The sequence below is a fragment of the Onychostruthus taczanowskii genome, unplaced genomic scaffold, assembly GCF_017590055.1.
Source record: "Onychostruthus taczanowskii isolate IOZ18803 unplaced genomic scaffold, ASM1759005v1 scaffold39, whole genome shotgun sequence".
Lineage (NCBI taxonomy): Eukaryota > Metazoa > Chordata > Aves > Passeriformes > Passeridae > Onychostruthus > Onychostruthus taczanowskii.
This window is the reverse complement of record NW_024501348.1, coordinates 4,584,661-4,656,749: the sequence shown is the minus strand read 5'-3', so window position 1 is coordinate 4,656,749 and position 72,089 is coordinate 4,584,661. Positions and strand designations below refer to the sequence as shown.

Here is a 72,089-nt window from a genome sequence, read left to right as displayed (position 1 = left end):
CAAATACACACAGCTTTCCTTCATAGGACTGCTTCACTTTCAGAGCTGTGTCTGACAAAAAAGCTGGTCTCCTTGACAACAACATGAAGCCTTTTAACCAGAGTGATCGTGCTGCATGGCTCATCACAACTTCCAAGACACTGCTACTGGACAGAGAGTACTCACTCAAAATAGGCAGAATTCTATTGCATGGTTCATGGTAACAATTCCCTTGGCAGCTTTCCCTGGGCAGTGATATGGGTTAGAAACCAGGGGAATGTCAGGACAGTGAGTTAAATATTTTTATTCAGGATCAAATAAAGCAAAGCACAGTGGTGCACTGCTGCTTTTATTTTTTTTTAACCTAAGGTCCTTACCTGTTTCTTGTTCTAACTAGAAGTGAGAAGTCATAGAAATACATTGTAAGAATGCTTTCATATTAATCTTTTACTAGAAATTATCTGTGTGATTCCAGGTATCATATGACACTGAAATTCCAGTTCTTGGCTTTTTTCAGGCACTTAACTCTTTTTTCCTGCTTTTCATTCTGATGTAAAGAACAAGCATAAATGTTGGCAAATGGAAATACAGAAAACTACTGAGAGCTCTAATCTAGATCCTTTAATTTCTGTCACCTAATTTTGCTGTTTGTGTACTACAATAATATTGATATGCAACAGTGGAAGTGGGATAAATTTAATTAACACTTTAACAGTGTAAAAAGAATAAATTAATTAACACTTTTCTCATTTTTGAGTGCAAAAAGCTCTGGAAAGGAATATTGTCGTTTGTGAGTTTAATTGCATTATTCAATTTTATTAACATGACAGGGTACTTAGGAAACTAACTAGGTATTCAACTATTTCCACATTTTTCAGCTTTTTCTGAAATGCCTTTATATCAGTGTAAAACAGAACAGAATGATAAAAAAAATCAGTATTTTGCTGGATTTGCTCTGAGAAGAAACCAGCTTTATAAGTCATAAGTAATTAGATCTCATTTTTAATAACTTGCTAACATCAATATAGTCATCAAATTTTTTTCCTGATTCTGAAAACTGCATTTGACATCAGGACTCGAAAGGTTTTGGAAACCATCGGCCCCACAGATGGCACAGGCAAGCAGAATGTTCAACCTCTGCCTCCAAGGCAGAGGCACATATTTAGAAGGCCACAGAATGACTGCTCCCATTTGCTCAGCCTTGTGCTGCTGCTCAGCTCTTTCTTCTGTCATCTCTGGTCCCTCAGGGATGAATAGATATGCAGAACAGAAAATTTGGTGTTAAAACAAGTGTGTCATACATCCTCGTATCAATTCCATCAGGACCTAACATTGATGGTTAGAGACAAGATCAGGGCAACAGTTTTCCTTCAGTTACTCTCTGATCCGGACAATGTTACTAAAACAGAAATTGGGTCAATGAAATAGGAGAATTAGCCAATAGAATAATTCAATGCACTGGGACATATATGTAAATAAAGATATAAATTAAATGGTTTGTGGAGGAAAGAGCATGTTTAAGAAAAGAGTGTCTGAAATTTGCTCAAGGTTAAAATCTGCTATGTTGGCTGGCTGTTTTCTTCTCTCAAGCCAAGAAGGTGATAAACGCAAAGAGGATAAGAAAACATTTGCAAGATTTAGCTTCAAAAGAGTTTGTTTTTCCTTAAAAGAAAAAAAAAATCATTCAGAACTCATTCCCCAATTTCTGCCCTGGTGAACCTGGGACATGCTTTTGACAATAGTTAGTCAGATCCAGTAAATGTAATGATTAAGCTTTATCTAATCTCATCCAAACTCGCAGTCAATGCTGAGAAGAACTTGATCCTGACAACACGAAGTCCATCCCAGATTTCCATGCACAGCACAACGCAGTGCCTGAAGCAGTCCAGCTGAATAACCTGCTCATACCCAAGGAGATCCATTCAACACAAACTGGCAAATCAATTGCATGTCTCTGTTTTGGTCACTGCTGCTCACTGCCTCCCCTACACCCCACGGGGCTCTTTGCCCTGCAGGTCTGCTCTCAGCTCCTTTCCTCTGTGGAGTCATGAGAGACATCAGGTGCTTTACAATAAGCAAAGGATTCTCTAAATGAAGAGGTAGTACACTGATGGTGGGAGCAGTAGTGGCTGGAAGCTCATTTACTTCAGAAACCTGTGAAGGTGCATTTAAATTCGGTCCAGAGACAGCAGGAAAAAAATCTCATAATCCAAACTAAGGGGAGAAATAGCATACTGCAGTGGAGACAATGAAAGACTGACATGTGCATCCAAAACACCGAGCCCTACCCTGCCCCTATGTCCCTTGTGGGGGAATGATTTGTACATACTCCTTTCTTTGGTCTGAAGAGTACAGATCCAAGAGCATTTCCACTCTTCCTGCATCCCATTGTTTCTGCTGTCACATCTCTTCTTCTGTCATCACCCTGAAACTGATACCATGCTGCACTCACTGCAGCAATCACAACTGTTATTTTACTCTGAGAGCTGTATTCATCACCAAAATTTAAGAAGTTTCAGAGACAAATGTTCAGCTTGGCAGAGACAAACCAATATCTCTGTTTCCATGTTTTTATATAAAGCTCCTGTTAATGAGAATGCAGAAGCACTGTTGTGATTTTCTCAACATTGTTTCATTGCTAAAGGAGTTGGGTCCTTTTTTTCTGCCCTGTCTGCTCCCTTGCTTCCCAGAGGAGAAAAAAACAAGCATACAGATTCCACATGCTCCCTATGGGATGGGGACCCTCTGAACAGAGAGCTGGAGGAGTCAGTGACAGCAGTTTCCAGACATTGTGGCCCACACACAGATGTCAAGCTGGACAGTTTCCCATAGAGCTCTCTGCACTTACATTATTTAATCTGTGAGAGAAAAAAACAGTCAAAATGGTCCTGAGGATTATTACCTGTCCTCAACAGTGCAACACAAATGAGAGTTTGGAAGCCATCACCTGAAGGATAAAACAGAAAACCTGAAGCACAAGTGAGCACGTGTCCGAGTACAGCTTCTCCATGTATTGCAAGGCCTTCAGCAAAAACTTCAGCTTCATTTATTTTTATCATCTCAGCACTTGCAGACATTTATACCCGGGAAGTTCAGGCGTATGGGATATGGCTATGGGCTGGATAGCCAGCTGAGAAAGTGGAAGGTGAAAGATGGTGGAACCACTGAGTGCACCAGGACACAAACACAAAGAGCAACTCTCATGAAGACCAGGAACTGACTCCTGTAGGGAGAGGATACAGGAATAGATGTGATGATGGAGACAGCTGGGTGCTTCCCTTTGTTTTCCATCTCCATGTGCTTGAATCCTTCCTTTCCACTACATCATTCTGTTCCTCCCAGTGGTTTGAAGTATTATTACTCACTCTTTTCTGGCATCTTTCTCATTTGTCATTTTTTTCTGTTGTACACAGCATGGATTTTCTTTGTTTCATGAGTTCTCCTTTTTTGGCCCAGCTTTGTTCCCTGTCTGTTCCTGCATAAATTTACCCTGGTAGCTGGCCACTATATAAAATATTGTAGGAACAGGATGTTCCTTTTAAAAATAATTAAGGATAGAATGTGAACAGCTGATATTCTGGCATTTCCACCAGGAAAAAAAAAAATGGATGAAGCTTTTTCATTGCATGTCTATTTTAGATGAAAGTTGTGCTGGACAGAAGCCAGGAGGTGCAGTGACCCCATGTATCCCCTAAAGACTTCATTCTTCACAGGCTAGGACAAGAAGCATCCTCAGAGTCACCCTCCCACACTAGTGAGGGCAGAAATCAATCTGCTTCAGTAAGGTCTTTCAGTCTTTCAGTGAAAAATGGCATGCACTGCTGGGTCCACTGTAGCAACCTGGTTTCTTGTGGGATTTCAACTCATTCTCCCACCAATCCCCTAGCCCCCAGGGCAGTTGTGGTGTGCATGGGGGAAGCAGGACACACAGAGAAAATTTCCTACGATCATGACTTTGACAAAGACATGTGGATGGTGGTGTCATCAACCACCAGCGTGTGAAGTCTCAGGACTAGGCAAAACCAAATATACAACCTTTGGATCCACAGATGGAAGAGAAGGATGAAAAACTGGACCAAGACCACAATGAATTGTGAGTAGTTTGAAAGACATTGAGGTACCCTGGGAGTTCCCATGTTGTTAAACAGAGGTTAAACACTATGTCACAAGCTAATCTTACCTACACAGAGAAGCGACACTCAAACTAAGCAGCTATTTTTTAGCCTAATTGCAGTCAAACAGAAATAAATATTTACAAGTTTACTGCAAAGAGAGGCTAAGCACTATAACATTTTCCTAGTGTTAACGGTAGCTGCTCCAGGACCAGAATTTTTTAAGAAGAAGTTATGTGCCTTTCCAGGTGCTGCTGAATGTTTCAAACAGTGATTCATCCAGGGTTGCTCTCCAGCCTGTGCAGAGCAGCACCATAGGAGAAGTGATCACTGCAATCCTTTTAGGTTTATACCTGACCACCTGTGCTTAATAAAAGTGTATTCTTAGGCTGCCTGGTTGCATATGGTGGATATGTCTTTTCACGGTGTGCAAGACGTGTCTGCTTTTCAGTGGTGGGATCTGAATCAGAAACAATCTGCCTCGGAATTCCTGAGGCTGAGGAACAGCCTGAAAGCCCCACAGGCATTAATGTGTAAAACAGGAGAAAAAGGCACAAGAGCCATGGACTGAAACAGTGCTGCTCAAATGCTTCCTCCAATGGAGCAGTGAGAGCTGCTCTGAGGCACCTCTGGAGCCAGACTGGCACTTGGGATCCTAGCAGGATGAAGCCACACTGCAATTCACTGCCACTCCTTTGCTTAAGCATCATGTGAGCAACCTGATGAATGGATGGCAAAAAGCAATTAAGCTGAGGGATAAGTCAGGTTTTGTTCTTTATCAGAGCATTCACACTCTTTGCTGTGTTTCCCCTGACTTAAGTATTTCATACTGTATGTTAAACAGGGATATTAGGAACCAGAGGTACTCTGGTCTATCTTTATAGAAAATGTATTAGTCACAAGGAACACAAGCAATTGTCATCATCTACTCCACTCTTGCAAGTTCACCTATTGTGGAAATGTCAGAGCAGGTTAATTTTATGCTGCATAATGTATTTGACCTACTCCTTTCACTCAGATGCACTTGAAACTATTCAGCTGATCCTAAGCAAATCTTGCAATGAGCACTAAATACCCAGTATTATTGATTTATTGTTTTATTGCTCTGTATATGATTATAACTGTTGAACACTGTTCAATAGGTCAAGTACCCTCTTTGTTTAATTAATTTTTGCCATAGCCAGTAACCTGAAGGAATACTGGTGGAAAAAATATAGAAATATGCAGGCTGCAAACTTCATGGAGCTAAGAAGGTATTTACACTTCCTTTACATCCTGCATTAATCTTTCATCATATCCTGAGACATACACATTGAGTGTTTTTCTTTGGTTGGAGAGATGCACAGAATTGGAATGTTACAAAAAATTCTGTTTCTTTGTCACCTACAAATAACTGGATGTTTAATCATAGATACAAACACACCACACATAACACTCCTGGTGTCATTCCCTCAGTGCAAGCATCCACCCTCCACCTTCAGGCAGCTCTTGCTTGCCCATGATACCAGCCAGTCATGCTGTATCCAGCCACGTGCATGCTTCCAAAAATGCAGCATCAGGCTGTATTTCAGTGAAGAAGATCTGAGAGATTTTGCCCTATAGCTAAGTACACACCCGGGCTTCCTTTAATTTAATTTTGACAAATATTGTGGCTTTGACCCGAAGATAATTGACAACAGGGCTGTTCCAGGAGGCCCCTGCATCACAAGCAGTGATCCCATTCCTGAAGCATGGCATCTCTGGCAAGTTTCAGTAGGTGCCAAGGTCTGTAACAGCTCCAGTGAGTCACCTAATGCACCGTGCAATGTCTCACAGAAACAGCAGTACCCAGCCCTGTGGGCATGTCTGAGAGAATGGATTATGCACAGACATCCATTTCAGTGTGCTGGAGGATTTGTTAGCATCCTGCTGGGGTCCAGTCCCAATAAAGCTGCCCCCATGTTCACACAGACAGGGCTCCATTGGCAGGAAAAGCTGATCTGTGTCCACCCCCTTATGCCAAAAAGCAGTGTGCCTCTCAGTGTGGACAAGACAATTTTCACATGGCAACCCCGAAACAGTCAGGTTAACAGTTAACTTATACATCTCTGATCTTTTGGGAGTTTCTCAAACACAATTTTTAAACTTGTTTGCTCTACAAGGCTGCAGTGTTTTAGTATACATTCAATTGCTCCATCAGTGAAAAGTGAAACGGCATCTTTGTTACATTCTGCAGCAGAACACACTCTGCATGCTTCCTTTTATTTATTTTCACAGATAAATTATTGCCTTTTCTATCTCTCAGGCACTACTCAACTTTAATTCTTCTTTGCAGCCACCCAGCAAATTCCATTGCAGTCTTTTCTTATTTATCCTAATTTGATTCTCCCTTGAACGAATGTTTAACAGCTGGCCCTGAGGGGAGTACCTTTCTTCTCTCTTTCTTCCAGAAAGGGAATGAGAATTGAACAACATGGAAGGAAAGAGAAAGGTGCAGACATCCCCTTTTGCAGGTAGGAAGGGCACTGTGACATATTGAGATTTTCCTTTTGTTTTATACCCTCCTTGGATGGACAAATTCTTGCAAATCCATAAATCTTTACAAGCTGATGTTTCTTCCTGCACTCTGGCTGGGTTGTTTCAAGCAGGTACCACACCATCCTCATAAAAAATATATTGGTGACTTTCAGCTGCAGGGATCTGCCTGGCAATGGCAAATCCTACTGCAGTTTCTGCAAGTCCCTCTAACCCAGGCTCTGGCACCTCCTGTTCCCTCTGCCTGCCATGGCCTGACCATTGCTGCAGCTAGAGCTGTATTCCTGTCCTCCTCCTTCCTTCTATGGATTTTTTTTCGTTTTCTGATGCACAGATAACCTCAAATCCCATTGCCTCTTCTACCCTTGTTCCAGGGTGTCCTCTCTCTACTCAGATCTCTATGCATCTTGTTTTTCCATTGCCCCTTCTATTACTCCCCTAAAATGTTCAACCCGCCCAATTTTCCACTCTCTCAAGCTGGGAATCTTTTTTTCACCTTCACCAGCTCCCGGGACATTTCTTCCCTCACATAGGGTCACCTCCTTTCTTCTCCCTTGCCCTTCTTCAGCCCAGTTCTGAAGGCTGCAGCAGTAAACCCCATGCTGGTCCTTTGCCTCTCCATCTGCATCTTTTCCATCCTCTCCATCTGCATCCTCTCATTCTGCATCTTTTCATCCTACTCAGATGGCATCTCTGCATATTGAAGGCATGGCCCTCCACAGCCTGATTTCCAATAGATTCTAGACTTTAGTGAGCCAATATTTTTCTGTAAATAATGCTCAATGCTGCCTCTGAATGGGCCTCTTTACATGACTTAATTCTGACTAATTTCTTGAGAAGATTTCCTTCAAGAAAGTACTTGAAGCTTCAGGTTGTACCATGCTTGCTCCTGGATCATGAATCTGACAATTTACTTTCAGGGAAGTTGCTGGATTTCAGGATATTGCATTTCTTAGCAGATCATCAGGCTTTTTTTCACCTTCATATTTTTACTGAATTTAATTAAATTTCTGAATTACTGAATTTCTTCTGAATTGAATCAACAATTGATATAGTTGGTGTGTTATTCCAAAAAAAGAAATTAATAAAACCTCCTAAGGTAATTCTTTTGCAAGAATCTCCTTCTTGCCACGAGAGGAATTTGTTCTAACCCTGGCATCTTTCTCTGGTCTGTTACAAAATACACACATTATTAAGATCCTGTAATGAACACAATTTTTTTTAACTTTGTACCAAGCACTTCTTTTTTCTGCAGTTCTTGTATTTCTGTGTACCTGTGAGTGACTCTGAGCCCTCATCTACTACTAACTGCAATGGGCATGTTGTGAAAATACATCAGCATGTGCCTATTAAGGCTGAAAGCAGGAGGTGGCATTTATCCCTGTACTTTCTAACAAGACCAGAACTCTAATCCAAAAACATCATGCCAGGGAAAAACAACATCACTCTTCTAGCTGTGTTACTTGTTAAAACTTTTCAGCTAAAGATGCAGCTGTAAACAGACAGAGACTTTGAGAAACTCATGACAACAAACTTTCTGAAAGTCAAAGGAAAAACTGGATGAAATATCACCAATATTTTAAGACTTTGGAGACAGTAGTACTTGCTGCAATATGTTTACTTCCAGAAAGAAAAAGGATATTACTGTGACTTAAATAAAGTTGGTTAATATACTGTTTAAAAGAATAGATAATAAGTCAGAGGGGAAAAAAAAAAAACACCTCAGACTCAGGAAAGTATTCAGAGAGAGCACCAGTTTTCCTATGGCAATGAAGTGTGCACAGAAAGTCTGGAGAGTGTGACCAAAATGCACAGCTTTGTTTTTACTTTACTAAATGCAGGGGTAGAACAAGTGGAAAATGATGATTCTTGGGGAATAAATTATATTATGAGAAAGAAAAAAAGAACTCGATTACTTGAGGTTCTTTGGACTGCAAGTTTATTTTACTCTGGTTTTCTCTTGTCCTGAGTGTTATGAGAAAGGGACTTGATGCAGCAAGCACCATTTGTGGAGAAAAATACAGAGATCAGGGGAAACTCTGAACAAGAACATGAAGAACATGAGTGCCTGGTCCATGGCTATCATTAGAATGTCTGACTGCTGTCAAAAAGGGAGCAGTGGAAAGTACAGTGAAACCTGAGCCCAAGTCTGGAATTTGGAGATTTTCTTATGAGGTTGTGAAGGGAAAGCCTCCAGTTTGCTGGGCGCTGATTTGTTGGTAGGCCTTGTAGGCCTTCTATCCTTGATAGAAGGAATGACAAAATATCTTCCCTCAAGACTTTTCAAGGTAGGTAAGCAAAACATTTTATTGCAGAGATTAAGAACTTCTTGGCCATAGGGGATGTCAAACCTTGTCCACTTTGTATTAAGCCTTTGAAAGTCTGATTTCACTTTTTCTGGATGGGCTTTGTTTTACCCTGGAGGTGCTGCAGCTTCTGACAGGCTGGAGCACAACCCACAAAGTTTGACTCCCATTGGTCCTGGCTCCAGGAAGATTCAAGGGAAAGATTACTGGAAATGGGGCTTCAGGAGGCCAACTGGGCCATGTGCCATTGGAGAAGGATGTCCAGGAGTGATGTCCAGGAGTGATGTCCAGGAGCTGGGGCAGCCTAAGCCTTGCTGCTGTTCAGCCACCCAGCCCCACACAGGGTAATCTCCCCACAGATGACAGCAGGTACCACGCTGGCAGTATGCAGGATTGGGATGATGGAGGATTGCAATGCCTGTGGTTCTGGAATTCAGTCGTCACTTTGATCCAGACTAATGCAGACAGCACAGCTGCACCAAAGGCTCTCAGCCACTGGCATGGAGGTACTGCTGTGATGTGCTTGTGCAAGAAGCACATGCCATCTTCTGTAGTCCTCTTAAAATCTTAAGGACCCATTTGCTGATTAACTTAAAATGCTGTAATCTTTCACCCCCTTTAACAAACAGTAATGCAGAGGGACTGGATTTCTCTTGGAGTGCCTAGAAACACCAGCTGCTGTATGTTCCAGGTGGCAAGGGATGCTCCACCCTTGCACTCTATGACTATTAGCAGCAGAGAAAGGATGGCACTTTGCTGGAATGAGAATTCTAAAATATCATGTTTATTAAACATAGGAAGAGAAAGGACTATAAAGAATGACATATTTTTTTCTATTCTTTTTGGCTTATCCAGAAATTTCACAGAAACCATCGAGTGACAATGGTAACTTTTATCCCATGGCAAGTCCACACCTTCCCACTACTGACAGGAAAAGGCATCAGGGTGGCTAGCACAAACCCAGCAGTGGCAGCAGACAGGGAAGCGATGAGAAAGACTTCACCTACAGGTTGACTGTAGTTTTTTTATTTGATATTTCCCCCATTTTCCTTCATCTGGCCTCAGATTTGTTCCTCGCTTGGATCTGAGGTGACCTGTCATTTCCAGACTGCAAAGACAAGAAAATGTACACTGCTTAATCACACTTCTAAATGTACCTTGTCACTTTGCTGAATTGCATGCACTGAAGATGTCTCACTGTTGCAGTTAATTCCCTGCACAGCACAAACAGCTCTGGCCAGCTGGCCAATGTTCATAACTACCTAACATTTATCCCATCTATTTCCCAAAGTGAAAGCAACTTTGCAGTTGGTGCAGATCACTACCAGTAAATTTCTAGTGGAATAGCTCATCTAAGTGCTAATAGAAGCTGTCTTTGATTACCAGTATAATCATGGAGATTTAGACTCCAGTTGAAGTAATTATTTCCTTGACCAACATAGACAAAATGAAATGGTGCTAAAGATTGAAAATGCATGGAAGAATATTTTCATTAAAAACTGAATATAACCATTTACCAATTTTAATTAGAGTGGTATCATTTGCATTGCTCTAGTTAAAGCTTTACTGGTACTTCTGGTATAAGTAGATTTCCATTTATCATAAAATCTCAATATACATTTGCAGTGGTGAGATAAAACTTGACAGAGTGTATTAGCTTGGTTTTAAAATTTTTTTTAATGCTAATTGAGTACATATTCAGTGTAAGTAGAAATTTAAACCCAGCTTTGTGAGGAACTAAATGTCCCTCCTCTAGAGCTGTGTTGTATTAGAGAATCTTTTTAGCTTTAACCAAAGGAGTTTTCTGCCCTGAAAAATATTTTCTGAGTTTTCAGGGTTTTCACTACTTTCTGTATTATGATGAGATCAAGACTGTGCCAAAGTTATTGACAATAACAAATACCAGCAGAAAAATTAGCATTGCATTCAACTAGCTGGAAATGCCAGCATCTGATTCTCTCTTTTGGTGGTGGAAAAAAATGGTTTTCTGATTCTCTGTATCTGTAGTCCATGGTTCACTACAGTATTTGGGGCTCAGTCCTCAGAACTTCTTGCTCTGCTGTGTCCCTTGTTGACTTCCACACCAATCCTCCCAGGGTCTCTTCTTTAGATTTGCGCATGAATTTTGCCTGTGAACTGAGACCTTTTCCTGGCCTGTGGGCATTTGCCACCAGCTATGGTCCAGCTACAGCACCTGTAGCCCAGTCTCTTCACCAAGGAGCTCTCCTCCTCATCACAGTCCTCTGCACACTGCTGGAGGTGTTCTCTACAGTTTCTGGGGAAACACCTCTCTCCAAGTGACCTTCCAATTGGATAAAAAAATTCCTATGGCACTGTCATTCTGCTCCTTTTTGTCCACTCACACATGCTGTCTAGGCATCTCTTTTACTTTCTACAAGCACTAACAAGAGGTTGTAACTATTTCTGAGCACTGTTGTGCCAGATGGCTTGGCAGTGTCCCAGGCTTCAGTGTGCAAGTGAGCAGAGGCTGTGCAGGTTCACCTATGAAGTAAAGACCAAATTTTTTGTGTAAGCATGGTGATGGGCAGCCCCATTTCTGCTGCACAAAGGCAGTGGCTGCACTGGTATTGTCAGCTGCAGGTGGAGAGTAGAAACTGGTCTCCATGGAGTAAAACAACATGTGCCAGCCCTCACTGAGCTTTGTGCAGAAAGACAGGAAGAGAGCTTGCAGAGCAACTATCCCAGTGTAGAAACATTTCTGAACTGAGGAAGGAGATGTTCAAGGAGAAGCACCAGAGAAAGATTGAGGAAGGGCAGGCTGGTCAGAAAAATATCTCTTCTTCCTTTCACACATCTTGGCAGTCAGTGTCTTCTGAGTTTGCATTTAAAGAAAACCTTGTTTGAGATTTTTCTATGTATTTATTAGGAAAAGAGAAAACTTTGGAATTATGGCAAAAGCTCTCCTTTCGTCAGACATGATAGAGTGAATGAAAATATTTTGCTCAGCTCTCCCAGTTTCTTTGCAGGCAGCAGTGAAACAATTCCCACAGACTCAAAAGGGATGCATATGCTCAACTGAAAATCTAAACCAGTTCCTGAGATTCCACTTAGATTTTATCCAGGTCCTCCCCTTTTTCTTGTAGATGAGACAAAAGGTGATTAAGTACAGGTTCTGTGTGCACAGAACCCCAAAGGCAAACAAAATTTGACTGCTTAGCTGTGTGCAACCCTTTCAGGCAGAAGGAACAGAGCTGAAGGCTGATTCTGTACTTCTGAACTCTGTGAGTTATTTATCTCACTCCAGAGATACAGCTGTGACACTGCCAATGCAAAGCAGCTTTCTCTTATCCATACTGACTGTCATAGAGACAAGCCTCACTTATTATCCATGTCCACACTATGGTTACATATTCCAGGACTAGGTGCTGGAAATTATTGTGATATATTTTTGATTTCCTCAGCTGCACTGCATAAGTGATCCTAGAAAGTGTCCAGCTACCCTTCTACCACCAGCTGCAGGTACTGAAGCTATTTTTGCCTGACCACACTGCCAGGTTTGTCAGCCTTGGACAGCAGTGTGCTGTTGTGGTGGCAGCTGAGTCAGCAGAATTTTGGGGGCTACCATTTGCTGACGATGTCACCCAGCATGCAGGGGGAGCCAGGCAAGGCGGGCTTGGGTGCTGCTCACTATTTGTGACGTTCCCCTTCCTTTCGGCCTCGTGAGGACTGACTCAGCATATCAGAGGGACCAGGGTCCTCCCAAAATAACATCTTCACCCATTGCTCAGCAGGCCCCCAGAAGTGCTGTACCTGCTGTTCATGAGGGAGCAACAGCTAGACAAGCAGCTACTCTCTTTGTTGAAAAGTTCCCTCCTACGTTGCCATGGATATGATGACCTCTTTGTAAACTCCTTTTTTTCCCTTTTAGTATAAGATCTCTACTATAATCCCTACATTTTGATCCATACTAAATAAAATTTTAAATTAATTACTGTTCTGCATGTACCTTGTGATCACCAAACTGTTCTGCAATTTAGTTTCTTCTGATTCACCTTCTGCCAGTCATCCCAACCAAATAATCACATTAAAAGCAAGGAGAAGGAAAAGCTGATTTGGCTGAGTGGGTTTTTCACTTTTTTCCTGCTTCCTTGAGAGATGTTTTGGGCCTGAAATGTGTGTGGTGAAAATAATTTACAACCATGTTCCCACATGCAAATGAAAAATATTCATAACTTCATCAGCAATGCTGGAGAAAATTATCCATGTTAACTCTCCAACTTATTTATTCATCGGCTGTGCTTGTTTACACAATTCATGGAAGGAACAAATTCTGGGAATAATAAAAAATACATTCAAGTAAAAAAATGAAGCCTGAACTCCAAGTATCTAAGAAGAAGTCATTGTGTAAGGGGATAATTTCTACTTTTTTGATGACTGTGATAAATGTGTATGTACAGACCTCCTTTAGATATTTTCCTTTGGAAAATATCACCAAAGAGCACCATTCTCCCTCTGTTATTTGTTCTTGAGAGTCGCTTTTCTCTGACAACAGCTCCATTTTCAGCATGCAATGTGAAACATCTGTAGGTGGATCTGAAGATTGAGCACATCTGCATTAGTGTCAGAGTGGCCAAAGACAGCAGCAGAATCTCGCTCACTGCTCTCTCTGTTGTGCTACAGTCCCTGAAATGTTCTGCTTTGTTCTCACCCAAGGACTTACTCCATTTCAAGCTTTGCCTTTAAGATGTACCACACCACAGTGGCAAACACCTTTACCCACGACGTAAGGAGTACTTTGTTCACCATTTTCCTAGAAAGACAGCTAAAGCTGCACGCCCTATTGCTCCTATCTGGTTGAGCAAGGAGAGAAGATAAACTTGGGTTTACAATATCTTTGTCAGCAACAGAGAAGATGAGGAGAGACATATTTTAGAAACAGTTTGTGGGCTTGTCCCCCAGATGCTGCCATCCATTCCCCCTGGGCTTTGACACCACGAGGCAGCCCCAAGCACAGCAGTCTTGTTGCTGTCCATGCAGGAGATGGCATCCAGAGGACATGGTGAGGGTCATTTGGCCCCAAACAAACACCCAGGACATGGGAAGGCTGAGCTGAGCAGTCAGATGACTTAAATTGGTATTTCTGTAACAAAAACCTGAACAATGAGCAGAAGTGTGGGGGGGGGGTGAGGGAGGGGGGTTGTTCTTAAAATGCTGCTGTAACTTAAAAGAAAGTAAATGGTTACAGTGCTTTGTGCACTGCTATTTGCAGCATCATTAAACCTCCCCTGAAGCCTTACTATTGGAAACTAGATTTAGCCAGGGCCCATTATGAGCCCAGACAACTGTACAAAATTGCCTGCTTTTTTCATATAATGATGCCTAAAATATTTAGACCTGGGTGCCTCAAATTAGGCATCTCCCTATTTACATTGCTAAATTAGAGTCCATTTGTTATTCACCACTTGCTTACCTGTGACAAATAGATCGGGTTGTTCATACAACCCATCTTGTCCTTTCTCAGAGAAATTTATTGTCATTAAATATTCCTGATTTCCTTGCAGTGCACTGTACTTTCTGGAATGTAATCCATTCCAGAGGTTTTGACATTTCTACTTGTCTACCTCAGGTGGCACCTAAATATGAGAAAAGCACTAGCAAAAGTTGGGCTTTAAAAAGTCCTCCTAAATATTTATCCAAATTTAATAGATTGCTTTCCACATTTCTATAAAAACTCAATATTGGAATCAGTATGTGGTGTTAGCAGAAGGTCAAGTTGTGAGTTTGCTGAGGGATTACCTGGCTGCATCCAAAGAGCACAGTAAAGGAAAATGTAAAACATGTAAAAGTATTGAAAATGTATTAAAAGTATTTAAAATATATTTCAGAGTCTCAGGATTTTTCTAGCTGATTTTTCCCAATTACAGTCAGTCACCACTAAAAATGTGCCTATAGCAAAATTTGATCTGCTTAAGCCACTTTGTTGGTAACAATATTTTTGTTGTTCACCAAATAATAATGAAGCTTTGAGGTAGGAATACATGTTTTTGGAAGGGAGGACATATTCTATCTTCCATGGTTCTGGTGCTCCCCAGTGCCCTATGTGTCCCAGAGAACTCAGGTGAGCCATGTTGGCACTCATCTGGATGCCTTTCCTTCACACCAGCATGGCTAAACAGTGCACAGCTGGGGAATGCATCCTTGGACCCCCAGAGAAAAGAAGTGATGGAGGCTTTGCAGTCAGGGATAGCCCTACAGTGCTGCTTCTGGGATCTGCAAATTCCCTCCTTTGTGTTTAGATACAATAAAATCCTTCTTAATTCTCAGTATTTCCTCCCTGGGCTGTGATGTCTGATATTGGGACACAGATATGCTGATCATAAGGTCATCACAAGCTCTTATTGCTACGGGCTTCCCAGCCCTCTGCCCCCCTCTGGGGGGTGCCTGCATGAGTTCTGTTTTGCAGGACTGGGGAAGCCTTCCATCTCCTCCCAGATGGACAGCCCTGCCTGAATTTCCTCCTCCCCATCAGTCACTGTATTGCAACATCTGTACCCAAATCTGGTATTTCTGATACAGCTGATGTAGGCAAGCTCAGCTTTATATACACTTACTGATGGTATGGCTGAGGTGCTGTAGGGCTTACAAGGCTGCGCTCCCAAAAAGTCTCCAGAATTCTCCTTTCACTTACCTGTGAATTTCAACAACTTCACAGGTATCTCTCATCTCAACCACCTGCAAAACCCAGCCATCCCTTGGGCCATGATCTGTGACTTGTGTCAGGTGCCTGTGCTGGCACCTGCCACATCCAGCATGTTCTCTGCTGTGCCCAGCAATGTCCCCAGTGCTGTTCGCTCAGCCAGGACTGAGCTGGAACCCCACGGCTCCCTGCAGCACTGCAGGGAGAGGGGCAGAGCTGTTCCTCCTTCAGCTGGGGCAGGGCAGCAAAGCTTAGGGGGGGAAGGAAAAAAGCGATCACATAAATCCAGAAAAACACCGTTGTTCCACAAAATGAATGACACGTTCCCTTCACTTGCAACAGCTGACAACAGCAGTTTGCACAGCAGGAGCAACTCCAGGCTCCAGCACAGGCACCAAACACACAGGGCAGTCGTTTCTCTTCTTGGCCAAGTACATGCTGCTGTTCATAAAGGAGGCTTGTTCTCCCTTCTTTGCAGCTACACACCAGTGAAACAGAAAGTATGGGCTTATAAAATTTGTGTAATTGAATCTTACTCTGTGTACTGTATGCTGTCAGTGGCCTTTTCTCCCAGCCACACATCTTTCAGCACTTGCTGCTGTGATTCCACATTAATCCCTCCATCTGCTGCTGGAATGTGCACTCACTTCAGCAGCTCCTTCCAACAACAGCACTATTAAAAATAATAAAATGTCAGGTTGTGCTACTGTGTATCTAGATCCATTATGGAAATGTGCTGCAGGACGATAGCAGCCTGAGTCAATACTCCATTAGGCTTTCAGAGGTGAAGATTCAGAGGAAGACATCTATGGTTTTAAACAGCACCTGGGCTCCTGTCCACGGCTCACCTTTGCCTGAGCAGTGCTTCTCCCAAAAGATGTACAGGGCAACTCTTTAGTGAAAGAGGTGCCAAACAAATCTTGCTTTTCTTACAGTCCTTCTGTTGGTAGACAGAACCCCTGCTATTTTTATTTGCCAGAAGTGTGTGAATTAAAATGAAATGAGAGGAGATTGTAGGCTCTAGAAGGAGCAGACTGGCATAATCCCAGGAGATTGGGATAAACAGAACTAATAATGCAGGAAATTAAAATGTAATGGACACTGTACAGTCAGTTTTAACTACTGTTCACTACACTACCAGACAGATCAATAATATTCTGTCATTACTGATTTCCACTGCAGATAGATGGAATGTTGAGTAAGGAGCAACTAAATTATGGGGAAGGAGCAACTAAATTATGTAGAAGATGCAAGGAGCGTGAAGAGTCAGGTAGCTGGAATTGCCATGCAACATATGTGCTTGAATTCTGTTAAAACAGGCTAGCCTGATTGCACAGACAAGTTCGTTTCCATCTATATTAATCCACTCACTGGGAATTCTCCACCTGCTTCCTCTAAATAATCACAGGCTAAATGAGAAGAGCCTAAAGGAATGCAGACTAGGCAAAGGAGACACTGCTTGGTAGTGATGGAGTGTGAAATATCTCCGGAATTACATGCAGAAATGTTCTGCCCACCCCATTTGATTTAAGCCTGCGCTGGTGTTACACAGAAAATAAACCTGGCTCTCCCTCTGTGATCCCACAGTGTCTCTTGTGACAAGGATGCCTGGGCTGTGTCACCTACCTGTGTGTTGTGTCAAATACTCATGAGTGCACACACACCCAGGTGAGCAATAGAACCTAGCAATGGGATATAAAAGATATAAATGGCATAGACAGTGGCACATAAAGTTGTTTCTGAGCAATCTGGGATTCCAGAGGGAACCATCTTCAGATGTTTTTGTACCTCCAGGACCGTGCCCCCTTTACTGAATAAGGCTGACTCATTGCCCATTCACTATGCCTGTGTGTGTAGAAGGAAAACATCAGAGCAGCATTGTCCTGCACACACACTCTGTATTCCCCAGCCATAGCCATGAGTAAAACAGACTGATCACATGAGGGCCATGAGAAGGAAGCAAAGCTGTCAACTTGTCAGTGATTTTGACTGAGCAACCCCCCTCAGCAGCTGGGATGCACCTGGTAGCCCATGCAGAAAATCAGACAGCCACCAGCAACAAACACAGAGCAAAGCAAACATTCCCTGTGTGCTTGAGAAACACATGATCCATAAAAAGCCCCATTCCTAACAGTGACATAGCTAAGCTTGGCTCTGTTGTGTCAGAAAGTTTATAGAGAAGAGTCAGCTCAGCTAAGGGGGGCAGTGCTATCACAAAGAACAGCAGAATCACAGCAAGTAAGTAACTTCTTGCATTATCTGATGGTGGTGGGAATACTTATTTGACCATCCCCAGCTGCTTGATTACTTGCAGCTGCTGTTCTGAAAATATTAGAACATACATGTTCTCAAAAACTCTGTATACCTCCTTGACCCGTAAATTTTCCTGCACGGTTAGATCCTAATATATCTTCAATTTTTGGCGACAAAACCCTGAAATTGAGTGACCCTATAACTGGGCATTGCCACCTTTGTTGTGTTTTAGGTAATGTGAAACATTACATAAATATTTATTACAGAAAAGGCAGGAATAGAACTCATGATGTCTGAACAGAAATGGTCTCTGCACTACTTGTTCCAAGCATGTGATCCACAACCCCTCAAACTAAGCAATTTTCTTATCAATTTCAGCAGGCTTTGGGTGCAACTAAAACTCTTGCCATAAAAGCAGCTGAAACTTCTTTAATTCAACACAGGCAACTGTATCAAATGTCAGACAGAAGCAGAATTGTAGCCATTGAGGGTAACCTTCATTTCATCTTTTAAACGCATAATGAGACACATCCCTATTAAAGGATCATATTATCATTTCCTCTATATATCACCCCTCAACATCACCAGTTAATCCTTTGATACCAGCAATGGCAGTGTTTTCAAACAGCATCCCAAATCAGTGGTCCATCCCTGTTACAGTCAGGCTAAGAGCCACACAACATCCCCAGCTAGCAGCAACTTAAGCTAATGTTACAGCAGCAGCACAAGAACACACTGCCATAAAATTCACAGTCATCACAGGCACACCCTCAGGAATCAGGATAGATATAATTAAAGAACTGCTGTGGGATATGATAGCTAAAATAAGTCAAAGTTTGGAGAAGTTCTTTGGGAAAAGGGTAACACAATGACTTTACTCATAAGGATTTTATCAACAGTAGCTATTGCCTACAGACAACGTCAAACATGAGCTGCTTTTTTTGAGCACTCAGCATGAGTGCTGAGCATGGAACTGATTTTACTTTTCACCACTTCAGCCACATTTTTTCTTTTTTGTGTAATTTCTTTGTGTTCATATTTTGAATCATAACAGAGCACTATTATTGGCTTGATGTCTCTGCAAATGTTTGTTATTAAGCTGAGAAGATACAGACTTCCAAGGTCTTAAGATAGTGTTTCAGTTATTTCTCATCCAGAAATGGGAAAATTATTTATGTACATTCCTTTGTGGTTTGTCAGAATAACACTAAATTACAGAAAAATAAAAACAGGGGAAATCACCCAGTCACTGTACAATAAGGGACTAAATTGCATACTTCGTGCACTTCTGTTTTAGCAGAGAAGTTCTGACTCTGAAACTGCTGTACTGGACTCTTCCCATACATACAAAATCACTAAACATCTGATAAAAAATTTGAATGAATTCTTAACAAACTCAGAGTTTAAATATTGACTGGATAAGCAAAGGGTTTGTAGGAAACATCCTGTTCTGTTCACTTTATTGTGAGTGAAAAAAAGATCCCATCATTAATTTTAGGTGGTGTCTAAATAAGAAGCACTTAGTTCTCTGTCAAGAATAGGTGTTTGATCACAGTTTAATCAACACTTAGGTCTTTTATCCAGTCCAGACAGGAGCCCACAACAACTCCTGTGCCAATAGTGAGTATACCATTGAAAATCAAAACCAGAGGTACGTTTTATGGAATTTTGAAGCCACTTAACCACATTTACATTTTTTTAACATCTTCTTCCAAATATACATGCCAGGAAAAATTATATGATGGTTCACCAACTTCTCATCTCTTCTAGGAAACCCTCTAAAACAGCCAGCAGAAGTGAACACAACTTCTTCAGTCAACATGCAGCACCTTCACACAGCATCTTTGGGTGAGCTGAGCCCTCTGCCCTGTGAAAGAAGAGGGCTCCTCAGGCAGTGCACAGTGCCTGGCAAAAAGGCACTGCAGCACCATTGCCCCAGGGAAGCTGGGCTGAGGCAGGGGGTGACAGACACGTTGCAGAATCAGAAGTGAGATTCAGGGGAGTTGAAGCTTGTGTGCTGTAGAGCACAATGCCAACCAGCCAGGCTGTAAGCAAGCCAAAAGCCTGGGACAAACATCAGCCTTGGTGCAGCATTGGTGGGGATGTATCATATTAAGACATCACTAAAGCATTAACCACAGCAGATTCCATACAAGCTTGAGCAGTACATAAACTGCCTGTGCAAGAATGAGCAACTGAGGTTGGGGAGGGGCTACAAGACAGCATCCTGCTAAATATGCCTGCAAAATAACCAGGTGGGAGTGATGGAGTAAGGGGACATTTGCTGAACACTTACCAGTGCCACTGAGAGAGATGGCAAGAACACGCCCCAAGTAAGGCACATACATAAGATAATACATTATTATTTTGAGAACTGTACAAACAAACAAGTCACTAACAGACTTTGCTCCAGCACAGCAGAGCCAGAACACGCTGTGCCCATAGCATGCCACAGACATTAACAGTTTGTCTGCTGGATGTGAGTGGGTTGGTGCTCTGTCCTCTGGGCCGTGCTCCCAGACTGGTCTTTGCTGCTGAGCTGACACTGCAGTTGCTCTGCTTGGAGCAAAAAGACATCACTGACAGCACCAAGCAGCAGAGCACAGCTCCAAGGTGTCTGAAGCTGCAGTACTGACATGTAGACGAGGAAGGACCAGAGAACAACAGCAAACTAATGACCAGTTGACTCCTTCTTGCTGAGGTGTATGATTCTGCCAAGTTCTGAATTTCAGTAGATTTATTAGGACAGCATTTTTTAAAAGGGCAGCTCTGCTTTTCCCTGCAGAAAGAGCATTTGTTTATACCTCAGGGTCCTACTAATGGCCAGGGACCACCCATGAATAACATAAGCCTGAGAATATTTCTGAGAAGCTCAAACATAAAATTACACGTTATTTACACTAGTATTTTTGGTGTCATCTGTCAACTGTTAACTGCAGAAGTTAATCCAAATAAATGAGGATGCTGCTTTGTTAATTTGCTTATGAGAAGTAATTGCAGTGCAGTGGATTACTGGTTACTGACAGCACAACAGATCATCTTTTCAGAGGGAATTATCTCCTTAGGAAGGTAACAGGGTGTCATGCAGAGCTCAGAAAGAGGCAGTTTTGAGAAAAGGACTAAAAAGGACTGTGGTGAATCTGGTGAGTCTCTCTTGCAGCATCTCATTGTAGCCAGCACAAGGTGCTTCAGAGAGAGCTGCAAGAGCCCTTAAAATGGGTTTTGAATCACTCTAGTGCTGAACAAGGACCTGTTTTAGAGTGGTTCTGTAGATACCTGTTTCTGAGCAGCCGGACACCATGTAAAGATGGACAAGTGGGTGGGAGCAGTCACCTGCCAGTACAAAACAGCACCTCTGGAACCTGCTTGAACAACATTTCTCTATTCCTTCCTAGATTAGCATCATCTTCGTGCCCTGGGATTGAGCCAACTGATCAGCACTGCTTTTGTTTGCTAGAAAACTGCAAAACAGCTCAGATTTGCCCCCAGTTAGGATTTTATAGGGTATGCAGGAAAGTCTCGAGAGGTTCTCAATCTCCACTAGGTCATGGCTACCAGAATTACTCAAAAGAAGTGAGATTCATTTCACTTCACTGTACATATCTAAACATTAATCATCTTTATCTAAGCAAGTCACCCTGGGCTCTCTTCTGACTTGGTGGAGAGAAATGGACCCCTCCAAAAGGCAGCTCATTTCATCTTTCCGTAGAGGATGCTTGAGATGGATGAGATGAGTTGCCTTCTGGAGGTGTCTATTTCTCTCCATTAGCTATACAGAGAGCCTGAGGTGATGTGCTTGCACTCTGATGATTAACTCACAATGTCAGAAGCTAAAGGCCGATGAATCCCATGTGCAGTGCATCAGCGTTTGAGCAGCCAGCCCTGCAGACAGAAGGGACGGGGTTACAGAGCACACTGTTGATAGCCACTCTGGTGGCTCCTTCTAGCTCTGCAGAGTCATACCTGGTGACATGTCCAATGACCACCTAGGAAAGAAATAGCAACCTAAATGCAAAGAATGGATCAGGAAAGGAGAAGGGCAATATGTTAAAGAACGACAAAAAGAAATGTGTGCAGATAGCAACCAGCCCATAATTCCCTGCTGCGTGTTTCCTGCCCAAAACATCATGGCTCAGCATGACCAGCTATATCTGAATGACCCAGAACTGAAGTAAGGCCATCTTGTGGGTTAGCTACTTTTCCCTGTACATCCACAGTCCTGCCATGATGGAAATTTGGTAGACTGAACAGATGCATGCACACATTCCTAAATGCATATGAAGTCTTGTCTGAAAGAAATGTTCCTTTCCATGGCAAGACATTTGTGGTATCTGGAAGGAAGAAACTCAGCAGGCTCTACATCGTCTACCTACAGATATGCCTAGAAAATCACTGATCAGTTTGGGGGAGTATTGCTGGGATGCAGTAAGAGACGATCCAGTTATAGTGATTCCTCCCCACCATGCAAGCTGAGTCTTCATCCCCAGTATCACTTTATAGAAATTAAAGAGTCCTCTTATCACCACTCAGAGCTGGGCAGATAAGACACAAGACTCTCTTGCGTACCAGCCTGGTGCCATAATTACTGACTAATGCTGCCTCTGTAGCCTGTCACAAGAACAGTTTTTGGCAGTCATTTCAGCTCCTTTCACAGTCACATGAAATTAATTTAATTAGTTTTTAAAATCTAAAGAATAATGGGATTTAATTGACTTAATGTGAAACTTTCTGGGCTGTCACTCCACCCAGCTTCCGACCAACTTGAAATCATTCAGCTGTGAGCGACTGATATTTGTGCCTTTCATTGAGAACACTTTGTTTCAGTTAAAACCCTTCCTTCCATCCTTAATTTTTGCATAATATTGCTTTTCTTTTTTCAGTCTGTGTTTTCATTGTCTGGTACCCTGGCTGAAGGGCTCTCCATGTGGGATTGATACAGCCAACTCCTGCTCCTGGAAGATTGTTTTATCTGTAGCTGCAGTATTTTAGGGGAATGTGTTTTAGGGAACTCTACATTTTAGACGTAAGTTGTTGCCTGTAGCACATGTCAGAATGGAGTCAGACAGCAGGTTGTTTTATACAACCATGCACATACGTAAATACATACTAATCATGATGATGGCCCTGCTGAAGATTATGACCCTGTTGTGGCTGATGTATGAGCACATATCAGCCTTATCATCCTCCTCTAATGCCCAGACAGAAGAGATGTCAGTAACTCCATGGAAGGTCCAAGACAGAAATTTTATTCAGCACTGATGACCATAAAAAATGTTTGGAAATCTCATTCTTTTGTTGTTCAAAATTTGAGAAGCATATTAGCACATCATTAATGAAATCCAGAGATTGCTCTTTATCTATGCCATCTTCCACTCTCATTTTTAATCATGGAGCTCTCTAGCAGTCTTGAATGCACTTCACCACAAAGCACCAGGACAGATCTCCAGTTTTTCTGTCCCTTTGGTAAAGTGCAACAGACAGGAACAGAGAGTAAGTGAACAGATTTTTAAACCAACCCTCCACATTAAAACACAAGTTTCTAAAGCTGTGCATAATAATACCATTTCTGATTAGTGACAACCTCATTAGAATAAAACAGAGGTTCTTTTACTTCCATTCTTCACTTCTTGTTTTCCTAGCATCCCATGCATCCTTCCTTCCTTCCTTAGAAAAGCAGAAGCCTTTTAAGACTCTCCTGTGGGATTTTCATCCAAATTATTTGGCACATGGGGGAGCTTCCATCCTACCTATTTTGGTAGAAAATATAGCATCGAAGTTGCATTTGACAAAGTCAACATTGCTAGTAGAAATTCTGTCATTCTCAGAGGGAATAACTACCTGATTTTTAGTCATTGATAGCCTCTAAACTCTCTCCATGGTACTTCCATAGGGCATCTATCGCTCTGTACAGTGTGTACATTACAAAACTGAGCGACTCCACTCCCGCTTGTTCGGACAGCGTGGACGCAATGTTACAATCCCAAAACACGCTCGCAAGCCCACATGGTTCTCACTCCAGCTCCGCCTACTCCAGGAGCGCATCTCCGGCATCGGTCAGCACCGGGTGGCCAGGGACGGACTGCGAAGAGCGGGCAAGCCCCGAGCAGGCTCTCCCGGTTCCCAGGCAGTCCCCGCACCAGGTACCAGCCCTCGGAAGAGCCCTGCCGCCGACACAGCTCCCTCCGTGCGGCTGTCCGCACCAGGGCGGGCTGAGCTCCAGCCGGGAGCGGGCTGATCCAGCGCCGCAGCTGGGCTCCGGGCAGGGCGGCAGCTGAGCGGCCCCACGGCCCGACAGGGCAGCGACAGCGCCCCGGCACGGGCCCAGCAGCGGCCGAGCCGGGCAGGAGCGCTGCCGGAGACTCGGCCAGAGCTGCGGCAGCCGGGCCGGGCTCCGCACGCCTCGCTGCCCGGAGCCGCCGTGCCCAGCTGTGCCCAGCGGTGCCCAGCTGTGCCTGGCGGTGCCCAGCGGTGCCCAGCTGTGCCTGGCGGTGCCCAGCGGTGCCCAGCGGTTCCCGGCGGCGTGCCCAGCTGTGCCTAGCGGTTCCCGGCGGCGGGCCGGCTGGCGGGCGGGCGGAGGTGCTCCTCGGCAGGAGGAGGGGGCGGTGCCGTGTTGCCACCGCCGCGGAGCGGAGCGGAACGGAGCTGCTGCATCCTCATCCTCATCCTCATCCTCATCCTCATCCTCATCCTCATCCTCCCCTCCCTCGGCGCGACCCCGCCGGCTCCCCCCGCCCAGGGGGCGGGAAGGCGGCGGGCGCTGCCCGCGGTGGCGGCGCGCCCCGAAGTGGCTCCGCACGGCGTTTCCCCCACCCCGCCCGCTGCCGCCGATAAATCCCCGTGCCGGGGGCAGCGCGGCACTTGGCGGCTGCCGCGCTGCGGGGAGGCGGCGGAGCTCGGCCCCCTCCCCGCGGCGGAGACCCCCAACACGGGCAGCGGGAGCCGCAGCCACCGGAGCTCAGGTGAGCGCCCGGGGCTGGGAGGAGGAACGGGGCCGTGCGGGGGTCGTGGGGAGCTGCCGGAGTGTGCGGGGCGCTTCGTCTGACGTTCCCCGCTGCTGCCTCGAGGGGACCGGCTGCGAGGGGGAACCCCGCTAGCACAGCGGCGTGCTGGCAGCAAGATGCTGCCCTATGGTTTCTGCGTGAACCGGGAAGTTTTCCTTCGTGAGCTTTGAGGCGGGGTCCCGGAGGGCTCCTTGGGGGCTGCGGGGCTCTGCCCAGGGCTGTGGCACCGCGGGAAGCTCGCAGAGGGGGTGAGCGGCGGGTGTACCCACCCAGCGCGGCTTCCCCGAGGCGCCCAGTGTGCAGCGTGCGCTCCGAGGGCGTCCGGGCATCCCCCGTCCCTATCCGTGGTGCTGGAGGTCCTCTCTAAAGTACCCCTCAGCGGGTAAAAAGGTCAGTGCTCTCCCCTTGCTTTCTCACACCGGAGTCGGGGCTGAATGGTGAAATGATGCACAGGATGTGAAAATAGTTATTCTCAGTACTGTACGAGGTAGACTGTATTCCTTGCTTTGGGGATGGACCTCCAGGAGCATGAAATGCAGGTGTTGAGCTGTTCATCTACCTGATAGTCCTTGTGACTCCAAACGAGCAGCAGGTGGAATCGAGACCTTCATTTGGCTACAGGCTGCACTTCAGTGTCTAGGCAGATGGCGAGCAGAGAAGAGGGTTAGTTCATTTTATTGTTACAGTTCAAGTCTGAGTCCACGGCAACTAAATAGCATGCAATTAACAGCATAAGGCATTTAATCTGTGTTTAGCTATTTCCTGGTGGCTGGGAATCTTACAGAAAAAATTCTGAAATGTTTAGTTTCAAAGGATTGGAATTGCCATGAGATCACACATTCAAAAAACTGGCTCTTAAGTTAGAAAAGAAAAAGAAAAATGAAAAACCCACCAAATCTGCACCTCTAATGATGCACTAATTTCCCATAGAGTGACATGTAAAAATAGCATCAACCCAGCAAAGTGCTTGTTAAATTCAAGTGAGGGCTTACATACTATGAACTTCAGTGGAATTACTCAGAAGCTAAAGGCGAGGCTGAAGGCAAATGTGCTTCTGTGATTCCTCAAACCAGGGCTTAAGTACTGTTCATTGAAGTATTCACTTGCATGAATCACACTCATTCAAAAGTTCAAGGCAGACCAAATCAGAGAAAACATGGACAGAACAGCATCGTCAGCCCCTCTGCACAAGAACCAGGTAATCACCAGCCCTGTGGATTTTTCCCGGGGTTTTTTAGGAGGTCTTTAAGTATAGAGTGAGCAGCTCTTGACTGTCTTGAAATGCAGATTGCAATCTCCTAGGAGCAAATAGCCCTCCATGATCATGGATTGGTTTCAGCCTACCTTTGCATTTCAGTCATGTCTCAGACTTTGGGACTTGGGAGGGCACCTTTTATGGTATCTGCCCAATTTAAAAAATACAAGCAAAAGAAAAGTTCTTATTTCCAAAAAACCTGATCTCAAATTCATTTATAAGCACCAAAAACATAGATTGTTGGGCACCAGATATGTTTGTTCTTCTGCAAGGTAATCTTGGATTCCTATGAAATTAAAGAAAATTGTACTTAGCTGTTCCCTGCTTTTCTTCTATTGACAAAGTCCTGTGCATGCTGAAATAATCTGTATCCTTGGATATCTTCCCATTCTTTTCAGGATGCAGATAAACACACCCGTCTTAAGAACTTTAATAAATTTATGTTTGCTTGTATTGTTGTTTAACAATTTCAGGCGTGTACAGACAGAGGCAGTGTTGGTTTTGCTGTTCTGAGCTTCAGCCTGTTGCTGTTGATAATGTGCCTTTGTTGATGTTGGGGGCAGTTTTGGGGTTTTTCTTTTTCTTTTCTCTGTAAAACCCACCAGCTTCACCAAGTGGCCACCTAAAGACAGTGAATATCAGCTTTAAAATTTGTGTTTCCCTGATCCTGGTATTTCTGCTGAAATCCTGGTGCCCCTTGCTGGCAATTGTCTTAGTAAGTAAAGAGGAAACTGGCAGCAGCCCCTTTCTGACTGAGGGGTTTGAATTTAGCATAACCTCCCTGTAAAAAATGATACTTAAGACATAAGCATCTCTTCCAGGACACAAAGGAAGCAGTCTCGTATATTAAAAAGGGAGAAAAAAAATATTCCCAATGCAAACAGCAAGAAAAGCCTTAAATCAGTTGAAAGCTGTGTGGAGGGTCATTGGTCAAACACATGGAGTACACCAGGAGAAAGAAAAAGGTCGCCAGGCCAAACTCAACTCCATCTAATTACATTAAGTCTGTCAAACTAATCCCTGGCACAACTTGACTGAAAATATTTCTCTGGGTCTCCTCTGTAAAGTGACTAGTGTATTAAAAAGGCAAGCACCTATTTCTCCACATGCTCATGTAAATATATCTGTTTATGAACAGCCCTCTCAACAGCATTTGGCCTGGGTAAAATGAAACACCTGCCCAAGATTTTACTTCTGCAAACAGCTGGTGGATTAGCCCTTCTAAACCTTTCTACACAGAAAATTTTGTGCTCTTGACAGTCCTGGCAGTAACAAATGTGGAGTCTGTGGAGGTCACTGTGGTGGGAAGTTCAGCAGGTAGAGATGAGGTCAGAATTTGAATGTAGCTGAGGTGAAGCAGAGATGTGATCTGCAGAAGTGAGTTCAGGAAGGCCAGGTAGGGAGCTTCATGCTGAGCTGGAAATAATCTGCTGCACAAATGTAGTATGGAAAGCAGCTTCTACCAGTAAAAAAAAACAGTGCTGAGAGAAAGCCAGACCCTTCACAGTGCTGCACAAGGATTGTAACCTACAAAATATGTGGTGGGATTTGGTCCTACAGCTCGATGTTGGTGGGGTCTTGGCTGAAGGAGTCTGCCACTTGGGACACAGCTGTCAATTACCTGGTGAGGGTGCAGGGAAGGGCTTAAAAACATGGCCTGAAGGAGATTAATCAGGCTCTTTAACCTCAAGAGTGAACTGAAGCAGGACGTGCTTGTAGTCTCCAGATTTATAAGGCTGCTCCCTGTGCAGCCAGCATGGACTCAGGCACCTCTGGAACCATGATGTTGGACCTGCTGAGAAACTTCCCACAGGGAAGCAGCAGTTGTACTCCTATCCAGACAAGGAAACACCCTGCAAGAGTGACAGGGTATATCCTTGGATATCCTGGGTTTGCGTAGCACTTGGCAAGGGTGCTTTTGTAACAGGGAGCTACTCCTACAAAAGGGTATTTTTCTTTAGTCCCATGGACAGCAAAGTCATCTTGGGAAAAACAAACTTTGGGCCTCTACATTATTTAGGAACACAATAAGCAAACTGATCAGCCCCAACATCTAACTCCTCTGCTCATGTGGAACTACCCTTTTCCTTACTGTTCCTCAAATCCATAATGGGAACAAGGAGCCAAAAATGCTGAGAGTAAGGCCACCCTATTGAAGACAAAGCTTAATCTTACAAATGGCCCTTGCCAAGGCTGTGGCTGATGCACAGGGCTTTCTAAATGCCAGTTTTCCCTCTGATGTTTTTGCTGGCTGGATCCTTTTGCCCACTGGCAGCTTCTTGGCAATACATAGTCTGCCTGCTCTCCCTGGAGCTGCAGGTAAACACCTCACCATGCAACTGCTGGGGCAGGGGACATGTCCATCCCTGCCTCTGCTATGGACACCACCACACTGCCTGAGTTTCCTTCTCCATCACTTATAAGCACCCATTGCTGGGCATTTCCCTTCCCAAAAGGCCTGTGGAACATGGGGTACAGCTTCTTCCTGCCCAGCCCCATTCCTGCAGAAAGACACAAAGGGAGGTCTCTTTGGGGAGCAGGCAAATCAAATATCTGTCTGTTACAGAAGCTCATAACAAAATTGCCTTTCAGGGTCACCCGTGCTCTCCCAGGGGTCTGTCTGGGATCCTAAAAGTGGAGTTTTTGGTAGCACCCAAACCATCATTCACTCTCTGCAGTATTATCAAAATATATCCAGCAGTACAATATCAGCAGCTCATCAAATACATTTTAAAATGTTTGGGGGGCAGTGTATTGCAGGTCCCCAGCATTGTCACTTGGTTACTGCCACTGGAAACCCTGTTCCTTTACACTTCTGGCTAAATGCCATGGCTTCAGCCTGGCAAGGAACAGGATGCACTGAGACCTTTAGCACCACACTTGCAGAATTATCCCTTTTTCTCTGCAAGACTTTCCAAGTACAGTTATCCTGGAGGAATATCATGCTGACAGCTTCTAATTATATTACTGGTTGATTTACCAATTTATGCTCTTTTAAGAGCTAGAAGTCAAGGAAGGCCAGGAATGTTCCCTTCCCTGAGCCCACATCTCAGATGAAGTGACATCTCTATGGTAGAGCCTTTCAGAGGAGGGGAGTAACACACATCCAGTTCTCCAGGATGGCCAGCCCCCAGTCCCAGCATGGGCTATCTGAGCCTTTGTCTGTTTCCTGTCCCTCCAGACACCCTCTTTTTGCCTCTGGGTGTTTTTGCAACTGCCTGTGCTGTGGCAGTATCCCACAATATTTGACAGGGCCCAAATACACTGTCTAGATCCAGATCCACCTCTTTTTTAATCTGTTTGGAAAGACTTTGGTTTATACTTATAGCATAAAGCAGCACAAAAAGGCAAGATAGTTATAGACCTACACATGTATTTTCTTTAATGTATTCCTCCCCACAAGCTAAATTAGACAGATATTCCTATTAAGGTTTTAGTGGTTCTGGTTTACTTTGTTTGTTTCTTTTTTTATAATCAAGCAGGCCAGGCTATCTGCTACCCCAGACAGCAATTTCTACCTGCCCTGCTGTTCTGCTCTTTTGTCCTTTTTTTTCTTTTCTTTTTTAATACCCATTACAAATAGTCTTATAAATATCCATTTCAAACTAGGATAAGACCATACAAATGGGGTCCCACATAGCAAAATGCTCTCATGAACTGTGTCCCATGGCCTGGACCCTGTGCCTCTTCCAGTGTCTTTCCTGTAGGAGACAAATTTGAAATCAAGCATAAAAACTGAAAAACACCATTCAGAAAGATTTATGATCCTGATTCATTAGGGATGCATATGTGGAATTATTCCTGCCTGAAAGCACTGACTCAGAGCTCACATGTAAATTGCCAGGATAATTCCACTATTCTGTGTTTCACAGAATTGAATGTTCCGTGCCTTGCTTCAAGTGTTTTGTTGATGAAAATCTTTCCATTTTCTCATAAAGAGAGTTTTGTAGACTGTTGAGCTGTAAGTATGTTGTCCTGACTTACAAACACACAATGACTGCCAATCAAATTAAATATCTTAATTTTAAACTGGACAGCTTCCTATCATCACCACTCTGCTCTTGCAGTAATGCTTTTGAGTAGTAGCATTTCTCATATGTGTGAAGTTCTGCATGAGGGGAGATACTTAGAACTCAGCAAAGCTGTATCCATGTTGTGTCTTAGCTTCATATCCCAGAACATCCAAAGGTGCAAAACCTAAATTGGTTGCCAAGCAAGACCCTGTCACGAGTGTGGGTGATCATAATACACAGGCACGATTCACATGTTTATACAGCAAATAACTTAATTTTGATCTATTTACAATGACATTTCATTAAAGGACATCAAAACAAAGAGCTTTTTAAATTTCTATAATAGGTTAGTAATTAGCATCTAGTTTGGGAATTGAGTGAGGTCTGAAATGGGTTACAAGCAGGTACACATGTGTTTTGTTTATTACATATTTTCCAGCTGATTCTGTCAAACTTGTTAGGATCAGAACAGTCTGACCATAGTGAAGCAGCCCACCTGGGTACGCTCTGCACCCAGCTCTGCTTGACACAGCTTGCTGTGTTAGCTGTCACTGCTCAGGTGGCTTTCCACACTATTCATGTTTCCCTGAGTCGTGACAGTTAAGTATCCATTTTTCTCTTCCTGGTGAGACTAATACCCTTCTAGCTGTTGTATTTCATAGGCCAGCATAAAGCAGGCAAGTGGTCTGGCAGAGTGGTAAATATTTGATAAAACTGCTTTGCATGGTGTGAGTGTGAACTTCACAGTGTGGAGACAGCCAAAAACCAAATTATGCTGTGCATAATCTTCTTGAATTAAGAGCCCAGATTGTTACTGGTTTTGTTCCCTGGACTGAAAGAAAGATCTGAAATTCCTGAATAATTGGACAATATATTTGGTCTGGTATGAATAGGAACACTCACCTGAATCACAATTGAACTTTCCTGCTGTATGTGTATCTGAGCCTTTCACACAGCAGCTGTTTGCTGAGCCTTAAGAGAGTTTTCAGGGATATTAAAGCACACTGTGTTCCTCTGAAAAACAGCAATCATCCTGTCCATATTGGAATTCCTCCCATGGGTCCTCAAAAAACACCCACTGAACACAAGGAAGGGCTGGGGAGATCTCATTAGCTATTGAGCCTTTTGCTAATAGGGAGCCTCTGGTCTCCTTTGGATATTTTCCAGTTGTCACACATGGACATAGAAGAAAAAAAACCTCTCTTACAGGGGAGAACAAAACAAACAAAAAAAACTTAGTAAGGAGTAGTTATAAACTCTTATTATAGTATGAAAAATAGTAGTTATCTAAGATCTTTACAATTTGTGCTTGAAGACTTTCTGTGATGGGACTGTGCTGCCTGACTGAGCCTCTGTGGGATCTGAGGGGTCCAAAATGCTGTTTTGGTACAAGGAGTGCAGTCCTAGCTGCTCCTACTTGTGGAGAAGTTTGGAACAAGAAAGCAGGGAAATTTCTACACAGAATTTTTATTATTATTTGTGTTAAAGAAGTGAAGCCGGCCCTGCATTTTACCTCCTAGTTATGTTGATCTCTGTCCTGAGGAGTTTGAAGCAAACACAAACTTTCTCTTCTCCCTGGTAGCTGCAGAAGTATCTGTGAAAGACACGTGAAATAGAGAGATCTTCCATGAACAGCAACTGTGTCAAACATGCTCTGAAACCTTCTCATATTAAATGGAAACCGCCACTTCTAAATGACTTAGTGTAGTCCAGTTGTCTCTTAGAAAAGGCTACAGTATTTAGTGTCAAAATATCAGTTTTCAGTCACTGATGGTTTTAGGTTCTGACTTATGAATAAACATACATATTAAGCTGCTAAGAGTAAATACGTGCATACAAAAGTAAAGCTTGCTTGTTTCCCAGGTGTTTGATAATAGAAATGTTTGCAGACTCTTCACTAAAAACACACACACACACACACACACACACACACACACACACACACACAGAAAAAAGGAGAATACTTGACATATTTCATAGAGGAGGAAAAAAACATGTAAAGAAAACTAGATACACTAGAGACTTAAGCACAGCTTGCTTTGAGATAAGTTTGATATGTGGGTAGGTGATAAATATACTGGGATTTACTGGTGGGGTTATTTGTAACTGTTTTCACTTGCTGTCAAAAAGCACAGCATGGATGTTTGGAAACTTACAATCCTGCAGTTTCTGCTAACTGTTCCTGTTAATAAGTGCTAGCAGAGAACCCTGCCCAGTGCTGATGAAGAGCAGCCAAAAGAACAAGTGAGAACATCCTGGGCAAGCCTTAGGGACATCCAAGCTCAGGGAGGGAGATGAGCTTGAGGCTCATGCTAAGGCACCACTTTGCATTACCAGGAAGGCTTAAATCTAGAGCATGGGCAGGTCCAGGCACCAGGGCCAGGAGAGAAGCAAGGATTTGGCCCAGTCACAGCAATATACCGGAAGAAAAAAATCCTGCCAATTTTCTTGAGTCCCTGCTATCTCTACAAATTCACTGCAAATGCTTTGGGGTTTTGTCCATGTCCACTGGAGCCAATAGAGGTCTGGGAACTGCTGAGCATGTAATGAATTTTTAATATATAATCAGATCGGGAAGAAAACATTACTTAAGTGTCTTCCACAGCCTATTAAAACACTTAAATTATTTTAAGCTCATTTACTTTATTCTTTGGTTGTGGAGGAAGTTTTCTAAGGTAAAATTCTATTAACCTGTCTCCTTTATAGTCTGAGGAATTCAGAAGGTGTGACTAGATCCAAGTGCAGGCTCTTCCCAAAGATATTAATATGTAATGGAGTTTTTGCATCCCCTGTATATGAGATCCAGGCTGTCACACTTAAAATGATCCTGTAGCTTTTCCTCATGGACAGAGTGAGCTGACAACCATCACCATCTGCTGGCCACACTCAACACCATCCAGTAAGGTTTGTGACCAGGGGACAAGATTCTCGTCGCTCTCTGTCTGTATTCACCCTGGCCATCTCTTGCCAGTGATTCTGCTTGGGCATTAGAGGAGCATTGGGAAAAAAATATTGAAAGGGTGGTTCCAGAGCAGCCAGGTTCAAATGATGGAGAGAACCCCGAGAGTTTGCCACCTTGACTACAGCAGTTTCCAACAAGTGAATGACATGGAGTTGCATCCATCTCCCGTTCTTTATGAGTGCCCCAGGTGTGACCAGCTGCTGTGTCACTGATCAGCCCCACAGGGGAGCCTTCCTTTAAACACATACAGGCATGTCCCTTGAAATGCTCCTGGCTCTCCCTGCTGTGCAGCTGTGCCCTGGGACCTCCAGGTGCACCACTTCCAGAAGCAAGCAGCAGAGCTGTTACAACACAGGCTTTGGAGCTTGAACCTAGAATGGAAAATATGACTTAAAATGCTGAGGCTAGCATTTGTCTCATCTTGTGCTTTAATTTTTTACAGCACAACTTAATTTGATGTTCTCTTTTTCATGTATACCACATTCTAGTCAGCCATTTAATAAGAAATTCACCCAAGATTAAGAGCCACAGTAATACAGTCCTTGTTTACTGATAGATTTATAGCCCAGAAGCTTGCAGACAGCACTTTGTCAGCTGTGGAATGATTTTAATGTGCAGGCGGCATTTTCATGAATAAAATTTCCATTATTTCATAACCAAGCTACTGCTTTCTAACCAGGCACACAATGAGCATTATTCAAGAAGGGAGAAAAAAGATATTTTTCTTTCAGAAACCATATTTTGGATGCATGTAAAATCTCTCTTCTCTGTGTGTTTAATTCATGATACTGATGACATCATGGTTTATTTTCAGAAAACTGTTTTTTTCTCTGAAACTAGCTTATAAAATAATGGTTTTTAAATATTGTCTTCAGCAGAAAAGCATGGTAATTTTATTTTTAGTATTTGAGGTATTAAAAAATTGATTCAATAACACACAGCTTAATGGAACTTTTAATGTAACAACCATTCAACAATTTCATCACCCAGTACAGTAGTACCAACACTGATCTAATTTTGGCCCATTTTAGATTGTGTGCTTTTGTGCTGTTCAATGGGGCATGAAATCCTGCATGTGTGGTTCAAACTGTGTGCAGTACAAGGCTGAGCGATTCTGCGTGATCATGAAAATCATTCTGAAAATCAACCAGTCTGAATTTTCACTTATGCTAGAATGGTTTCTGGCAGATAAAGGGCAGGGGGAGGGGGGGAAATAAAAGGATGTTAGAGGGTTGAAAGGAGCTTGAAGTGCACAATGCATGTAAAAGCAGACCTTGGACAATGATTACCAGCCAGATGATGGTAAGAAAAGCATCAGCAGGTTATGTCCACTGATAATTGCCACATCCTGGCCATCTGGCCATGCCTAAAATGATGGAGTTAAACAACCAAAATTCCTTGGTGTTTCCTTGCATTCCTGCACTGAATTGTTAATACATAGAGATCTAGTTGGTCATTGGAAAGATCTAGATGGTCATTTCTTCTTGTGGAATCAACATTGCCTTTAAAAATGTCCCTGGACAGCTGACTATTAATAGGTTTCAAAAATTATGTCTCTTTACCTAATACCATCATTCCCTCAAAAATTATATTCAATTTCTCTTACAAGCCTGTCAGATGTGCTAAAAAATAGTGCCCTAAATTGCTGGTTTTGTCAGCTTATTTAGGCATAAATTTCCTTTGAAGCCATTTCCAGCACACTTTCTATCCTTCATATTCAATTTCGGCAGATGTGTTGATGCATCACCTACTTCCAGTTACCCTCCAGTGTTAACCTTTTTGTGCCAGCATTTATCCCTGGTTGCATTATCCTTTGCACTGAATTCACAAGTGGATATGGATGTAGCCAGCATCTTTGGAAAGAACCAGGACCTCTCTGATTATGTAGAGATCTCTACACCTTCAGCTGTAGACTCTTTTTTTAAATCAATGTCATCTAGGCAAAGAAAACTACTTCCTACGACTCAAAACAACCTTACATTTTTTCTGACATTTTGTGTTCCAAACATACCCTAGCTAAGAAGAAAACCATGACTTATGGTTTTATGGGTGTTGAAAAGTGAGCTCTATTCTTTTAATGGCCCCTGCAAACTCTGGTAATGTCCTCAGAAGTGAGATATATTTAACAACAGCTATTTTTTTAATGGCTGTTGCTCCAATTACTAGAAAGTATTGCTGTTGTTTATACCGCTTCTGGGACTACAAAAATAAAAGGACCTGGGTTTGGTTGAAGGAGAAATCCTGCTGGTGTATTTCAGTTGGACCAATCCTCTGGCTCTACTGTTCTTGAGGTTTCTCAATGCATCATCTTTCCAGGATGTTCAGATAGATGGCAGGGAGCTCAGCTCTGATTTTCTTCAGCCTTTCCAGAATTCTGACTTTGGTGAGACTTTTAATCACCCCAGTATTCCTTAAATGCTGGGGGGTCTTTTTTTTTTTGGGAGGGGGGGGGGTTGTTTTTTTTTTTTTTTCAATTTCCCCTAGTCCTGTGATGTCTGGTCACTGTTTGCAGGCAAGCAGCAATACCACTCGTCCCCAGAGGGAGGGAACTGGTCCTGACAGCCCAGCCATGCTGAGAGGAGACACAACTAGCCCTCTGTCTGAAAACTGCTCATTCAGTTTCTATCTCGTTCTTTGCAGCATAGTCAGGGAATATGTACACTACCACAAGGAAACACTCAGGAATAGGGTAAAAATTCAGTGAGGGAGTATTGCTAGAACACTTCAGAGCTGCTGTAGTTGTGTAGATGATGTGCTAATGTCCTTCATTTCTAGCTGATGCTTTCTCTTGAAACACAAGGTGATGTTTCTCTTGATGTACTCTCTCCAACATCCGAGCACAGGCATCTCTCTTGGACTTAGCAGGCTGAGGGACCTCCTCAAGGGAGGAGGTCAACTGCTTTCCTTCAGTCTCAGAGCCAGGACCAAACAGAACCGTGGACAGAAGCCATATGAAGCTGGAGGGGAGCACATTGCCCCTGTCATGGGCTAGTGACAGTGAGACAGGAGGGGAGAGAAATTTCCCACTAGCAAGCAGAGCCTCTGAGCTCCCATTTTTAGCCCGTTGCATTTCCCCAAAGCCCCACATAGGAGTGTGGGGATAGGATGCCTTGCTCCCTGTCCCAGCAGTGAATAGCCAAACCAGCAACCACCACTAGACACCAGCTTCATGGATGCTTGCTTTCTTAGATCTGCATGTTCCTTAGAATGAGCTATTAAAGACTGTGTAGAATGTTTTTACAGGTTCATCTGATTTAAGGGCCACTCTTGCTTAGATAGTGCTGGTTTTGCTATCTCCCAGCAGAAATTAGGCAGAGGATCTGGGATTCAGATATTTGAGATTAATGGGACTGCTCAGTCGAAGCAGCGACAAAATAGAAACTTATTCCTAGTAGAAAATGTAATTAGTCCCCTTCAGATCTTCAGTTTGACAGTAGCACTAACATCAATTATTCTCTGTTGGGAATATTCCGTTTTAACAAGGTTCACTGTAATATCATCCATTCTCAGTAGTAATCGGAAGAAAGAAGGCCTTTTCAAGTCATTGTCTTGCTACCTTGAGATTTTTAACATCTAAGCCTCCCACTTATCAGCTGATGCCTTGCATTGACTTCAGCACGTGAACAATTCCAATACTCTCAAGTGTCTGGAAATGAACTCTTTTTTCCCTCCTTCTTCTTTTTCTGGCAAGAGTCAGCAGAGAAAATCAACAGTGTTTCCTAGCTAAAAGGTATTGTAGAAAGTAAAGTTAAAATCCTCAGGGTGGAGAAAATATGTCAAAATAATCTGGCAAAGCTATGAGCCCTGGTCTCAGGGAGAAAAGGTAGCTCTACTCTATTGGTTTCAACTTAATCATGAAGCTCTGGTTCTCAACTCTGTTCCTGCAGGTGACAGCAGTTCTTTCAAGCAGAGCATGCCATCAGCAGCTTCTTCCAAAGGTATTAAATTATCAAACTCTAAGCTCCTCAGGTGCAAAATACACTTTTTTAAGAGTGGCGCTGCTCTCCTAGTGCACGCATCTTGGGGAGTTTCACAGAGCCTGATGCAGTTTGTGCTGTTTGGTTTTCCCAAGTCAAGGAGATCCTTCCTCCAAGCCAGCATTCCTGATGAAACCTTGCAGCCCTATGCAGAAGTCACACTTTTGCTTACTTTCTAACCTTGGTGGTTCCTCTCCCATTTCACCATCTCTAATCCAAAAATCCCATCTCCAATTTAGCATCATGTATTTGAGACTGTTGAAACATGCTTAAGGAGATTTAAATGCACAGCTGTGTGACTCAATCCCCTAGATAGGTTTTATAATCAGCCTTTATGCATAGCTCCAAGTTATTTTGAATAGAGGACTGCTGAAAATAACCAGAAAAAGAATTAAAGAAATTTTAAATGATCTCTTTTCCCACACCTCCAGATTGAGATACTCTCTGGTTAAATATCTCTGAATAAAGCTGTTCTAAATTAAATACCAGCTTTGGTGGTATATAAGATGAAGCTGGCAATAAAAAGTACATAATATCCCATCAAGATGCTGAAGTCTTAATCCAGAACTCCGTGGGAGCAGTGTGCACTGCTGCCAGCACACCTGGCCACAGTAGCTGTCTCACAGAGTGATGTACCCTGAGGTGGCCCATTTCTGCCTACCTGGATTTGCTGTTCAGATGTCCAGGGCAGATTGCCAGCTCCTTGCCCAAATGACACCTTGGGAGGTGGTGGGACAAAATTAAATCACTGTTGTGACTCAGTGAAAGAGTAGTGAGGGCATGATGAAACCAGTGAAGGGTCTGGAGCAAAAGAGTCTTAGGAAGGGTCTTATGTGGAGCAGTTGAGGGAGCTGGGGGTGTTTATCCTGGAAAAAAGTAGGCACAATGGATATCTTATCACTCTGTACTACCTGAAAGGAAGGGAATGTTGGTCCCTTCTCCCAAGTAATAAGCTAGAGAACAAGAGAAAAATGCCTCACATTCCATCAGAAGAGGTTTAGATTGGATGCTGGGAACAATTTATTCTCTGAAAGGGTTGTCAAGCATTGGAATGGGCTGCCCAGGGAAGTTGGAAGGGAATTGCTGACCCTTGAAGTGCTTAAAAGACACATAGATGTGGCACTTAGGGACATGGTTGAGTGTTAGACTTGGCAGTGCTGGATCAATGGTTGAAATGGATGACCTTAAAGGGCTTTTCCATTTTCCAAGGGCTAAACCATTCTGTGATTCTGCCACAGCTGGACAACATCCAGCTTCAGTCCCTGGGTCCTCCAGAAGGGTTACAAAGTTGGGTGTTCTTTAAGGGCTCTCAAAAATCTTTGGTTCAGCAGGGAAGCTACTCTGCCTCTGGAAAAGCAGAGGGCTCCTGCAGAGATCCTTGCTCCTGGCTGCTATATGGTGGAGGCAGTCCAGTTATTGTAGGGCCTTAGATGAAAATGAAAAGCTTATTTGAATCCGGTTGTGCTGAATGCTTTCACTTGATAATTTGAAACATTTATATGATTCTATTGAAACCCTCATTTTAGTTGATGGGGTTAGTTTTGCAAATTGTTCACTATTTCAGGTCACTTTTGAGATGCAAACATCTTAGAATTGGTTGTAAAAGCATTTTTAAAGTAACTCATGTCTTATTTACTCTGTCAGCAGATCATTTCATGTGCTAATGCACTGGGAATGTCAAGCTGTGCTAATAAGAACAGTTTTCCTTCTATTTGTTTTTTACACCTATGGAAATATAATTGAGGCAAGGAAGTGTCTGAGGGGTGCCTGATCACATGCATTAAATTAGCTTCCTTTTTGCCTCCTAAGGCAAACACACCCAGAGCAGCAAGGTCTCTGGGAGAGACCCAGGGCTTAGGGCAGCACCTTACCTGCTGGCCCCTGGGCCCATATCTGTGCTAGTTCTATGCAGGAAATCATGGAGGGTGATTCACTGGGAACTAAATATGTGTCTCATCTTCAGCATGACAACAGATCCAGCAACTGCCTCTGGAAGTACTGTCACATGTCATGTTAGGCTTGTGCTGAAGGTTTGTGTTGCAGCAAGACTCCAGCAAACATGGAGTCTTGGGAAAACTGAGATTGGAAGATTTGGGAGTGAGTATTCCAAAATTTGTGTGAAAATTGAGATTTTTTCACTATCTATCTGCCAAGAATTCTGTGTTATTCTTATGAAAGAAGGGTATGGAGTGATCTCAAGGGCACATGCCTGCATACCTGGAAAACATGAGCCAACATGACAGCAAAGCTTCCATGTAGTACAAGGGTAAGTATACAAGGGCACACTGGAGACATCTAAGATGCAGATGAGGACAATCTTTGGACACAACTAGATCTTAAGGGTAAACTTTGAAATTTACTAATTATTCTCTAAAACACCACAGGGAATTGCAGTATTCAGGGGGCTTCTGACTGGGCATGAGGCATCCAAAAGGTAACTTCATCCATCTGCTGGAGGCTTCAGAGTGTCGGAGACCAGGCACACAAAAGGGTGGCTTGAGCCCAGTCTACCTAGCAAGCAGGCTTTTGAGGTACTCTCACAGTACAGACAGTCATTTAGCCACTGCTCTGTGCATGCTGACGACCCTTAAAAACCAGACTGGTTTTGATTAAGTACCCAAGAGTGGTTTCAGATGCCTGATAGAAGACCTTTTCAGATAAGGATCTTAGTGTGACTTGGTCAAACCACTCCATCACTACACCATATAATTTGAAGCATATAATTTGACACTGTGTAATCCATCAGAGTTCATCTATCTCAACTAAAAATGACTTTTGTACATGAATATATGAAACCCTAATGCTGTCCCATTTTCCAGTTCCCATAAATTAAATGTGTTCAGTAGAAGACTGAGAATATATAAGTGAAAGGATCAACTCTCTGCCCTTTTACACTGGCAAAAGGTTGTAGCAGACTACAATTAAAAAGTATTCATAACTTGTGCCACAAAAGAACCTGGGGTGAACAGAATTAGAAAAAGAGAAATGATGGTATGTTGCCTCCATATGATGGAACTGCAGATGGGCAGTAAAGTGTCAATAACTTGAAGTGAGACTGGCTGCTGCTGTTGCTATTTTTTTTTTTTCAAGCTACTCCAACATCCTGTGCCAAATAATTTCAACAGCTTCCAGCTATGAGGAAATACATAGGCAAAATTTATTGCTGTAAGCATATATTCAAGAGGAGGATGGAGTAATTCTCTGTGCTAATCACTGTGCTGTCAGCACACTGCTGCGTTGTGAGTGTTTACTGGATGATGAATATAGTGTTAGGGAAAAAAACTGTTGTTTTTCTGTTTACATGGCCTTTTTTTATATTAGTTTCACCGTCTTAACAAAATGTCAGATACAGTTGGCTTACATTGGTTTCAACAGAGAGATCAACTGGAATAACCTGTCAATACAATAATGCTCACAAAGATGCAGGGATGAAGACAAACCATAGTAAGATTGGTAGTGTAGCAGCATTAACCTTTTTTTCTTTCCCACACTAAATTTTCCACAGACAAGAGCGTTAGTAATTTTAACTTTGATTGAGAACTGCTATTATCCACTCACAGCATGTGGGAGCAAACAGGCACTTGGATAAATCACAAAAAAGAAAACCACTTAGCATGCTGCTTCCCTCAACAACACCTTTTTGTGAAGGTGCAAGGCTGAGTGCTGCAGTGAGAGCACGTGTGAAGACAGAAGCAAGGCTGCAGCAGCCCCCTGAAGCATGCTCAAGGTCAGCCCCTCTCAAAGAAGACCAGAAGGTCACATTTGACTTAAAAGGTATTCTGATATGCTTAAAAAATTTAAGTAATTAAATAATTCAGTGAATGAAAGCCATCAGGATTCTAATGTAGTGTTAATGGGGTCTTTCAGAAATCATGAAGATGGGTTTCATGAGTGACACAACTGCAGCCATTAGCAAACTCATCCATTAAAGGTGAGTGCCTGCACCGTCTCAGTGCAAGGAGCATGAGGAGCTGCACAAGCATTCCTGTTTGTGACCACTGCAGAGAGACACCTACAAATAACTTCTGAACTGCCTCACTTTGCTCCTGCAGGCACTCAGCCCTCAGGTGTGTTTGTCCTTCAGCAACAGATGAAGCAGACAGTGACTCCAGCAGCATGAGTATGCAGGAGGTCATCTTCTCTACAACCAGTGCTGCTGCAGCACATTGCTGGGTGAGAAGCAAATCAAACTGATTTGAAACATGGAGTACTTCACGCATGCTCATTGAGAAGAGCACAACTTGCTGGACAGTCTCCACGGAACCTCAACATTCTTCTGGAATGGCATTTCCTGCCAAGTGTGCCAACTGTGTCAGCGTGACAAAAGACAACTAGTCCATAGGGCTACAGCTGCTCCTTTGACATGGTTGGGACAGCCTCCAGCATAAACTTTCAGCTCCTGCTGGCTCTTACTGGATGTATCTTAGACACCAAGGCCTCTGCAAAGTAACAAAATCAGAGGATGTTTGGAACTTTATCTGTGCTGTGTAGAATCCAGCAATAAATTATTCCAATATAAAGGTCTAATAGAGTTAATAGAGCATATAAAACTGCCTACTATGTTTCATCATATTTAATTTGCTGCAATAACCTGGAGACGTCCAGGTTTCAGCCTCTCTTTTACAACCATCGGGTTCTCTGAGAAATGCTGTGCCAGCTGAGGAGCCTCTGTGTCACCAGCCCCTCCGCATCAACAGGCAGTGCAATGCCTCCAGAGCATTTGGCTGCTTCTCATCTTCCATTATGGTCCCAGGTGAAGCAGTGCCCTCACCACTATGGGGAGAGCCACAAGGGACCTGTGGCCTGGTCATCCCCACAAGAGTGGGTGTGCAAGAGGGAAAATAGGACAACTTAGTCTTTGTAGTGAGTGAAATTTTGTAATACTCCATATGTGTGTTGTATCTGTGGGTTAATTTTAGTGTGCCTATGGTTTTTGACAGCAAATTATCACTAATTCATATAAGGACATGTCTGAAACATCAAGTTGATATTGAGTAGTTTTCATTATGTTTTTTGCTTATTCTGTGTTTACATGATGCTCCAGATAAGTAATTAAAGTGCCAGTCATGTGAGCTTATTTGCAGCTAAAAGTTTCCAAAAGTAGACACATAGTTTAGTTATTCCAAGCAATGCACAAAACTAAACGTTTTAGCTTTGTTGTGTGTATTGTAAGGGCTTCGGGGAAAAAGGATGTCTTCATATGAAAGCTACAGCTAGACATAGCTATTGCTAAGGCCCTGAATTATGTAACTGCAGTGGCTATTTTATTTGGGAATCCAAAAAAATTGTCTCTATGGTGCTATCAGCTCAGCTCATGGCTTCCACTATCAAGAGCAAAGTTCTGGAAATAAAACCAGGAACTCTTTTTCATGGGATTTTTCATGATCTACTACTCCATTTAGCTGGAGATTTTTGTTCAAATCACAGCTCAGGACCCAACCCCTGGAGCATTTGCCCTAAGAATGTAATTGTAGCTTGAGTTCAGTTCAAATACAAACTTATTCTGCCATAAATGTACAGCAGCAACTTTGAACCCTCCTCAACTGGAAAACCGAGAGTGCATCAGGCCACCATGGAAGCCAGAGCTCAGGCAGTCTAATATCTGAACGCCTCTGCCTCAGCAGGATTTGCACCTAGGGCTTGTACAAGAAGTGTTTTCTCACACTAAACAGGAGTCTTTCCTTGACCTTTATGTTGCTGTGCACCACATGTCAGTAATTCATTTCTCCTGCGCTTGCAGCAAGCACACTGCCCAGATGGAAATCCCACGCTCGCAGTCCTAGGCAGCAGGCTCATGCCATCAGCCCAGTGCTTCTCACCAACATGAGACATTTTTCTACATGATTAAGGACCCACAGCACCTTCTGCTACAATAAAAGTATTTGTTCACAGTCACACAGATTTTTCTTTCAAAGCAAGTCTAAAGCCATTGTGTGAGTCATCTCCTTTATTTTATCAGCACGAAATAGGGTGTATATTCACTAGGGCTTAATCTGGAATCTTTTTGCTCATAGTGGTAGCATTTCCATTGAGTTCAAAGGAGCTCAGATCAAGTTTCAAGAATTACTACGTTTTAGTCTGTCAGATTTGTTCATTTGAGGCCTTTATGAATTGCAGAGCAGTTGTGTACAGAACCAAGTCATGTGGAGATTAAATAAACTCCATTGACATCAGTCTCCTGACACAGAATAGCAGCAAGAAACAAATATTGACTAGAAAAACAACACATGTACAGTGACATTTAGCTTGTATAAAGTCATAGTCTCCACATAAATGCAAATAGCACCATTTCCCCAGAGCTGAATAAGTGATATTCAGGTAAATATTTGTGTGTCTTTGACATGTCTCTAAGCAGCAAGATGAGAAATTGAGATGGAAAATACATTTACAGGTGAGAATTCAGTGCAGATTTTTCTTAAAGTTTTTCTCTCAATGCATTTGGGAGACCTTGAAAAGCAGATGCTTCCCTTTCTAGTCAGTCACTTAAATGCAGAGCATCAGAAGTACAACAGACCACAGCACACTCAGCTCCTTTCCTGACCCTGCCACTCATGCTGTGCTACATGGCAGGGCTCCAAGCCTAAGAACACTCCTCAGAAAGAAACCCTAAAGCAGCTAATTAATTTAGGAACCTCATACCGATACTCAGAAGGGATTTATGCACCAGGAAGCTATTGTTTAACTATCTTTATATGAGAGTTTGGGATTTTATGGACCAGGGTTTCGGTGACTTACGTGACCTAAGCGTCTTTAATAATGTAGCGCCTGTATAAAGTACGTGCAGAGGCTTTATCCTCTATATGAGGAACAGCAGCACAGTTCATCACTATGAGGAATGAGTGCTCAGGCTCTTCAGTTAGGAAAGAGAAGACTGGGAGCCCAAATCATTACAACAGAGGTCTTTAAAGCCACAGGTGACACAGGAAAGGCAGCTAGGTAGTAACTGTTCACCATAGGGAACGAGTCTGCCCTACAAAGTTGCATTCTTAAAATCATATTTACGTTTACTTCAAACCATAAAACAATGAAGATTAAATAGGATTTCAGGCACGTGCCTATGGATGATAAACCCACTTCATGGGCACCTTACAGTGCTTCTGAATTTCTAGAACTGACTCAGCATTCAGGCAGCAGGAGCTGCAAAAAAAGTCAATCTCATTGTCTTTACATGGTCTCCCAGTCACAAACTGCATTTCCCTCGCTGAAGGTGCTAGCAAATGAGGCAGTGGACTGTGCCTCCTGCCAGGCCTGTGTACAGAATGTGAAGCATTATGCTTGCAAACTGTGTTGGGATCTTCAACTTAATGAAGAAAAAATAAGGATTATCAGCATGTAAGAAAACCCAACTGTTCCCACAGCAACTATTTCAAGTTATATTGGACATAAGAGGAATAAGTCCTCTTATTCTTCTCCTCCTCAATTTTTAAGATGTTCTAGTGAGGTGCTTTAATAGTTTGCAAATTACACAGACTTCTTTCTAATGAAGGATTATTTTTTAAAAAATAGTTTTCCCACATGGGACTTTGGTCCAGCAAAATAGTCATGGTTTACAACAATTTCACAAGGTCTGCATGATTTCTCTTCCAAAAGACCATGGGAGGAGGGCAGTTTTGTTTCTACTTACAAAACAAACAGAACATCATTAGTTCAAAAGATACTAAACTTCAAAATAACTTGTACTATTTTAAGAGTTACATAGAGGTCTTGCAACATGGATTTGGCTGGAGGTCTGGAGGTCTGTGGACAGTTCTTCCATTCTCCACATAAATACAACCAGGGGAAGTCAAGAATTCTTTTTTAAGAGTAAACATTATTCAAAATGAGTTTGAATAATGGATTTTCTTTTCATTAGCCCATTCAAAAGGAGAAACAAAGATTTTTTTACTTAGACAGATTACACTATTAGTGACCAAGGGGACACTGAAATATTTTGTCCCTGATTTCAGTTTTTAAAGTAAGACTTTTTTCAGAAGAAACAGAGGGAACCCCTCTCTTTCTGAGTCCTCCAGCATCTTTTCTGTGATTCTGTATTTCCTTCAAATCAAGATGCTGTCTCTGCTATTCCCAGCTAAGAAACAGGGGATCACTTCAGCACCAGTCTCCCAGTGCTGTGACAGCATGGTCTCTACAGTTGGAATTACTGTGGTTTTGTCTGGGGTTTTTTAAGGTGAATGTGACTGCCGCTTATTTTGCTTTGGCAAAATGTTTCTGGGAGTTGTTATGGATGGATTTTCATCTTGGTTGCTGCCTGGCAGACTGAGTTGTGGCTGCAGGAAGAATTGCAGGTCTGGGGGATGGACTCGCCTGCTCAGGACCTTTCGGAGTTGTGTGCCTTCACTTTACCATTAAACCTTACTAATCAGCTATCATGGATATTTGGGCCACTCATCAGTGAAGCACCATCCCAAGTGTTGTTTCCTAAGGAGGGCTGTAAGTGCTGGTGATGGTGCTGGTGATGGCACTCTTGTCTGCCCTCTCCCCTTACGAATTACAGGGAGCGATCTCGCACAGTTTAGCTGCCAATGTCTGATAGCGTATCTCATTACCCAAGCTGTCCTCCCACCTGTATTTTATCTGATTGCAGGTTTTAGTCATACAGTCAATGAATAAATAGTCTGAATGGAAGGTTGAGCAGTAGGAGGAAGGATTATGAAGGGGCCCCGGACCCGCCAATACCCAGCGTCGATGCTCTTTTCTTTTGTGCCTGTGTGCGCCTTGCTGAACCATTCAGTGGAGCAAAAGGAGAGAGCAGAGCAAAACAGCCAGGCCAATAGCAGCTGTGGGTACCGGCAGCAGCACAAAACCCGGGACAAATGTCTTCCCTTGCCATAACTGCCGGTCCAGAGCCAGTGATTTGGGTCTGTCACCAGGTCTTCGAAGTTTTCGTGTTTTCCTGAGGCATGAAAACATCCATAGCAGGGATTGGTGACATGGTCAACTTCATAAAACAACATAGGCTAAAAAAAAAATTAAAAGCTTTAAAAATTTACTGAGAGGAGATGGAATTTTGGTGATGCAGCGTGTTGTAAAGATGCATGTACAAACTGAAGTAGGACCTGAAATACAGACAAAAAGTCTTTAGTAGTGGAAAACATTTAGAAGTATGAAGTTCAAGAAACACAGTCTTAACCACAAGTTTTCTAAAACAAAAAATTAATCAGATAATAATATCTCTGTGAGAGTGACTGCTAAGCACGAAGGTTGCAAGAGTCAATAACAGGTACAGATTTTGTTTTTCTTTCCAGATGAGAGGTTAGGCATGTAGGTTACGTCTCTTCCAGGCCTGGCTGCTTACTAAACTAGGATATCAACAGGGATCAAGAGCACCATTGCACTGAGAAAAGATCAGGTGAGAACCACAGCTCTGGAGCAGTTAAATGCTGCTCTGGGGCAATCAAACAAGCTTGCTGCCTCTGTTAATATAGATGTCATGCACGTACCAGGGGAGAGCATGTCAGCTAACTCTAATCAGGTTAACTCCTGTAACAAGGCTGTCTACCTGTGGGAATCAGGAACTCCACGACTGAGAATTTACAGTTCTTGGCAGGGTGAATTAACCCATTCAGCACTCCATGCTAGTGTAACATGATGTTTCTGTACCCAAGCCAGCTCATTTCAGCACTTTTACAAATGACATCTGCAAAACAAATGGAGACAAATCAAAACATCTTTTCATTTTCTGTTCTTTCAGACACAGATTTTTAGTGAAAGGAGGTTTCTATCTCCATAAATCATCTCTGGAGGAAGAATAGGTACAGGGAGAAGTCCTCTCTGCCACAAGGTGGTGGAAAAGGCAGCACTTACATGTTTTGATAGTGTAGGGTTGTACAACTGATTACTATAAATTCTACCCTAAAAGATTTTGCAAGATCCAGTTACCCATGTCTCTCATCTCTATGGTATGGGAAATTAGAGCCTTAGATGTCCATGTTAAACATCTCAAGATATAAAGTAGGCCATGAAAAGGGTATAGTGAAATGAACTACCAGGAATAAGCTGAAGTTTATATGGGTGTTTTGTGTAGTGTAAAACAAAAGAGACGTTTTACAAGTGCGGTGCTAAGGGTTTAAAGGGACGTGATGATGAGTTTTTAAGTAATTCTTTCATTTTATAGTCTCTTGAGAGCAAATTATTATTGTTATTTATTACAAAATATTGCAACTAGAGTAGGATGCTTCTCTAGTTTTTTTAATGATAAATCTGTTTCACTAAATCTGTTTCACTACCCCAGAGTATTTTATTTATGTCTGATGAAAACCAGGATTCAATCTGTATTGAGTCCTAGTTTGTATCAGATTCCAGCTCAGCAGCATCTTGCGAGCATTCACTGCCTAAAATTTACTAACTTTCATATTGAAAGTAGATAAAAATGAGTAATCATCTGTGAATGATAATTATACCACTGCTTGTGGGAGGGAGCATGGCTTGAAGATCATCTCTAATTATTGTTTCTCATTTGCATGTGCCAAGATCTGCACCACAAAAGCTTACCTCTATAGGGTAATGCTGGTGGAAATATTTTTTTAAAAACCTGCAAAACTGCACCAAGGGTTTTTTGGAGGCAGCACCTCCCCTCTCCCACCAGTTTTCCCCCAGGCTTCTAACTTGGGAAGGAAATCCTCCAGGCTGGCAATGTTCAGTGGGAAGGAAGGTGAAGTCTTCCTGATATGCAAGCGGAGATCCCCTTTCTGATGCTGAGGGAGTTGAAACATTGTGGTCACCCTGGCATTTACGATGAGCTCTTCAGCAAAAGAGACAGAGACCAATATCCCAGTATACAGTGACAAGACACAAATAACAGTGTCTAAGCACCGCTTTGCAGCTTGACATTTTAGCAACCTTCTAGACAAAAATAAGCAGTGCCATGAGGTTTCCTGCGCACACACATGGCTGGCCTGCACAAACACTTGGTTTTGCTCTTGCAAGAGGACAAGAGGACACAGACTCACCTCTTTGCCCTGAGGAGATGATGGGTGTCTTCCAAAGCCATCAGGCCTGGTACAGGCATCAACACAGCAGCACCAGAGTGCTTCATCCCTCTGTCCCCTGGGTCCTATGCTGGCTGGGAATAACCCAGACCTCCCAGCCTTCCAACAATAGTGCCAGGTTTGACTCATGTGCTCTGGACTGAGCAACAAGTTGGGTTATTGCCCTGATTTTGGCTGTGGATGAGTAAGGCATACTCACTTTTTCTCTTGTTATCTCTTCTTCCTCTTCTTGTCCTTTTCACCAGACTTGACACTCCCTTTCTCCATCTCAGCCTCCTCCCAAAAGAACAACTCTGGCCAAATCACTTCCTCCCCATTGGTCCCAGTTTTGCAGCAAGCAGTGAAATCTGGTTTCTGATAGAATTGATACAGGCACGCTCAGCTTCATACGTGATTACTGTTGGAGTGACTGAGGTGCTGTAGGGCTTACAAGGCTGCGTTCCCAAAAAACCCCCAGTGCTCCCCTCCACTCTTCTGAGAATTTCAACCACTTCTCGTGTAATTCCACCTGCAAAACCCAGCCATCCCTTGGGGCATCATCTGTGACTAGTGTCAGGTGCCTGTGCTGGCACCTGCCACATGCAGCATGGTCTCTGTTGTTCCCAGCAGTTTTCCCTGTGCTGTTCATCCTCTCTGGCCAGGACTGACTGAAGCACAGATATCCCTGTATCCCTAGAAATCTACATTACACAAAGACAGGCTGCAGGCCACTGTATCCTTGATTACAACATGCTGTGCTTTGGCTGTTGATGACAGAGTCACTACCTGTATGAACATTAGTAGGATGCCCACAGATGCAAACTCACAGCTATGCCTCCACACACCTTGTTTTCTGCTGAGTCCTTCCAACCTGTCTTTCCATCATGCTGCTTATTTCAGTGGTGTGCACAGGGGAATCTTATCTTGAAGGTCAATTTTATAGGTCAACTCATAGAAATTTCATAATAATTTCATTCCTGGCCTCTTTCAGTCTGTGTAGGAAAAGGTTGCATCCCTAAATCTATGGCCCTATAATGCAGTTAGGAATTCCTCAGACATGTTCTTGTAAAATGTGGGGGTTCACACAAAAATAGTGATTTCCTTTATTGTCCTACCCCAGTTTATGCTTCTGTAAGACAACCTCACTTCACCTTCTAATAGTTTGCTTTCATTTTGCCTACAACTGGCAACAAAATCTCATGCTGTGGCTGTGAATATGAGCTACCTGGTGACAATAAGATTTTGTTTTGCTGACAATTTTGCCGCAGGTTGGTGTGATTCTGACCATTTTCACTTTCTCAGCTTTTGCATGCTGCTTTTCCACATAAAACTTGTTACAAACAGCATCAGTGCCTATATAAATCCATAACATGACCTCTGCAGCACTAGCATCCTTAGAAACCCAAAGAAGCACAGAGTACAATACTTAGTATTTGGAAACTTATAATCTTCAGTTATACTCAGTTGTATAATTTAGTTACCAAGGAGCCATGAAGTCCAAGATTTGTTGACTCTACAAAAGCAACACTAGAAAGTTGCAAGTGAAAGGCCTGAATTTCAGGGCTTTGTAAATAAAGTTGGAAGAGAAAACTTCTTTGAAGGAAGAGAAAGAGCACTGAAAGTTTAGCATCTTCTCCTAGTTTGAAATATTAGCATTATCATAAACGTGTTAAGTCATATTTTTCATAAACTATCTCACAAATCATGGCACAGATTCTTGCCCTTCAGAGCTCCAATCGTGGAAATATTGAAAGTGAAAATCACTCAGACCAATTCAGAGTTTAACAAAGTAAAACTGATTTATTGCTGTCAAGGGCACAAAGAGGTAGCAGTTGTACAGTGCAATAATTGCTTAGAGGAAATGTAAAACCATGGATGTAAAGGAGCTAACCTGCCTTGTACATACCCACGTGCAATGCCTGTTGCACTTGTTTGCTCTGAGTGATATTATTCCATTTGTTATGAAATGGAAAGTTCAATGGCCAAGGAGTGGGAGTCAATCTGTCCAGCAGAAATTCAGAGTACTTTGCTGCACTGTGGTCCTCTGCTGAGAAGGAGATTTTTTTTTTGGCAAGAGGAGACATGGACGTTGCCATCTCACAGCCTCAAGTTGTCCAGTTCCTTTTAAGGAACAATTAATCAAACTCTTTCCCCTTTCTTCCTCCTAAACAGCACTCAAAGCCATTACCAATAATCAGCTAATAGGAAACATGATTGATTCCCATTTGGAGGAAGACAGATGAGTTTCTTGCACCAAATGTGGGAAATTAGTCTGTGTGTGTAAAATCCTCTCTGTAGGAAATGACTGACAGCCTAAAGTGATGCAGCTGCAAAACATAAACACAGCAGTGCTTTTAGTGAGAGCACTTTAGATAACTATTATTAATGTCCCTTCCAAGATGTCACTTAGAAAACCACAATCAATTACTATAGTGATAGCAATACTATATATAGCAGTTGTATGCAACAGATGGAGATGCTGGAAACCAGTTATTATTGCTTAGACATAGTAAAATTCTCCTTGTTAACACTCATGTTATGGCCACAAACACACCTGCATTTTTAAAAGATTGATGATATATAGCATTTCAATCCTGCCCTCTATTAATGAGCAAGGTCAATCACTGGCATCTCTTTGTAAATCACTTCCCAGTTTAAAACGTAATTTCTTTACTGGGCCACAGTACTCTCTATCTGTGTCTTCTAATTCAGATTTAGAGAGAATTCAAAAGTAGAGAGAAGACAGTTGGACAAGCAAGGACAGTGGGAGAGGGCTGGGGAGGAGGTACTGCAGGAGAGTGGACATGAGCCCTGGAGGCAGTGCTGAGATGGCGCCAGCAGCTCAGGAGAGTCTCAGGCTGCTCTGGCACAGGAGGTGAGCTGGGAGGTGAACAGCCAGGGCTACAGTCAACTAATTATAACTAGTTATAATGCCAGTGTGTATACTCATCATGGGGGTAAGGGAGGACAAGAGGCACAAACTTAAGGTGTAGAAGAAACCTTCAGCTTTCAAAAGCTGAAATTACTTTTCAGCATTTAAATATACTTCCTTAATAATTCTGGTTTAGTCCTCTTATGTGGTATTTATATTGTCTGAATTGCTAAGGGCTCACTTCCCATAAGGAACACGGGAATTAAAACTGAGTTAACTCTCCTGTGATGGGCTCGTGGGGTCTGAGGTACCTGCAGGCAGGGATGATGCTTTGTTTATATTTTTCCCTGTCTTCAGTTATTGCAATGCTTTCCAGGCAAAAAAGTTGGCCCTCCTGAGCAGTAGCAGACTCGTAAAGCCAAACTCCCCTGTTATCAGTGGTATCCTTTGTCTTAAAGTAAACCTGATGTTTACATCTGATTCATTTTGTTTAAATACAAGTTAATTAAGGAAAGCAAGAATTTCTTTTTCAGAGTATCCTTGAGGTACAGGGAACAGCTAGAGATCAGAAAGGATTTTCCTTGGGATACATAGGTGGAGGCCATCTGGGGGGAGAACCACAGCAATTCCGGTCTTACTGGATTAAACGTGTATACAGGCAGAGAAAATGGTGGGGCCACACAGGGTGGGGGGATGTCCCAGGGCCATGAAACTTCAGGGCCCTGAGGAATGAAGGACAAGCAGAAAGAAGTGCTGCTTACATCAAGAAGCATCACAAGATCCCTGTGTGTGTGCAACAGATCAACAAGTGGTTGTGAAGATGTGAATTCCATGGTGTCTTCCCAGTGTCTTTGAGTGTGCTTGTGGGCTGGGGTACACTCACTAAATGATAGTGCTGACAAAAGCACATGGATTTCAGTTGGCTTTGGTCTGTGCTCCAGGAACGCAGAGAGGGAGAGAAAGCCTCTTGGTTTTATCCTCCTATCAAAGCATCAGATATAATGAGTGTGCAAACGAAGGAAATGAGAATCTGGCTTGACAGAAAAGACTCCCATGAACAATTTGTGAAGAAGGTTTGAGCTGATATTTTGGCTTTAGGCCTAAACAATCAAATTGACATTTCCATGTGTGGTAACCACATGAAGACTGATGGATGGATTTCCATCTGGCTTCTCCAGTCAGTTTTCAATAAGCAGGCCTAATATTTCCTCCAAGACTATTCTTAGTTTAAAGCTGTTTAAAGTAGTTTCTTAAGAATGGAGTATGCTTTGGATGGAAGGCAGTTCTGCTGTTCCTTAAGCAGAATTAAAACTCACATTTTGCTAACTCAGAGATTACAGCAGTCCGGATCTGCTTTCCTAGAGCCTATCCACAAATAGAAGTTTTTATCTAAAGTTTCTATTTTTAATTGTTCTTCATTCAGCTCATTCTGAAATGGCACTCTGAAGAAGAGCATATGCACACAGAGCTAAGCAGTCAACTAGCTTTAAATGCAGAATTCCTCATTCAATTTCTTAATTTCTCAATAGCTTGCATGTGCAAACCCAGAGCCTAATCCAAATCCCACTGGTGACAGTGAGAATGGGTTTCACCTCTCAGATTTAGCCATCTAAAAATCAAGCATGTATTCTAAATTCAACTGTGGAGGAGCCACTTGTAGAGAAAATAGAGAAAGATCAGTATTTCCAGGATGTGATTCACAGCATCTTCCTTAAGGGCTTGTCTTGAGAGGGGACAAGTGTATTTCCAGCAGCTGCTACCTTTTTCCCCTGCTTGTAAAGGGAGCCTGTACAACTAACCTGGAAGCCTCCTTACTCTGATAAATGAAGCCAGGGGAAGGAATCCTTCTGTTTATTTCAGTAGATAAGGATTCTGACTTTCAGTTTTCCACATCCTTTATGCCAAGATAAATTACAAATGAGTAAGCAAGGTCCCAGAGGTCATGCCAAGCTGCATCTCACGGGCTGTTAACTCTGGCTTCAGTTAGCATTTGGGATCTATTGAAAAGACATGTGAACTTCTGAAATAAAATTAAACTTTTTGCTAATTATTGTTCCTTGCATCACACTGGACTCCCTGACAGGGAGCACAATTAGATGGAAATCTCAAAGCAATGGCAGAAGCTTTTTGTCTGTCTCCTCTAAAGACACTCACAGTGGGATATGTGAAATGTCAGGAATAATTAGACAAAACTATATGAGCTCCTAGCAACACTGATGTGCTGTGTAAAACCAAGCATTTGCCATAAAGCTTTAAACATTGTTGAAAACCTTCATGATAAAAGTAACCCGAATAATTTTTAAGTGCCATTTCCAATACATTAATACAGACATGGATATGAAAAAGCAGACTAGAAGGGTAGGAAATGCTGGCATGCCTTTGCTCAGGTAGGCTGCTCTGCTGCTTTTTTTCCAAAGGTGATATATAAAAGTAATTGATGCCTCTCATATAGCAATTAAAATGAAGAGGCAAATTCCCTCAGCTCTTCATCTGCTGGAGTGTATTTTAACAAGCAGGAAAAGGGCTAGCTCCTGGTATCAGTATCACAAAGATCACAGACATGTTTGTGAAAAGGAATCTGTGGAGGTCCCTTAGTCCAGCCTCCTACTTTAAGTAAAATCTCCAGAATGAAGAAGGAATAACCATTTCACATCAGCAGGAAATCTGGCCCAAATTGTCCTTTTGAGAAGAAAAAAATGAGTGATGAATGCAGAGAAAAGGGGAGAGGAAAGGCAAGAGAAGAGAAGGGAAAAGAGACCAGCGTTTTATTAGGGATAATAATATTAGAAATGCAAAACCTTTTTACCAAAAGGTGGGATTATCCTAGATTGACTAACAGATGTGTTTTTATCTTCTAGGAAAAACAATGAACAATGAACATATTCTTTCCAGGAAGAAACCTGGAAGCTTTTTTGCTGCTCTGTTGAATATGAGATTATAAAAAAGTTTTTAAAAATTGCACCTAGCGCATATCTTTCAAATGGATACCTGCTGAACCTGGAACTCTTCATTACCAACTTCTTACATCCTGGAGGGGAAAATGAATTTCACAAATTGCACCACTGAAGCCAGTGAGGCTGCAAAGCCAAAGACAGTAACTGAAAAGATGCTCGTTACCCTGACCTTGGCCACAATCACAACCTTGACTATGCTGCTGAATTCTGCTGTAATTGCAGCAATCTCCACAACCAAGAAGCTCCACCAGCCGGCAAATTATCTCATATGTTCACTGGCTGTGACAGATCTCCTTGTGGCTGTTCTCGTCATGCCCTTGAGCATCACTTACATAATGATAGATAAATGGACCTTGGGGTACTTCATCTGCGAGATCTGGCTCAGCGTGGACATGACCTGTTGCACGTGCTCAATCCTTCACCTGTGCGTCATTGCACTGGACAGGTACTGGGCCATCACGGACGCCATCGAATACGCCAGGAAAAGAACGGCAAAAAGGGCTGGGCTGATGATAGCCACCGTGTGGACTATCTCCGTTTTCATATCAATGCCCCCCCTGTTTTGGAGAAATCACCACAGCATCAGTATTCCCAGTGAGTGTCGCATTCAGCACGACCATGTCATCTACACCATTTATTCCACATTCGGGGCATTTTACATCCCCTTGACTTTGATCCTGATCCTGTACTACAGAATTTACCACGCTGCAAAGAGCCTTTACCAAAAGCGGGGCTCAAGCCGCCACCTCAGCAACAGGAGCACCGACAGCCAGAACTCTTTTGCCAGCTGCAAACTCACACAGACATTCTGCGTCTCGGACTTCTCCACGTCTGACCCAACCACAGAGTTTGATAAAATAAACACATCCGTGAGGATCCCTCCTTTTGAGAATGATTTGGACCCGGCTGGTGACCGCCAGCAGATCTCCACCACGCGAGAACGAAAGGCTGCTCGCATTTTGGGGCTGATTTTAGGTGCTTTCATTTTGTCCTGGTTGCCCTTTTTCATCAAGGAACTGCTTGTGGGCCTCCACATTTGCACTGTCTCTCCAGAAGTAGCAGACTTCTTGACCTGGCTTGGGTACGTCAACTCGCTCATCAACCCTTTACTGTACACGAGCTTTAACGAGGATTTCAAGCTGGCCTTTAGAAAGCTCATCAGGTGTCGAGAACATACTTAAAAGTACTGAGAGATGATGATGCTGGCATGACTCCTGGCCTTAAAAATGAGCAAAACTATTTGACTCTGCCACTGTTTCCCTTGATAAAGGGGATTTTTGTGTTTGTCTATTTGCTTGACTGTTCTTCAGCCTGTAATTCATTATGCCATTTTTTAATCTCTAGTGTTATTCATAGTAAACGGTTTGAAATAAATTTATTCTACAAAGAAAAAGATTTTTTAGAACTGAAACAACCAAAAAAAATATTATTAGTACTAGGTACTCATGTCTAAGACCTTTTGTGTAATCAATGATTCAAGAAGCAAACAACAATATTCACTTTTATACTTTTTCCATTTAAGAATCAAACATCTAAATTATGTACTGTATAAACTAAACCCCATAAATACATATTCAAAAATTAATAAACACTTCATGGTCATGACAGCTAAACAGCACCTCTTTACTCTGGCATTGTGAAAAAGCTGTAACAGCCATTTAGGAGGAAAATTGCCACCATTTCCACCTTGGGTTGAAGCAGAATAAACTATTTCTTTCTTCAGGAATACACTCCCAAAACAGAAAGCAAAGTTCATTTCATTGTGTCTAGAAATTATCCCATTTCATAACCCAAAAGAATTTTAAAAAGTGGCTCTCTTTGTGTAATATTCCAGATTTCCATTCAAGGTGTTGGGCAGACAGCTGTGCAGATTGTTTAGCAATTGAGAGGATGCAGCTAGCAAGTGTCATACTTGTGAAACTAACTGCACATCTGAGTGGTCACACTTTCAATACCACTTACCTTATTTCTTCAGGCCTTGTGCCTTAGTAAGTTCTGGGGTGGTATCTTTCACTTGTGCCACACTTCACCTGAATGTTGTGGTGCACAACCCCAAGGATCTACGGATCTTAACCCCAACAACTCAGACAACTGGATATCTTCTCAGCAGGCCAGTAATATATAGAAATTCAAAAACATCAGTTAAACCTAATTATTTCTGAATTTCAGGAAAAAAATTCAGTAAAATAATTTATTTCAGATAGCAGTCTGCACATATGCCTTGTTGTCATCCCACAATTTGCAATGGCAATCTTGCCCACTTAACCTATTGTCAGGTGCTCTGGTAGGATTTATTGCTCTGGGAGACCTTCACAGACCTACTTCCCCTGTCCTGAGAGACAAAAAAGTCCTTTGTATCCTACCTTTTGTGTTTACGGAAGTTAAAATTTTCTAATTCAAATATTGTAGAAATCAGCCTGGGAAGGGGCAAAATCAAAGCTGAAAATTTGGTATTGTCCATTAGCCACTAAGCACCATTTAAATATTTATTACTGCCTTGCACCCTAATTTTCTTCCCTGTCCATTTTTCTGGACAAATTCTTTTTGAATTACAGCAATGCACAACAAAGGTAACACCAGATATGTCAACCTGACATCCAATAACTGTGCAAACTATAGTATGGCGGCTCCAAATCCATCAAAACAAGTACTAGAGGTAGGAAAAGTGTCGTAACAGCACTGGAAGCCATCTCTTAAAAATGTTTTGAAAATTTACAAGATGACAATCATTTTTCTTATCAAGAGTCAAGGAAGTGTAAGTAATATGTGAGTAATAAACTGCAAATGGAACTGAGAAATGACATCCTTATTGGTGAGAGAAGGCATTTGGCTGGAAAGATGCAGTGCCACAAGCTGGGCACAAACCAAGTCTGAAGGTGACAAAAGTGTGACCTGCTGCTTACCCACATGCAGTGGGATTCTTCTTCCAGGACTCCCTGCCTGAGTTTGGGAGGCTCCTCTCCAGCTGTCCTTCTGCAGCTACTGTTGCAATTGCCTCCACCAGATGCTTTGAGTTCCCTACTAGCAAACATAATACCTAAAAGAGAGGAAAATTTTATCTCAGCCACTGAAAATTTCTTTTAGTGAGTAAGCACAGACATCCATTATGGTTTTTCCTTTTTGCAGCTTGCTGGAGGTGGAAATTGTTGATTGAAACCAGGGAAGTGTGTCCTGACCCTGCCTATCAACAAAGCTTCCAAATCAGCTCCCCAGATATGCTATTAAGGGGGGCTGGGGGAAAGTACTGGAAATTAACATAAAAATGTGGTATTTGTAAGAAGTACTGCAGAATACTTTTTTTTTTCTTTCAGAAAGCAGAAATTTATTATTAAAGAAGAAGGATTTAGCACCATTTGTGAAACAAGTTGAATGTGGCAGAGAAAACAGGACACACAAGAAGTTGTGGCTAGAAGAGAGTAGATTTTGGTGTTCCTTGGGTGCATGAGGGTGCCCAGCTGCTGTGATGACCAGAAAGGGAATAGTAAAAGTGCAAGACTGCCCCAGCAGACTGTCTGAGCCACCCCCAGGAGCTCAGCAGAGGCAGAAGCTGCACCCCAGCCAGGTTCTCTGGGGCTGGCTCTGGCTCAGCTGTGGGGTGCTGCACAGGGCTCTTTGCCAGGAGAAGGGAAGGGGTGGGAGTGACAGTGCTGGGGAAAGGTGTTTCAAAGGGGAAAAGCAACAAAATGAGAGATGCTTCCAGCTCTGACTGCTGCTCCCAAGGGCACATGGCACACAGAGCAACTCAGGTTGGATGTTTTTTCTGGAGGCCAGCTAGTCCAAGCCCCCCAAAAACAGCAAAGCTCAAAGTGGGAGCAGCCTCACAGCTCAGCACTGCTCTGGCATGCTGTGTGCAGTCGTGTTTCTCCTGGAAAAACAGCTCAGTTGACTCTGTTGCCAAGACTGACACTCATTTAAAGCTGTAAGTGTGGCTGAAGGGCTGGAAATGCTGAGTGTGACCTCCACAGCAGCTGTCATAAGCAGGTAGCAGTGCTTCAGAAACGTGGATGAAAGCCGTAAAATACAGGAGCTGCACCATCTTTATTTCTACTAAAGGCTTCCTTTTAGTATGTGAACACTGCTATTACCACTCTAACTACCAATCAGGTTGAAGGCTGCGTTCAATTTTAATATTTAGAGGTAATTAACAGGAAAAAACAGATGGATGACTAATTTCCGTGCTTTCCTGTTAAATAAAGACTCACCATTCACTGCCAGCAGACTACTGATTTTCTAATTAAGTCATTAGCTAAACACAGAGAATGTTTTCCAACAAATGCCACTAGATTGATGAAGATGTATGTTTTCCCCATGATCAGAAACAAAGTCAGGAACAATATAAGGATTGGCTACTTAAAACAACTCAGCTTGATCAGAAATTACCAGTCTTCTCGTGAAAATGAAAACTTCTGCTAGTCTGACACCACTGTTTGACACCACAACATCTTTTCTTTTTTTTCTTTTTTTTTCCCTGTTAAGTTTTTGCTGCTTTTACAATGGGTTTGGACACATTTCTCAACCTGTCCATGGCAACTCCCCATTCACACCTATCCTGGATCAGGCCCACCCTCTCCATGTTGTGCAATACGAAATCTTCCCAACAAGCTCTTAGTGATGTATTCAAGACCTACAGACTACCTCCATCTTCCCCAACCTCTCTAAACCATCCTGCAACCTCAAAGCCTTATTTTCTCTAATGCTGCCCTTGCAAAGGTGTCTTGCTTTACAACCCTCACTTCCTGCCTGTCCTGCCTTTGGGTTTCTGACTCTCTCTAATCCCTAAATTTATTGTGGTCCTACTAGATCAAGACCCTATTCTCCCTGCCTCTCTCTGAATTATCAGAATTCCCATGATTGTGGCAGTTCAAGTCTGCAAGATTTTACTGTCTTACATGTATCCAGGCCATATCCAGAAGGTTTTTACTCTCTGTAAGCAGCCAGTGCTTTGGAGTGAGCTCATACATCCCTGAAGGTTGCATCAATCAACAAGTTGTCCTTCCCAAAAGACAGATCCTTCAAATGATATTTTGCCTATTTTTTCTATCTTGTTGCCTTTCTTCTGTACCCTATCCTTTTGCTCCCTTTCTTCCACATTAAAATTGACCCTTATATTATTCTTTTAGGGACGTGTATCTTTGCATTTTCTTATCTTTGTCCCTGCACAAGTTACTCAGGTTTCACTCAGCTCCTGCTCTTCTGCCTGTGCCAACCACAAGCAAGCTTCTCTGCAAGCTTTGTCCTCATCACCTCCATGATCTTCCCACATCTCTCTTGTTCCTTGTAGCTGATGGGTTTTTCCCTACTCAAAACCACTTCTGATATGGTAAAACTCCTGAAAGAAAAGCAGTCACTGTGGGCAATGAAGGAATTGGTGTGAGTGTGTGTGCAGTCTGTCTTTTTTTCCTCCACCTCTCCCATAGAGATCACATCCTCTGCTGAGGTGAGCTGTCTCTCTCTAATGCACAGCATACACAGGCACAGCAAAAACACTTTGAGAGTTGCAAATGATCTGAGTTACTTGGACTTGGCTCATGCACAGTACCTTAAAGTTGTGGGTTCCTCACTACAATAATGTACCAAGTTGCTCACAACACAAGTTAATTTTATTGTTCTTCCTGTGTGGAGAAAGATGATGGGATTGAACTTCCCAAAAGGTTTAAAACAAAGCCCCTGCCTCACCAACTTTACATAAAAGGTTGTCACTATTCAGACTTCACTGCTCTGTGCCTGAGCTGTCCAGCTTTCCAGTTTTATCACTTCTTATTTCTTTGTTCTTTTCATGTGCAAGGAAGGAAAAAAAAAAAAAAAAAAAAAAGAAACACAAAAAACCCCACAAAAACAAACCCAAAAAAACCCCCAAACAAATAAAAAACCAGCTTAAAATTTTTGATTTATCCGAGGCAAGATATTAAAAAAATAAAGGAATCTTTTCTAAGGACTCTATTTCCACTCCTCTGTTTTGAATTCCAGTTATCAAAAAGTAAAGAGCGTTAGAGTGTTGAGGGGAAATACAAGCTTGCAGCTTAACTGCAGAGATAGTCCTTGTGCCTGGAACAATTTTTGAACATATCTTTTTAATAATTCCCCCTCTCTTCTACACATCCATCAATAAAAACTAAAGCCACGGCTAGCATGGTTTCCAGATGCAATAAGTGGTGCTGGAAATGTCCACTCCCCTCCTCCCACCACCCCTCATATTTCACAGTCTTCCAGTTGCTTCCGCTGCATACTTAAAACACATTAGCATATAGAGCAGCTTTCTGAAGTTTTTGTGGGTTAATTTCCTGCTTGACAAGTTCTGAGCCTCATTTCTATCCGGTGCAGGATCCCTTGTCACTGGGGTACTCAAATCTTCTAATGCACTGCATCTCCCGTATTAATTTTACTGCACGACTGCAAACAGCACACACTTCTACAAGATGAGGCATAAAGCACTGCCTCCTTGCAACTACACTTTATAAAAGATGCATGTTTTGTCAATTAAGAAATAAAACATAACTTTTGGGAAAAGGGGGTCAGAACTCCTATTCATTTGTAAATTGTTTTGTGCACAATTTGAAATTACTTCTGAATATTAGTTTTAAAAAAGAGCACCAAGAAACAAAACATAAAATCACATGTGCATGCCTGAACAACTTGAAACATGCAGAGTGACCCTCGAGTGAATTTTACAATAAAATATTGTTTCTTTCCAAAGTTACAATGACCTTTCCAAGGGAATAGAAAGTTCCACACAAATGACTTCCACCTCTGTAATGCCACAAGAAATATTACCTCAGTTCTTTATAGGAGGAACAGCCCACCAAGCTGCTAGACTGCTGGGTTAAGCCTCAACAAGCTTATTTCTTCAATAAATAGCAAATGAGGCTAACGCCTCCAGCTAGAGAGTTTTAAGTTGAATTGACCATCAAAATAAAGTCTATCAGCTAGATTTTGCCTTTTGTTCATACATATTTCAGTGCAATTCCTCATTTGTTTATTGGTAAGCCTGCATATGAGAAATTAAAATAATCACTTTTTAAATTCAGAGTAACAAGAAAATACAGTCGTATATTTCTGATTTCAAAATATTTCTGCGTTATGACTGGACAGTCATGTTGAAGCTGTTAGAAAGAAAAAAATAATCCAGTTAGATTCACATAAGTTAATCTAAGACTACAAAATTAAGCATGGTTGTCTTGGTCTGCTTCTTGCATATACACACAAGTCACAGATCAAAATCTTTAAATTTTTCAGTACAGCAGTTTCACTGTTTGCTGAAGAGCAGGTTATCTGTGGTTTTAATTAGGATCAGTAGGAAGCTGTACCCTTTCCTACCACGCATGCAGAGCCCAGAGCAGGAAGAGGACTGAGACCTGGGGCTTTACGGCTAGCCTAGACTGTGCACTGCTGTCAGCACTGCTCCCTGCCTTCCTCAGAGTCCAATCTTCCCCCACACAAACCATGGCCTCCACCTTCACCCAGAGGACTCAGGGCACCTCTGACCAAAAAAAAGTGAGAAGTGTGAAGGACTGACCCACGCTTCCTAGTGGGCTGCGCACTGAGCACTTGGCTGGAATTGTATTCCCCAATACCATCAAACCAGCAGGCGTGTGACAGAGCAGGACAGGCATCTGGAGTGACAGACTGCAAATAAGCCACCTGCACAACCACCACACCCTGGGCACCACTCAGCAAGGCGCTGTCCCCAAAGCTGTCGCTGTCCCTCTCCCTGCAGCATGGTCCAGAACACCAAATGTGCTCCACAGCAGCAGCTCCGTTCAGACCTGCAGCAGGCACTCCCAGGAGAGCAGACCTGCCTGAGCAAGCACATGCTGCCACGTTCATCAAGCCCTTCTAGCACATTACAGCAGGGCACACAGCAGCCAGGGCTCAGCATCGTCCCTCAGTGGGGCTGTGCTTGTGTGTCAGCCTTGCAAAAGTTGGGCTGCAGCATCCTGACCAGCAGTAGCCTGGTTAGTGCAGAAAGGACACAGCACATGTTACAGGGATGCCTTCACTGTGCTCAGCTGGGCTGCTTTCCACTGCCAAACACCTCTTTGTACGGCAGGGAGGTACACACCCCTAGGGCAACACCAGACCAGCTCGTGGGGTAAAAGGAACAGTTTCTGAACCTTCCCATTCCCTAAAGCAGTCTGACAGTCTACAGATCAAAACAGTCCCAAGCAGGAGATTCAACCCTCCTGTAAAAGGAAGCATTGCTGTTCTCCACATCCAGAGGCCCTGGCTGGAAACAAGGCATGTCTCTCCTACAGACACTGCAGTGACTGCTCTGGCTGACGGTGCTGACAGTGTTACTGGGACCAAATACAAAGACAACCAAGGCACACAAAGACACCGAGACAACTGAAAGGTTGTGTGGGAAAAACCAAAGGAAGGGCTGATAAAACCCACCATCAGTGGTTAATGCAGTGACAGCATTAACCCCCAACCTCTGTGGCTGGGATTCCTGACACCTTGTATAGCAGCCACCAATGTTCCCAAAAACAACAACTGCCGAGGCCCTAGTGGTCTTTAAGAGCCTCTTGAGGTGACAGCAACTTCTCAGTTCAGTGCCCACCTTGAACAGCTAAGGAAATGCAATGGAAGACACCAAATGCCTTTTTTTTTCTTTTTTTTTTTCTTTTTTTTTTTTTTTTTTTTTTTTTGCCCCAGACTGGGGAGCAACAAGCTGCTGCCACTGCAGCCCCAGAGCAACCACAAACTTGTGACTTTGTTGCTCTCTACCCTCAGGATATGCACAAGTATGCAATAAGGCAGTTTTGGTCCCTAAAACTGATAGTTTTGTTTGTCCTTAAATGTGCCATGCGGCAATCGCCAAGGGCAGCCTCGGCACTCAGCAACAATCAGGCATGTAAAAGCTCGTGGGGCACACAGAGCACTGAGCAGCTCCCGCTGACTCTCCTGGCTAATTGACATCCTCTTGCCTCCTTCCACCTCTAAGTTTGTTCCTTTCCCTCTTTTGAAAAGCAGTCATTATTGATGGACCCTGCTGGAGTCAGCATAGTCTGACATTGACACATAAGTCTTACTATCAAACCCCTCAAGGTTTGAATAAAACTTTGCAATATTTTTAAAGTAGCTATAGCAGGACAGTTGTGATTAAGCAACTGCATCGTGAACATTGTATGCTTGGCTAATCTTTTGTTTTAAGGAAGAGGGAAGACAACTCCAAGATGAATGGGCTGTCTGTCTGGGAGGCACAGGAGTGAAGTAGCAGAACTAAACATTAACTGAGGGAAAGGTAATTCTGGCTGTGAGAGATTGCAATCATTGACTCGTTGACCATCTACTCAAAAAAGACCCCAGACTGAAACAGAAGGGAAAACTGCACAGGCAGGCTAATTAGCATGAGAAACAAGAGATTTAACTAGCAAATAGGGATTTGAGGAATGTAATCTCTGACCAATGAATGTTGATGCCTATGCTATCAAAACGTAAGAGTGTAAAGTTTTGATGCCCAGTAAGCCAGCCTTTTGCTCACCTAGCTCCCTCCTTTGCAAAAATTAGAATGAAATATGGAAATACCCCACTTTGGTGTGTAAATTGGCGCTGTGCACCAGCTAACAAGCTTACATTTGGGACAACAGTCTGACACTGACACCCCAAGTCAATGATAATGACTAACAGCACACAATATGTGGAGGTCCTCTGGGACAGCTGCACTCCCTTTGGAGATTAGTTATTTCCATACTAAAGAAACAGCAGAGATGTCTGCTAAAGGAGAATTCTTTGATATGACAAAGTACTGGGAAGTTCTGGAGTATGGTGGTCTGTCACCATGTTTATGTTTCATATATTGTACACCCATAAAATTTTGGAAACTGGATCCAAAGTCAAAAAAGTCAGTGTTAGACCTAGTACAGCCCTCAACTACCTTTGAATGACTCTCTTGGTGTGCAAAGTTGGGAGCTATTTTTGAAGGCTGTTTGAAAACTTTTCTTATAAATCTGCATTTTGGAGTTACAATAACAAGTAATGTCCGGATGCTGATTACCTTAGATGAGTGGCTTTTTCTTGGTCCTTTCTATTTTGTCCCTCTTCCACACATTCCCCCATTATAATGTTGGATTAATATTTTACAGTGAATCATTATCTTCCATCCAGTGGGTCAGTTTGACTTTGGCAGCAGCATAGAGATTGGAATGTGCATTCCTCAAACTTTAACCGACAACAAACAAGAGAAGCAGGATGTTAAAAAGCAGCAGAGGTAGGGCATACCTTGGATGAGGGCTGATGTGTCCTCTAATATGCTTCTTACACATCCACACTGTATTTCTCAACAATTTTGTCTCTCTGCAAGGCACTCTGCACTTGGTGGCACTCTGAGATCCACCCTTCCGTCATCAACATGACAGGGGAAACGCCAAGCAAACTGAAGAAGTGACATGTGAAATGTGTTATGCTTTCATATGTATATGTGCACCATGAGGGACAGAACTGCCATCACCAGCATGAAACCCACAGGCAGCTGTCATCCGAGCTAAAAGGAGTGCTTTCCTAGTAAAAAGCCTTGCCTCCTTGGCAGGCCAGCAGCTGGAGGCAGAGGGAATGTCACGCCCCCACACAGACCCTCAGTGCAGGAGGCAGGCAGGGCTGCCCAGCGCTGGCATTAGGCTGTCAGGGAGCAGACTTGCACTGCACTGCCACCCCCACGGCTCTCACCGGGGATGCTCTGATTGAACAATGACAGCTCAAGTCTGGTTTAATTCACAGTTGCTGAGTATGGTGTTCCTCTGCACAGGAGCGTGATTGCAGGGTGGAAACACACTGCAGGGGGAACAAAGGTATGGAAGTGAACCTCCTGCCAAAGACTGTTCCAAATTCATCCAGCTGCCATGGACTTTGCCATGGGGCTGTGGATCCCAAGGAAGTTGAATAGAGTCAATGCATCCTGGGCTATAAGCTAGAGAAAAAGCACTTTTACTTAGATGGAGTTTGACTTTGTTTTCCCCTTTCAACAGACATCACATATTTTTAACAGCATCACTGAGGAGTTTGGTTTGAAGAGGCAGCCACCGACCAACCCCACCAGGCACAATCCCTGGATTCAAAAGCACAGCTCCAGCTCCTGTGCACACTGGTGTCATGGATGTCCCCTCTCTGAGCTGGGGCAGGCAGTGGCAAGACAGCAGCTTCATGCCCAGCACTTGCACCTGAAATTCCATTTCTCAGGATGGCCATAAGCCATCTTCAGAAACACTCCTAAACACCCAGCCTGCTTTGTAGTAAGGATAAGTGTCTGTGACAGAGCTCCAGTACCCTGAGGGGAGCTGTGTCTGAAAAAGGGAAGTTACTGTTTATTAAGTTAACTAGCGAGTTCTGTTTATTAGGAGGGTGTATTTCACAAGCAAGCTTCAAACATAATTTGTTAGATATGTAACTTTGCCAAAATGTTATCAAAAATGAACATGCACAAGCCTAATAATCAAACTGATCCTGAAAATCATTATTTTTAAAGGAATTTTGAGCTAAGTAGAAGGAAACAGTCAGGGGTGCTCTGGAGATGAATCTTTCCTACAGGCTTTCACTTAGGTTGATGAACTGCCTCCATGCTCTATTGTTCCCTGTTACTTTACACTGAATATTTTCCAGTGGTAGTTTTCTGGCTTTTAGCCGACTTAAAGCACAAGTTGTTTCCACAGCTCATCAGGTCTGCTAGTCACACAGTTCTGCACATAAGTCTTTCCATTTTCCCTGGTAACCCACCTTTTCATGATCCTTTTAACCTATCTACCATTATATGTAAAGTGATTGACAAGTAAGCATCTTGAGAAGTTACATTAATTAGAAGCAAAAATCTAGTACTTCCATAGATGTAAGACCTCACTTTGGCTCTAAAGTAGCTTTGCCACTTATCTTTTAAATTCCTGCTAATGTAATTGCTACATTTTGCCTTACAAGAAGCTCATTTTCTTGTTAGCACAGGAAATGTAATACTTGGCTTTCTCAGGATTCAAAGATTTTTGGCGTCCACTTTGTGAATGTCTTGTTTTCTCAAGGCAAAAAAGGAAAGTTATGATCATTTCACTTACCCTTCTGCCTAAAAAGGAGAAAGCTCAGTTGCTCTTTGCCAGCAAAACAAAATGTATTGAAATACCAAATTGTCAAGGTTGCATCATAGCCCCAGCTTAATGGAGCTGAGACTGGGAGCACAAGAGGGATATCATAGAATGTCTGGAATGGAGACAGATGGGACAGGATGTGGCTGCTTATGAAGACACAAAATTTAGATGCACAGAAACACCTATATGTGTGCTGGGCTTGTCTGCTCCCTTTACATCCAAGAGGGATTTTTCCAACACAGCCTTTGGAATCGGGCTGTGATTCACTTCATCCTGGAAGTTACACCTGCACCCAGGCATGCTACAGGCCTCACAGACCTGCAAAACAACAGCAGGATATTTTAGGGCACCTCAGGTGTCAGTAGATGTCTATCTGGGGCAGTGGAGTTAAACCCTAGATTTTTAATGCCTCCAAAGAGAGCTTGGACTCCTGCACGCAACTGCACATCAACTACACTTGAACACTGAAACACGGTCATGCAAGAATAAGTCTTCTACTTTGACCTTATAAAGACAAAGTCTTTTAAAAATACCCCACACTCTCTGTGAAAAGCCCATTTCTTAGGTAAAAATAGTTTTCTTCTTTTTCCAGCTAAGCACTTGCTTTGCTCTGTCTTTGAGTCACATAAAAGAATTTTCTACTGCACATTTTCAAGTTTGTCATGTGTAGATCAACAGGGTGCTGGAAACAGCAAGGCTATCCAAGGAAATAAAGGTGAAAAAATATGTTCAGATGAAGGAAATAGCCACCTTTTTGTAAAGAATACATGAACATGCTGGAGAAAAGGGATGCAAACAAGGCCAGCCTTTCAGGTCACCTAATTCCAAAACCTGGAGATAAGAATAAGTTTCTGCACACACACAAAAAGAGAGGCTTAAAAATAACTGTTGAAAGGTAAGACAGTACAACTTCTCTGCTCACAAGCTCATGTGATACAAGTGGGTCCATGTTAACACAATTTTTATTGAGTCTATTTTTTAATCTGATAGTGTATCTGTGTTGTTGAAATATTTGATAATGATCTTTTGGTCTATAGGCAGAGGGAGGAAATGCAAACATGGTGGGAGCTCCTTGTCTTGACGATAGCCATGAATCCATGTGTGAGCTCCAGCCTGCTGCCCTCCAGGGCAGCCCAGTTTCCTCAGCTGCACAAGAGAGAAGCACCAGTGCTTTGGGGAGCAGCATGGTTTGGGGATTTGTCTCTTAGTCCATGGCTTCATCTGGCTCTGTCAGGTCTTCAGGACTGCATCACCACTGATGTGGTCATGAATGCGTGATGTGATCATGCACTACCACAGACAGGGTAATGTCAAAGTAATATCAGAAGCATCCCCACAGGTGTTTTTAACATTCCAGGTAGTTCCCATCTTTGTCTCATTTCCATTCAGAGGCTTGTGCCTGCCCACAAACTCCTGATCTTGCTGTGTTGGCCTCCACACCTGCTCAAAAAGGGAGAGAAAAGCAGCAGGTGCCCCTTGCATCCCCCAGGTATAGGGGGCATGCCACAATGCTCTGTCATCTGCAGATGTTTGCAGGTAACTGCAGACATCCCAGGGCTATTTTAGGAGCTGGAGCTCCACCACCAGCACCAGCATACACCAGAATCATGGCCCATTGATGAGAGCTATTGCCATCAATTGTAAATCTACTATGACTGACCACTACAGACAGCACAAGCACCCTGTTGGGAATGCCCTGTATTCCTGGTTCAGAAGAGTGCCAGGCTGCCCACCTGAGGTTGTGAATCTTCACAATCCTGGGCTCAGGGCAGAGTAGCCAGCAACTTTGTAATGTCAGTTCACCAATGGCCAGCCTCAATCCCCACACAGATATAGGTAACTGCTTTCTTCTGAAAGCTCACATCATTAGCCCACCCCCACTGCCCCACGTAGGTGCTAACCATCCTTACCATAGAACAAGTCATGCTGTCATTTGCTGCCTCTGTAACTCGCTCCCTCTGTCCCAGCCCAGGCCTCACCTCCCCCTCCCATGTAAGCAGGATGTCTGGCTGGTTTGGAGCTGTTGGGACTGGACATCCCTCCAAGTGAAACAGTGGTTATCACAATCACAATTTCTTCCTAGCCTGAGGCCTCAGCAGTCACTGCCAAATTCACTCACAAAACCTTTCACAGATACAGTGCTGGCATACTCTGGAACCCGGTTCTTCCTCTGACACGTACCTATAGTGACACCTAGGGTGTAGTGATGATGACTTGCTGATTTCACCACCACTTCCATCATCCCAACAAGAATCATGTTCCCAGGGAGACCAGCCTTGTTGTCATTTCCCAGCTGATGCTGCAAGCACAGATTTTGGTGGCCAAAGGCCATCTGGCACTAACTACAAAACCACAGAGAACTGAGGAGGCTGCCTAGATCACTGTGACCAAACTGCAGTATACGCACCATGGGAAATTGTGGGGAGCAGATGCTGAGTGGGTGGAAACTGACTGGATCCTGGGAATGGTATTTGCCCAGCCAGCTGACCACCCTGGACACAGCTTTGGTCTGGGTGGCTTCTGTAAAAGACATACATCATGTCACCTTAGGCTCTGTTCAAAAATCTAGTGAGAGAAGGAGAGACAGCAAGGGAAGAACAGGGAGCATACAGGGAAGAGGCATCGTGCACCAGCAGTATCAGGAAGATGCTGTAATTCACACAGGTCTGCTGTACACCACTCAGGTCCTGAATCAAGAGTAACCCACACCTGAAAAATAACCAACCTTCCCCTCTCCTACTCAGCTCTTTAAAAACTGTGGTGTTGTATGAGCCAGTCTGCAATATTAGAAGAGGCAAGTGTTACACTCAGACTTTTTAGAATAAGTTTCCTACATAAAGGCCTCTATCCCTTACTTCATTTTAGGAAATAAACTTCAATTAAATGTGAAGCATTAAACTCATGTCCATTAGGCTGACTATTTGTAGTCACAGTGGTCCAATAGTCTGACAAACATGTTGTTGTGGTGTTTACTCCAACAGACTTGCCTGAATTAGATAATCCATCTCAGAAGGAGCAGATCATAAGGCTGGAAGGGCCTCATCCATTCCCTAGCCTCAAGGCAGGGTCACCTACAGCTATGTCACTTCTGACAAATATTTGTTCAATCTGTTCTCAGAGTTCTCCAGTGATGGAGATACCTCATCTTCCTCAAACAGCCAATTTCCCTGCTTCATTTCCTTCAGCAACAGAAAGCTTTATTCACTATCTAACCTGCATCTCTCATTTGCTACAACTGGGTCATGTTGCTTTTCATCCCATCAACCACCAAAAAAGAGCAAAAAAAAAAAAAAAGTCCTATTCTTTGCAACAACCTCTGAACCCTTACCATCTGAGAAATATTCCTCCGTATTCTGGTTATATCTTGCCCATAATCAGATTGCAACTATTTAGACATTACAATCTGAAAAATTTCCCTCAAAATGTCATGCATTTTAAAAGCTTCCACTGTGCAAACTGCTGCTGTGCTGCACTTGCTTCACAGCCCTCCTGAGACCCCTTCTTCTCAGCTCAGCCATGGAAGGAGGAACTGATGCTCCAGCCTCTGCTGAGAGTGTTTGCTGACAGCAAACTTCAAATTTGCTTAATATTAATAATTACTGAGTAAACTTTGGCTGCACAAAACTATACAGAAAGCGAGCCAGAAAAGCTGGCTGTAGACAGACGCTTGCTGTTCACTGGAGGAAACCGTGCCCTGCAAAAGATGTTATTTAACAGTAGTCTTCACTGTCACTTCCTACCTGCACCCTCATCCAGGGTCTGCCTCCTGAGATTCTCAGTAATCTCCATCTCCTGACCCATCAGCCTTCTCCTTGAGGCACCATCAACAACCTCACCTTCTTCAGTGCCCTTCTGTCTGCCTCAGGCCCCAGGCAGTGCCACTGCACAAGCCCAACTAGCAAGTTCAGCAGTGCTCAGCAGGGCAGACGCTGCTCTACCACCATGATATGTAATGGTGGCAGCACTTCCAGGCTCATCTCACCAGTTAGCCAACACTCAGGTGGGATTTATTTCACCTAGTTTTGGCCACCCAGAAAAGAGACACCTGAGCTATGTGTGCAATCTTGTTCACAACACAAGGGCACAAACGACCCCCTGTACAGGGACATGTCTCTCTGTACTGGTTATAGAGGCAATTTTAAAAATTCCATTCCTACTGAAGAGAAATCATTTCCTTCATCAGTGCCAAAGTCATTGGACTTCACACAGTTCCTAGCAAAATTCAAAGGAGAAGCAGTGTTTGAAGAAAATACTACTATCTCACACCTAACAATGGAAGGGTCAAGGTCGGCATCAAAGACTCACTTCATAGACAATTACATTTTCTTCAGATTCCTATTTTCCTGTGGATCTCAGTGCACAGGGAGCCTGAGGCCCATGAATTGCAAGCGAGAAAGATCATCAACTTCACCTCAGGTCAATGGGAATAGAAGATGAGAAACCAGCCTACATTCAGTAAACAGTTCAGAATTACGTGCTTTCTTATTATTCCTCTGCAGCTGGGTGCCTATTACAAGAAGTACTTACAAATTTGAAATGCCCCATCCAGCCTACACTTTACTATCACAGCACTCTTCAACAACTCTTATTCCTGGAGATAAGTATCATGGGAAGCACACAACTTAAGAAAGGTTGTGTTTACCAGAAAAGAAAATAAAATCACCTTTAGCAGCAAGAGAAGTCTCTGATGGATACTTCTGAGCTCCAGGCTTTACAGCCAATTGTTTTCCATATGCCTCACATATATGCATGGAAGAGATGCTTTTTGGTGAAGTACATAAGCCCTGCACATAAAGCAACTACTTATCCTCAGGTGTCATCCTCAAATATCCCAGGCAGGCACTGATTAGGAAAGGAGAGCACAAGTGACTCCCTACTCAGCTAGCAGATGGGTGGCAATCCAGGTGTCCAGCAGGTCTAGGACTAACTGGAAAAATAGTGGCAGCTCTTCTCATTTGAGATAGTTGTTAATTACACAGAGGTGGCTTTGACTAATTCTTTCCATACTTGTTCAGACATGTTCAGCCTGACATCAAATTTACATGTTCTTTACCCATTTTCTCAATTATTTTTAGTGTATCCTTGATTACTTCTTCCCCTTTCTGACCTTGATGTGGAGAAAAGCAGAGAAAGTACAAAGGAATCAGGACTGTCCTCCCCCCACAGATATGTACTTCCTCATGAGGGGAAGAGGAGGGGCAGGCACTGATCAGATCTCTCTGGTGACCAGTGACAAGGACATGAGGGAAAGGCCAGGGGAGGTTTAGGCTGGGTATTAGGAAAAGGTTCATCCCTCAGAGGGTGGATGGGCACTACAACAAGCTCCTCAGGGAAGTGGTCACAGCACCAAGCCTGACAGAGTTCAAGAACTATTTGGAGGAGGTTCTCAGGTATATGGTATGACTCTTTGGGGTGGTCCTGTGCTGGGACAGGAATCAGCCTCCGATGATTTTTGTGGGTCCCTTCCAAATCAGGGTATAGAATAGTATTCTGTGATTCTATGTAGCTTCTGATATTTGGTTAGTTTTGATGGCACCTGCTGGCAGATGCAGGATATGCCACTGCAAAGCAGTGAGGAGCCAGCAGACAGACACAGACTGTCAACAGGAATACATGACAGAAACCAACTAAGGCAGAACAGAAAGGATAGGTCCTGATGAAAATCATGACGTCTTGTGAGGAAATTAACTCCACCCAGCACCCAACTTGTTCCTGTGCTGTTGGAAACAAGACTTTAACTGTACTTCATGCAAATAGAGAGGAACACTTCAAGCAGCACAACACTACCCAGGGTCAGAAATCTGAGGAGAGGCTCCAGGCTGAAGCCCAGCTGAAAGGCAGAAAACACACCTGTGTGGCAGTAGAACAGCATGGGTCTCGATACGGATGCACAATGTACCTGTCAGCATTTTCAGACATGAGAACCACGGCCTCTGATTTTGCAGGACTGACAGAAAAACCCCTGTTTGTCACCAGCTACTAGGACCAGAGATCTGTGCTGCCTGCTGGTATTGCCACCATCCTGAGCACCAGCAGGACATGTGAAAATGGCTGCAGGGCACTGTCCAGGCAGGCACAAACACCACAAACATGGTACCTGTGTCAGGACTAACTCAGTATAACAGTCACATTCCTTCCCTCCTGTCTGAATCACTTTCCTTTACTCTTCTGCTTGGAATTAGTGGCTAACCCTGAAACTGGAGT

At 43.1% G+C, this 72,089-nt stretch overlaps 1 protein-coding gene across 1 annotated transcript; it reads left to right on the top strand.

The window, feature by feature from the left end:
* Positions 1-53,899: 53,899 nt before the first annotated feature.
* On the top strand, positions 53,900-55,004 carry HTR1E (5-hydroxytryptamine receptor 1E). The gene has a single exon (XM_041412383.1). The coding sequence runs from the start codon at positions 53,910-53,912 to the stop codon at positions 55,002-55,004; it is 1,095 nt and encodes a 364-aa protein (XP_041268317.1). The 5' UTR covers positions 53,900-53,909.
* The last annotated feature ends 17,085 nt before the right edge of the window (positions 55,005-72,089 follow it).

Coding starts and splice junctions, on each gene's coding strand:
- HTR1E (XM_041412383.1), top strand. CDS start 53,910: ATGAATTTCACAAATTGCACCACTGAAGCCAGTGAGGCTGCAAAGCCA.